We start from the raw sequence: 70,051 nt of genomic DNA, 5'->3' as shown, positions 1-70,051 counted from the left end.
GCATGAAGTCAGAACTGACTGACAAGGGAGTCATTTGAAAAATGGATGCCTGGCTCTAGTGGGGGTCCTCATCCGGGGGTCCTCAGGAGTTGTTCTCCCCCACCCCCACTTCAGGGCACACTTCCCCCCTGCTTCTGTCTCCTTTTCTTGCACTTGGACTCTCCGCCGCTCTGAAAAACAGACTCCTGACAGTTGTGGACCACAGGTATGAAATTTACGGCATGTAATGCCTTAAGAGAGAATATTATGAAAATGATATACAGGTGGTACATGACACCAGTCAAGCTTGCAAAAATCTATCACTTGCCCGATAATAAATGTTGGAAATGTAAGGAAACTGAAGGTACATTCTTTCACCTTTGGTGGACGTGCCCAAGGATTAAGGCGTTCTGGGAGATGATCTATAATGAAATGAAAAAGGTATTTAAATATACCTTCCTGAAGAAACCAGAGGCCTTCCTCCTGGGCATAGTCGGCCAATTGGTGTCAAAGAAGGATAGAACTTTCTTTATGTATGCTACAACAGCAGCAAGAATACTTATTGCAAAGTATTGGAAGACACAAGATTTACCCACTCTGGAAGAATGGCAGATGAAGGTGATGGACTATATGGAATTGGCAGAAATGACTGGCAGAATTCGTGACCAGGGAGAAGAGTCGGTGGAGGAAGACTTAAAGAAATTTAAGGACTACTTTCAGAAGCACTGTAAAATCAAGGAATGTTAAAATGATGTCTGATGGAAAATAAGTGGTATTGGTAAAAAGATTTCTAAGAAAATGTAAATAGGGATTGATAATTGGAAAATTGATATTTACAATAGGTTGATATCTTGAGTGAGGATAAATGCTAGAGGGTAAGGATTTGCTGAATTTAATATCTGAACTGGAATACAAAATGGGAGGTGTGAGGAGGTCAAGAAACTAGTGAATGAAGTATAAGATGTGAAAATACTAATCTATTTTCTGTTTTGTATTTTGGTTTTTCTTTTTGTTCTTTTTTCCTTCCTTTCTTTTGTTAACTGTTTTCTATTGTGTATTTTTCATGTGTTTTGTTTTTGTATTTTTATATTTTTGTAGTTTTTCTTATGTTTAAATTTTGGAATTTTTTATTGTTTGTGAAACTTTAATAAACATTATTATAAAAAAAGAAAAACAGACTCCTGGGGTGAGGTCCCTTTTCCTTTGCTCTGAGGGCCAGGTATGTAACTGTTCAACCCCCTGAGGGCCAAGTGGGCGGGGCCAAAGACACCTCCCTTGAAACTCAGAGTAAAGGATGGGTAGTTTGATGATGATGATGATGATGATGATGATGCTTCTCTTAGATGGCTGAACACACACGCAGCCACTGATGCCAAGGTCCCTGGAGGCTCAGGGAGTAGCAGCGCCCATTTCCGGCTGCTTTGCCAGCCACAATCCCTTTGGGGCAGAGAGGATGTGGTCCTGGGATGCCCTGCTCTGGGTGCGAGGGGATGGCTGCCGTGGCCTCCGTGGGGAGCTGCCCTGGGGGAGACACTGGGAAACTGGTCCCCAATGCAGCAGCCAGACTCTGGGCTGGGATCCCTCTCTTTATCCCTGGCCTCTCTCTCTCCCACCTTTCCTTCCTCCCTCCACCTCCTCGTCCAGCTTTCGAAAACCATTTGCAGATGTTTCCTCTGTTGTGCAATGAGGCTGAGCGACGTCACACAGAGTCAAAGTCCCAGGGACTCCTTTGCTTGAAGAAGGGAGATTTCGGGGGAGACATTTTTTCGGAAAGGGGGGGGCGGAAGGCCAAATGAGTTTGGGATCCTCTGCTCTGCAGGAAGGAGAGCGTGGCAGACCTGGCCCCTCCCTGGCAGGACCCTCTCCTCCCTGACTTGGGGTCCCCCCCCTGGCCCCCTCCCCCGCTGCAGCCCTGGGACCCCCACCAGATCCCAGAGAGAGAGGAGACTCACCAGATCCCAGAGAGAGAGAGGAGACTCACCAGATCCCTGGAGGGGAGAGCGAGGCAGGGAAGGACTGGGGAGGGAGGGAGGGGCCTTGGCTCTGGAGGACCTGCCCCCCCCGTCCGCTTCCTGGCCTCTCTAGGAAGGCAGCTCGGTTCCCTTTAACCCTTGCAGTGCCGAGTCCCCCTTGGCACAACCTCAGATTCTTCTTTTTCTAGGGATTTCGGGGGGGGCAGCTGCCCCCCTGGCTCCCTCAATGCCCAGATATCCTTTGGGGGGCGAGGCTCTCGGTGGGGCTCAGAGCATCTCCTTCCCTTGGCCAGAAGCCGGAGGAAGAGCTTGCAGGGGAAAGGGCTTGGCAGGAGGGAAGGAAACTCACCCCAGAATTCAGGAAGGGGAGGATAGAATGGGTCCCAGGGTCATCTAGTCCAACCCCCAGCAAGGCAGGAATCCCAGCGAAAGCATCCATGACAGGTGGCCCTCCGATCTCTGCTGAGAAATCTCCAAGGAAGGAGAGTCCACCACCGCCCGAGGGAGACCTTTCCCCTGCAGAGGCCTAGCAAGGTCAGGTGGCACCTGGTGCGGATTTTTTTGTCAACCCCCCCCCCCCCATATTGATTGCTCGGGTTCTGCTGGATTGGCATTCAGCCTGGTGTTCCTGCTGTTACGGAAAAATCTAGGTGTGAGGCTGCTCCGTCCCCCAGCTGGCTGAGCGGAGCCCGCGGGTCCCTGCGGAATAAAGGAAGGAGTCCAGCCACCAACCGGAGAAAATAGCTGTAGACCAAAGTTCATTGCGCAACAGGTTCAAAGAGGAATTTTGAACCCCAAGGATGGGGCGGCAAGGACTTTTGAAACTTTCCCACCATATCCCAGAATACAGTGCGTACAGCATCCTTGCTACATCACTAACATGTCACAAAAGGGGAGGGGTAGACAGGGATTATACTGGTACAAGTTTAGCATAAGCAGACATGGCAGGGCAAGACTCAGGTATAGGATTAGCACAGGCAAACACCTCTGAAGTCCCAGCACCCAAAGTACAATAGAACTACCTTTGCGTGTCTGGACCCCTTGGCAAGTCCGGTGATGGGATTAAGCTTTCCTTGGCCAACAATCAGCTCAGCAATTTTTTTTAAAATAAAATTTTTATTGAGTTTTCAAAATTTACACAAACACAAACACCACACTAACATACAAACACAAAGACAAACACGTATAATTTCAAATCCCTTATTTCTTAACCACTTTCCCTGACTTCCCCACACCTCCCCCTCCTGCATCCCGACTCCAATAGTTTGTTCAGCAAGTTCTTATCTCCCTCCTTTACCTTACTAATATTTTACTTAATTCTTCTTAATTAACCAAATTTAACTTATAAACCTCAAATCCTTTACATACTTTTCTAAGGGCAACCCCATTTCCCTTCCACAAATTTCCCAATTTTATATTATTTACAAAACAAAATAACCAAAAGCCAACATATAATTTTACACCCTTTGGATTCCGAAACTCTCGCCTCCCCCCTTTCCCGGTTTCGATCCTCAAAAATTATACATCAATCTGTCAACTCTCAGCCCGGATCCCTCACGTCCGAGGCCCTTAAATCTCTTTCAGTCCCTCTCTGCCGGTTTTGTTGGTAGTCCTTTATAATAAACATCGAATCTCGGAGAAGCTCTGTCCCGATGGGGTCTACATTTCTTCCAGCCAGACCTCCATATTCAAAAGTGGAGCCCAAATCATATTTCTTGTTCCTTTTAAGTCCAAATGTCCCAAATGTCCCAAAAGCTCCAACTTTCACCTTGATCATATTTGTAATCCATGGATCTTGCAGTCTCCCCATGGGGAGATTCCTCCAGTCCTCATTCTCAAGCTCAAACCAAATTTTCATCATCCAGATCTTGTTTTCTTTGTAATCCATTTTAGCAGGCCTCTGGTTGGCCTTTTTCACTTGCGACATTTCAGCTCCTCCTTCCCACTCCTCTGAGTCTGCACATATCTCTATTTGTTCAACTGCAGAATTTTCTTCGGTCAAGTCCTTGGCACCATCAACAAGATTATTTACTTTCAATTTCAAAGTCAAAACATCTGTGGCCATAGCTGCACTCTGATCTTGTAATTTTCCCACGAGAAAGAACATTCTTTCCAGCTCAGCCTGTAATTTTCCATCTGCAGCCATTGTAATGTCACAGAACCCCCTCTAGAGGGGTTCTGGTTACTTAATATTCTTTCTCCAACAATCTAGTTACTTTGTTCTTATTTTTCCTTTATTTTCAACAACTTCAGGTCAAATGTATCAAAAAGAAACCAGCAGAAATAACAGAAGGCGAATTCTTGTGACTTTGACAGCTCGTTTGACAGCTGTCAAACTCTATATACCTCCTCAGCAGGCTCTCTCCCAGATCACTCCCGGATCCCAGGGGGTTGCGCCTCAGCTCCTTAAAATCAGTTCTTATCCTCCAGCAGAATACTTATAGTGCCAAATGGTGGGATTAATAACTTTTATCTCGCAAAGAGAGAAGTGGTCTCTCGACCTTAGTTATTCAATTCTTGCTTTGAATTGTCTACAAAATGGGGGGCGGACTTCCTTTTAACGCATAGAATCATAGAATCATAGAATCATAGAGTTGGAAGAGACCACAAGGGCCATCGAGTCCAACCCCCTGCCAAGCAGGAAACACCATCAGAGCACTCCTGACATATGGTTGTCAAGCCTCTGCTTAAAGACCTCCAAAGTAGGAGACTCCACCACACTCCTTGGCAGCAAATTCCACTGTCCAACAGCTCTTACTGTCAGGAAGTTCTTCCTAATGTTTAGGTGGAATCTTCTTTCTTGTAGTTTGGATCCATTGCTCCGTGTCCGCTTCTCTGGAGCAGCAGAAAACAACCTTTCTCCCTCCTCTATGTGACATCCTTTTATAGATTTGAACATGGCTATCATATCACCCCTTAACCTCCTCTTCTCCAGGCTAAACATGCCCAGCTCCCTTAGCCGTTCCTCATAAGGCATCGTTTCCAGGCCTTTGACCATTTTGGTTGCCCTCCTCTGGACACGTTCCAGTTTGTCAGTGTCCTTCTTGAATTGTGGTGCCCAGAACTGGACACAGTACTCCAGGTGTGGTCTGACCAGAGCAGAATACAGTGGCACTATTACTTCCCTTGATCTAGATGCTATACTCCTATTGATGCAGCCCAGAATTGCATTGGCTTTTTTAGCTGCCGTGTCACACTGTTGGCTCATGTCAAGTTTGTGGTCAACCAAGACTCCTAGATCCTTTTCACATGTACTGCTCTCAAGCCAGGTGTCACCCATCTTGTATTTGTGCCTCTCATTTTTTTTGCCCAAGTGCAATACTTTACATTTCTCCCTGTTAAAATTCATCTTGTTTATTTTTGCCCAGTTCTCTAATCTGTCAAGGTCGTTTTGAAGTGTGATCCTGTCCTCTGGGGTGTTAGCCACCCCTCCCAGTTTGGTGTCATCTGCAAATTTGATCAGGATGCCCTTGAGTTCATCATCCAAGTCGTTGATAAAGATGTTGAATAAGACCGGGCCCAAGACAGAACCCTGTGGCACCCCACTAGTCACTCTTCTCCAGGATGAAGAGGAACTGGCATCCCCCGGTCGTGCCGAATTTAAAAGCAAAATTTTGAGTCCAGTTTCTGTACTACTCACGGGTTGTTACTTTCGCAGCCCAAATATTCAAGGAAGAAGTCAGCGCTCTCCGGCCATGGCTCGCGGCTTCACTCCGTAGAAGAAGCGATCTACTCACAGCACCCCGCCACTCTCCGTCACCCACTCCGAAGCCTTTAAAAAGACTTCTTCATGGGTCGGGGAGGGCGCAAATGGTGCCTGCCGAGTTACCAGGTCCACAGGCTTCCGCGCCTGTGGTTTCTGAGGGTCCCCGCGTCGCCGCCACGGCAGGACCCGTCTCCCACGGAGCCGATTCCCTCCGGATCTCGGAGGGAATCCGCCATTTGCCGATCGCGCTAACCCGGAAGTCCCAATCAGCTCAGCAATTGTCACTTCTGGGCACTTCCTGGGTTAGGAGGTGTGTCTACGTGTCTTCACGCTTGGGGAGGTGGCAGAGAAAAGAGTCCTTTTTCCAAGGGCAAAATAGTGTTGAAGTGGAGGAAACTGAGAAAGGGGTTGATTTTATATGATTGTAAAAGCTAGGTAACTTCCCTGAGCTGTCAAGTCGAAAGGATACATTTATGCGTGATATTTGTAACATTTTAACAACTTTAAAGATGTGCCCCCCCCCGTAATTCCCGTAACAGTGCTAAGCAAAGGGCACCCCAAAGGACACGTGTGAAGGCGACAGAGCAGCCTCCCCCTCCCCCTCCTCCTCCGACTGCCCCCTGTGGTAGGGATTTTATGGTCTTAGATATATGGTAATTTTCATAAGTGTACCAACCAAGCACATACATAGATCAGCACAGGAAGGCCAATCTGGAACCATTTCGATTCCTAAACTGAGCAAATGTTTTCTCTGCAAGGTCAAAATGGAAAAGCCTCCCCATCGTCTTTTCCTTCACAAATCCTGTCTTAAGGGTATGTCTATGTTTGAATAGGGTGTGAGCCTGTGACCTGGCCCAGGAACTAAGTATATATCATTACAAAAGACTGGCCAGGCTCCCCAGGCAATCCAATCAAGTAACCTGCCAGACAGGAGATAATATCTGCCCTCCCTTCCCCACAGATGGGTGGGGTTTGCGGCACCAAGCGAGGCTCACCTGGGCGGGTGCCACCCACCTGCTTGAGCTGGCCTTTGACCCGCCCTCGGCCAGGGAGGACAATGGACGGCCGGCCGGGGGTGGGCCTAAGGCCAAAAGAGAAGAGGCTGACCCCTGAGCTCAAGCCTCTTTTGCTGCTCTTCCTTCTGGGAATAAACAAACAAAAACAAATGCAACAAACTGCCATCATACTTCGGCATTTGCAGGTCTTAGTAGTGGTTACTTGCTTCAAGGTGCATTATGTCTCCAGCCGTGGCTGCTGACCAAAGAGAAGGCTCCCCCTCGCACTCTCTTGGTGCCGTAGGGGTGGGCACCCCAAGAGCCGCATCGAGGGGTACCCCTAGCAATGCCATAAAGGCAGCCAACAGGATTTTAAAAAGGGCCTTGTCTTCCAGCCGGAAGGTCCCACCTATGAAGTTAATAATCTCTAAGAAAAAAGTGAGGGAGGATGGCCCCTCCACCTCTGATGCCAGGCCCTACAGGGCCCTTCCTAAGAAGAAAAAGCGGGCATACACAGAGGAGTTCACTGCTGAGAGCGATTCTTCCCAGTCCAGTGACGACGATGTGCAGGAATTGCTGCGTCAGAACCGCATCCTGCGGCGTCGCCTGGCTAGGGCTAAGGAGCGCTTAGATAAGTCTAAGTCCCCTCGTCGACGCTCCCGCGAGGGTAGGCATAGGCATAGGTCACCGGTTTCAAGTCCATCAGACAGCTCCTCCAGCCCTGATTCGCGCAGAACTGGTCGCAGGAAGAAGAGGTCTTGCAGATCGAGGAAGCATGGGCGTAAGTGCAGGAGGGATTCTTCAGATCTTTCAGGTACGTGTGATTCCTCCTTTGGCGAGTCAGAAGAACGATGCAAAGGGTACTGGGTTACTACCCACAAGGCCCCTGGCCTGCCTAGTTGGATTTGGGAACGTCGCACCCGGCGCCATCGCCGTGCCTTTGGAGCCAAGGAGCCATGTGGGGAGGATGGGCTTGATGCAAAAGGGAGGGTGCGGGCGTCTAACTTCAAGACCACCGATCAGCCTCCTGGCATCCGGCTTAAAAAGAATATACGCAACCGCATTCTAAATGGGGAATTTGTGGACTTGTTTGCCCTGCTCTCCCCAGCTTATTCTTGTAGTTCCAAGTTTAAGCCTGAATCACGTCGCAAGAATGAGAAGGCAGTGGATATTGATAGAACTTTTGACAATTGGCTAGCTGCTTTCGCCTCTTACATGGGATTGGTAGCCGCTGCTTACCCAGATAGGACGTGGCACTTGGCTAACTATCTGGGCATTATCTTAAAAGCCAAAAAAATGGCGGGGGACTCAGCGGCTTTGGCTTACGATCAGCTGTTCTGTGAGAGGGCTGCTGAAGAACCCACAGCCCATTGGGACATCAAAGACAATGATCTTTGGTCCGAAGTAGTGGCCCCAAACTTCCAAGAAAGGGCTTTTGGGGAGAAGTCAGGTAAACCCCCCTCCAAAGTGCAACGGGTGGCTATATCAACATGTTGGGAGTTTAATAATGGGTTGTGCAGCAGGGACCGATGCCGCTTTGACCATGCTTGTGAGCGTTGTTGTGGTCCTCACTCACGGACTAAGTGTTTTCGGGCTAAGCCCCCTTTTCGCAGTTTTCAAAAAACAGGATCAGGGAGTGGAGCCATTGGAGACTCAGGAGCCTCTACCTCTGGAGCCCAGCAAGCCAAGGCTGCCTCCCGGAAATGAGGTTTTTTCCACCCTAGCCCCAACCCCTCTCCGCCTCTCCGTGATGTTACCTTTGTTACAGGCTTATCCCAACAGGACTGCAGCCAACTACTTGGAAGCAGGGTTTCGTTTTGGCTTCCGCATCCCTGTCTCCAATACACCGGTATGCAGAACCCCTCCTAATCAAAAGTCGGTAATGGAAATGCCCCTTGTTGCTTTTAACAAAATTGGAAAAGAGCGGCGTTTAGGCAGGGTGGCCGGCCCTTTCCCGGCTCCCCCTTTCAAAAAGTTTATAGTTTCCCCTCTTGGCATAGTGCCCAAAAAACTTCCTGGTGAGTTCCGCATGATACACAACCTTTCTTATCCTAGGGGTGGGTCTGTAAACGACGCCATACCACGGGAGCTTTGTTCAGTTAAATATGCATCCTTGGATGTGGCCATTAAAATGATCAGGGAATTGGGCACTGGGGCCTTATTGGCAAAATGTGACATCGAGTCAGCCTTTCGGCTACTCCCAGTTCATCCTGAAGATTTTTGGCTGCTTGGATTCAAATTCAGGGATAGCTGGTACTTTGACAAGGCTATGCCAATGGCTGCTCTGTGGCCTGCGCGGCCTTTGAAACCTTCAGCACATTCATTGAATGGGCCTTCAAAACCACATCTGGTTCCCCTTTTGTGACCCATTACTTAGATGACTTTCTTATCATTGGGGCTCCAGACTCCACCAACTGTGCCCTATCCCTAGCTACATTCATGCGCCTTGCAGCTGACTTTGGCATACCTCTGGCTGCTGACAAGACCGAGGGCCCTTCGACTCTCCTTTCCTACTTGGGTATTGAATTGGACACAATTCGGCAGTCGTCGCGCCTACCGCAAACCAAGTTGGAATCTTTGAAAGTTTTGCTGGAGGCAATGCTTGGGGTTAAGAAGACCACCCTTCGCCAGGTGCAATCCCTGTTGGGTCATCTTAATTTTGCATGTAGAGTAGTGGCGCCAGGCAGTGCCTTTTGTGCCCGTCTGGCACGGCTCACGGCCGGGGGGGGTAGCCCCCCACCATCACATCAGGGTGACAAAGCAGATAAAGGACGATCTGAGGGTTTAGCTTGCATTCCTGCAGGATTATAATGGGGTTTCTTTTTGGCAGAAGTGCCTTAACCCCGGGGCGGAGTTCCAGGTTCTTTCTGATGCTTCTGGACGCTTCGGCTTCGGCGTCTTCTTCAGGCGACATTGATGCACCTAGTCATGGCCATCTTCTTGGCACGCAGCAGGCATTACTCGGGATTTAACCTTTCTGGAGTTCTTTCCTATTCTAGTCGCCATTCGCATCTGGGGAACCCTCTTTTCGAATTCCAGGGTCTGTTTCTGGCCTGACAATCAAGCAGTGGTAAGAGTTATATCTAGGCAGTCAGCAAAGTCCCAGAGGGTCATAAGGCTCTTGCGCCTGTTTGTCTTGGAGTGCCTGCGGCACAATATTTCTTTCACTGCCTGCTTCATACCTGGCCTTAACAATAACATCGCTGATGCCCTGTCTCGTTTCCAGATGGAGCGTTTCCGCACGATGGCACCAGAAGCAGCCTAGTCCCCGGACGCCTTCCCAGACAATCTGTGGGAGATTGGAAGCGAGAAGTAAACCAGGGAGTATTGGCAGCAATAGCACCCTCCACTAGACGTTCTTATTCCAGGGCCTGGGATGCCTTTGGGCGCTTTCGTGGCTCTGTAACACGGCGCGCATCCGAGGAGGAGGTGCTTCAGTTCTTGGTGCTCCTAAAGCGCAAGAGCCTTGCCATAAAAACTTTAATGCTTTACAGGGCAGCTATTTCTTTCTTTTGTAAATTCCGCCACTGGCCAGACCCCTGTGACAGCTTCCATGTCAAGATGTTACTGGCTGGGTGGCGGCATGTCATTCCTCCTCGTCAGGATGGCAGGAAACCTATCACCATAGACATACTTTATCTAATTTGGAAAACACTACCAGAGATCTGCTGGTCAAATTTCGAAACGCGTCTCTTTCGGGCAGCATTTTCCCTAGCCTTTTTTGGTGCCATGAGCATTGGGGAGTGTTTGGTTGGGCCCCTGCAATCAGGGTTGGCAGACAATGACATCAAGTTCTCTGGGCACACGTTGAATGTTAAGATTCGGTCCTCAAAAACTGACCAGTTGCGGAAAGGGGTCATGCTCGCACTGTCCCCAACGGAACAGGCGGGCCCCTGCCCATATCACGACACATGCCACTTCTTCAGGGTCTGACCCCAGTGCAAGGGCCCTTTCTTCATTCACTCAAACACGCGCCCGTTGACGCGATCACAATTCACAGCGGTTTTACGCAAAGCCTTATCTGCTTGCGGTGTTAGTCCCCAGGAATATTCCGGGCACTCGTTTCGTATCGGGGCTGCTACTTCAGCAGCGATACAGGGTTGGGACCCCGCACACATCAAGACACTGGGCCGCTGGCGCTCGACAGCCTACAAAAGTTACATTCGTCCCGGCTCCTCCTCCTTATCACTTGCAATTTAATTGTCTTACAGGTTTGCCCACCATGAAGATCTGGGTGATAGGCCACAGCATTGTCCATTGGGCAGCGGATTATGCACGGTCTCAAAATTGTGGCCTTAACCTTAACATCCACCCCAAGGTATGCTTTTATTGGATGGCCCAGCGGGGCATGCGCTGGCGGAGCTTGATGCCCATGCTGCGTAGTGCCGCAGCGACCCATGATCCTCCAAGGGTCTTGATTATACATGCGGGGGAGAACGATCTAGTGGAGCAAAAAGGCATTGCCCTTACCCTTGCTGCAAGGGCAGATTTGAAAAGCCTGCATGCCTTGTACCCATCAATGACCACCGGCTGGTCCAATTTCCTACCCCGTCTTCACTGGAGGGGGGCTTCCAATCCCTCTCGCCTCAATTATGCGGTGAGTAAAATTATCAGGGCCATGCGCAACACCATGCGCCAAATTGGTGGGTTCCCTATCCCACATCCCACCATCACATCAGATAGAGTTGACCTATTCCGGGGGGACGGGGTGCACCTGACCCCACTGGGCAATGACGTCTGGCTCCACGACTTGCGACAAGCCCTTGGGGACTGGATAGATTGCGGGGTTTGATTGGTCCTCGGTTGTGGGACTTGGCGGCAAGGTCCCTTGGGGCCTCGAGTGGCGGTTTTAGGCCTTGGCAAGGTAGCCTTTAGTCTAACATCAAGTTGGGGGGGATGCATTCATGCTCCCTCCCCATGCGGCAGTGCGTGCAGGGCCCGTTAAAGGGCAAACCGGGAGTCCCTGGCCCTAGAGCGGCGGCATGTAGGTCAAACTCCCCGGACGAGGTCAGTGGAAGGGCATGCTGTGTAAGTTTGCGCTTTGCAGTCCCCTCTCACTGGGCCTCAACTGCCTGCATATCCTCACCTGAGAGGGTTACCTGCCAAGGCCTGTGCCAAGTTTCCCACTTCTGAAGCTCAATAAAGTTGTGGCCAATTTGAACCCATACTCTGGTCTCTTGTGTTATCATTTGGGGAAAGGGGTAGGCACCACAGACAGGGTTTAGCGCGTGTGCCCGCAAACAAGGACAGGAGAAAAACAACATTCAAATTTCTGTTTTAAGACCGCCTTTTTTGTGATGTAGGTGTGATGTATCTGAGGGATGGTCTTAGGTTACACCCCTTCTGTGATGTACTGGTATGTATGATGTTTCAGGGGGTGGTCTTGATCCACAGGGGGGCAATTTCAAAAGTCTGGATAAGGCCTTGCACACCATCTTTCTGGGTCCCTCCCTTCTCCTGCAAGTGAGGGGAACACCCTGTTGCAACAGTTCAATCAAGGCCAAGCCCACAGGCTGCTGTTTTGCTCCAAGTTATCCTGGTTGGTGTCTTTGTTTTTGTCCAAGGGAGCCCTCGGATTTCTCCCTTGAGACCCCCAGGGCTGGACTCGAGGGATGACTGCCGACCCCCCCGCTCCACTGCATGGCGCCCCTCCCGCCCCTCCTCCCAGGGAGAGGCCTCGTCCCAGGCGCTTGTCAAGGGGAAGCCCAGGGAAGCCCAGCGCTGGTTGCCTTTCCTTGCCCGCAGGGGTCTCCACCCCTCACTTTCTGTGCAGACCCGATTCTATGCTTGGCTGCGCTCGGGAGTCAAAGCCCCCTCCAGGGCTGTCTTTAGCATATGCGCTACCAGGGTGCAAAGACCCGCCCATTGCCCCCAAATTTAGTTAATTTCAGTGCACAGCACTGTTGAGAATTGTTAACGGAGAAATCTGAGTCTCCCTTGGACAAAAAACAAGGACACCGGGCAGGAATAGCAGAGCAAAACAGCAGCCAGTCGGCTTGGTCTTTTTTTTTTTTTTAAAAAAAAGATATTTATTAGAAGATTAAAAATTACAGAAAAAAGAAAAAAGAAAAACAATAAATTTTTTTACAAAACATACACCATAATACATAAAAAGAAAAACACACACACACAAATACAACAATACAACAAAAAGAAACAGAAACACTAAAACACACATCCAATATTCCATATCTTTACCTTTCATTTACTTGTTTCATCGACCTCCTCTCACCTCCCTTTTTTGTATTCTAGTTCAATTAACTATGTCAGCAAATTCTTTCCATCTTTCTCAATTTTTGTTCTATAATTTATCTTAACGGTCTAACCTTAAATTTTTTCATTTTGGCCCATTATCGATCAGCTTTTACTTAATTCTTTATTACATTTCTGCTAAAACCATATAACTTCGTTCCAGCATCCTTCTAACATTCATTAATTTTGCAATGTTTTTGTAAATATACTTTAAATTTTTTCCAATTTCTTCCACCGACTCTTCTCCCCGGTCTCGGATTCTGCCAGTCATTTCCTCCAATTCCATGTAGTCCATCAGCTTCATCTGCCATTCTTCCCTGGTGGGTAGATCTTGTGTCTTCCAGTGCTTTGCAATAAGTATTCTTGCTGCTGTTGTAGCATATAAATAAAGTTCTATCCTTCTTTGGCACCAATTGGCCGACCATGCCCAGGAGGAAGGCCTCTGGTTTCTTCAGGAAGGTATATTTCAATACCTTTTCCATTTCATTGTAGATCATCTCCCAGAATGCCTTAATCTTTGGGCATGTCCACCAAAGGTGAAAAAATGTACCTTCAGTTTCATTACATTTCCAACATTTGTTATCGGGCAAATGATAAATTTTTGCAAGCTTGACTGGTGTTATGTACCACCTATAGATCATTTTCATTAAATTCTCTTTTAAGGCATTACATGCTGTAAACTTCATACCAGTGGTCCATAACTGTTCCCAGTCAGCCATCATAATATTATGTCCAACATCTTGTGCCCATTTAATTATAGCAGATTTCACCGTTTCGTCTTGGGTATTCCATTTCAACAGCAAGTTATACATTCTTGACAAATTCTTAACTTTAGGGTCTAACAATTCTGTTTCCAATTTTGATTTTTCCACCTGGAAGCCTAATTTTTTGTCCAAATTATATGCCTCCATTATTTGATAATAATGGAGCCAATCTCGTACTCTGTTTTTTAATTTTTCAAAGCTCTGCAGTTTTAATCTGTCACCCTCTTGTTCCAAAATTTCCCAATATTTACGCCATTTGGCCTCCATATTGAGTTTTTTCTGTGCCTTCGCTTCCATTGGTGACAACCATCTTGGGGTTTTCCCCCCCTAACAAATCCTTATATTTTATCCAAACATTAAACAATGCTTTTCTAACAATATGATTTTTAAATGCTTTGTGTACTTTTACCTTATCGTACCACAAATATGCATGCCAACCAAATACATTGTTAAAACCTTCTAAATCCAACACTTCAGTATTTTCAAGAAGCAGCCATTCTCTCAGCCAGCAAAAAGCAGCTGATTCATGATAAAGTTTAAGGTCTGGCAGGGCAAATCCACCCCTTTCTTTAGCATCCGTTAATATCTTAAATTTTATTCGAGGCTTCTTGCCCTGCCAAACAAATCTAGAAATATCCTTCTGCCACTTCTTGAAACAATCCATCTTATCCAAAATTTGCAATGTTTGGAACAAAAATAACATCCTTGGCAGCACATTCATTTTTATCACAGCAATTCGGCCTAACAATGATAACTTCAAATTTGTCCATACTTCTAAATCCTTTTTTCACTTCAGTCCAACATTTTTCATAACTATCCTTGAATAAGTTCACATTTTTAGCAGTCATGTTAACCCCTAAGTATTTCACTTTTTTAACCAATGTTAGTCCTGTCTCCTCCTGAAACTTCTCTCTCTCATTCATAGTTACATTTTTCTCTAGAACCTTGGTTTTCATCTTATTCAACTTGAAACCTGCAACCTGTCCAAATTCTTGAATCAGTTCCAATACCCTTTTAGTACTGGATTCTGGCTCCTGTAAGGTCAATACTAAATCATGAGCAAATGCTTTCAATTTGTACTGTTTAGCTCCCACCTGTATACCTTTAACCTCTTGGTCCTTTTTAATCATGTTTAGCAAAACCTCTAGGACCGATATAAAAAGCAATGGAGAAATTGGACAACCTTGTTGTGTCCCTTTTTCAATCTTAAACTCTTCTGTCATCACATTATTCACAATTAATTTTGCCTTTTGTTCTGAATAAATTGCACCTATACCATTTTCAAAGCCTTGTCCTACCCCCATCCCCTGTAGATTCTTCTTCATAAAACTCCAAGAAATATTGTCAAAGGCTTTCTCTGCATCCACAAATATCAAGACTGCTTTAGTATTAATATTCACTTGCAGTTTTTCTAGAATATTAATTATATTCCTCGTATTGTCAGACAAATGTCTGCCCGGGAGAAAGCCCGCTTGGTCTGTATGAATTTCTTCTGCTAACACCTTTTTTAGTCTTTTAGCCAAAATATCTGTGGAAATTTTGTAATCCACATTAAGCAGCGATATAGGGCGGTAGTTCTTGAGCTGTGTCTTTTCAGTCTCTGTTTTCGGTATAAGTGTAATGTAAGCTTCCTTCCACGACTCTGGTGCCTGTCTTCCTTCCAATATTTCATTGCAGACTTCCTTCAATGGTTGTATTAACCATTCTTTCAAAGATCTGTAATATCTTGAAGTCAAACCATCTGGTCCTGGGAGATTTGCCTAATTGCATGTTTTGGATGGCCCCTTCCACCTCCTGATCCGTTATCTTATAGTTCAACATTAACTGTTTTTCCTGAGAGATTTTACGTAGTCCATTCTTTTTAAAAAATTGATCAATATCCATTTCTTTTTGCTTCTCCTGTGTATAAAGTTGTTTGAAGTTCAAATATATAAAAGGACGTCATATAGAGGAGGGAGAAAGGTTGTTTTCTGCTGCTCCAGAGAAGCGGACACGGAGCAATGGAGCCAAACTACAAGAAAGAAGATTCCACCTAAACCTTATGTGATAAATGTAGGGGTTACTCGTGTGCAAGTTGGTGCCACTCCTGGCTAGGTTGCCTGGTTAAACCTTTTCTGTCTGGACAGCCCTGCACTTCGTGGCTGTTTCTTAAACCTCTTCCAACATAAAAGTTGTTTGACACCCAGTCTCCTCCTCCTCTCCCTGCGCGGAAGTCTTCTGCGCAGGGAGGGCGTGGGTAGCGGAGGACCCGTGCTCTCCTCGCTGATCTCCGGCGAGGAGTCCTGGAGCCCCCTCGCCGATTCCCCCATCTGCCCCCCTTCTCCACTGGTGTTACGCTGATTTCTTTCCCCAGCTGGTGAGCCACCTCTCCCCCTGCTGGGCCCTTCTCCAGCATCGCTTGAGAGCCTACCCCCGCCTCTGGCTCCGATGTCAGTTCCCTGACACATTAGGAAGAACTTCCTGACAGTAAGAGCTGTTTGACAGTGGAATTTGCTGCCCAGGAGTGTGGTGGAGTCTCCTACTTTGGAGGTCTTTAAGCAGAGGCTTGACAACCATATGTCAGGAGTGCTCTGATGGTGTTTCCTGCTTGGCAGGGGGTTGGACTCGATGGCCCTTGTGGTCTCTTCCAACTCTAGGATTCTATGATTCTAAGTATCTCTGAAAACACTTCCTAATCTCCACTGGGTTCTGTATATTCTTTCCTTCCACTTCCAAGTTCGTAATAGTATTGAGTTTTTGTCTTTTTTTCATCTGCCAGGCCAACAATTTTCCACACTTATTTGCCGATTCAAATGTCTTTTGCCTCATCTGTTTGATCTTCCATTCTATTTCCTGATTCATCAGCTTCATATATTGTGTTTGGTATAGCTTTATCTCTTTCAGGATCTCCTGTGACTTTGGTTTTGCTCTCAATTTTTTCTCTCCTTCCTCCAGGATTTTATCCTTTTTTTCATTCTGAATTCTCTTCTTAATTGCATTCTGTTGTATTAGGAATCCTCTCATAACCGCTTTACTTGCATCCCAAATTACTCTTTTTTCCACTGTAGTATTCCTATTTATCTCAAAATAATCTCTTAGAGTTTTTTGGGCCTTCTTAGTCACCTCTTCATTCCTAAAAAAAAGTATCATTCATTCTCCATCTAAAGGAACCAATTGACGTCAATTTCATTTCCATCTTCACAGCATTATGGTCAGAGCAAGTTTTAGGAGAAATCTCCGTTTTGCAGATCTTCGGAACCGGTCCCCTGGTTACCAGGTAATTTCTGCCAGGATGGCATTTAAAAGGGAATTTGGGTTGCCTGCCACTGGGAGGCACTGTATCACAAATTGGTTAACGAGTCTCAAATCTTGGACTAAGCGGTAGCGCACTGGGGTCCCCCCCCCAACGGTTTTTTTAATCGGAAGTAAGGGTATTACAAGGAAAGGCGCAATGAACTAGAATTCCCTTCTCTGGGAAATCATTTATCATGGGATCTCAAGCCTTTAATAGCCTCTTTAGGTACAGGGGATTGTTGACTACATGGGTATGGTAGATCTGTCTGACAGGTAATCTTGACTGGCGTGGCTGATTTGAAAAGTCCTACTGAGGTGGATTCTGTTCCCCATAGCCAGGGGGGCTCCTCCTCTTCTAACTCTGAGGGAAGGTCAGGGAATTGGTGCTCTGTTTTTGTTTCCTGTATTATTCCTTGGAAGGCAAAGACAGACGCTTCAGGCATATGTTCCTCACAAGCAGAGAGCTCCTCCACATCTGAGAGGGCAGAGTGGGGGGCAAAGAGCCCGGGTAGCGGGGGGCAGGTCTGAGGGGTCTAGTCCCTGCTCTGGTTCTCTTCAATACTCACCCCTCTGGTAGAGATGTGGAACCACAGCACATCTGCAAAGAGAAGGACATGGGGACAGGTGAGTCCCTCCCTGAGCACCTGGCAAGGCTATTCCAAGAGTTTTCTCCCGCATTCCAAGTCTTAATACAGGGGAGGGACACCCCAGGCCTTGGGGGTCAATCCTGGCCTCCTTCCCCCAGAACGTGGTTCCCCAGGGAAGGTGCCCCTCCAGCTGACAACTGCCCCACAGCCCAGCCCCCTGCTTCCTTATCAGACCCCACAAATGGGGTGGCCACTGGGGGGGGTTGGCTTTCCAGCCGCTGGCCAAGATGGACCTTTGGTTCGGATGCAGCCATCTGGCTCTTTGCATCTTTTGACTAGGGACGCGGGTGGCGCTGTGGGTAAAACCTCAGTGCCTAGGACTTGCCGATCGTATGGTCGGCGGTTCGAATCCCCGCGGCGGGGTGAGCTCCCGTTGCTCGGTCCCAGCTCCTGCCCACCTAGCAGTTCGAAAGCACTCTTAAGTGCAAGTAGATAAATAGGGACCGCTTTACAGTGGGAAGGTAAACGGTGTTTCCGTGTGCTGCGCTGGTCTGGCTCGCCAGGTGCGGCTTCGTCACGCTGACCCGGAAGTGTCTTCGGACGGCGCTGGCTCACGGCCTCTAGAGCGAGATGAGCACGCAACCCTAGAGTCGGACACGACTGGCCTGTACGGGCAGGGATACCGATACCTTTACCTTTATCTTTTGACTAGCTGCCCCCATGCCCATTCCTGCCCTCCTCTGCCCCAAAAAGGAGGGCCACTTGCTCACCTGGCACCACGGGCTGCTCCAGGCCTTGCTGGGGGGGGGCACCCTTTTGCAGCCTCTGAACAGGGGCCTTAAGCACCTGATCCTAGAAGGGATGAGTGGAGAGAGAGCGACTCAGAAGCCGGCAGCCCCAATTCTTGGGGGGTGTTTGTTTGTGAGGAGGGGCGTCTGGAGAAGACAAGGAACCACCGCTGAATTGGCAGAACAGAAATACGTATGTGGAACCTAATTGATCCTTGCTGGCCCATCATGACCAATTCCTTCTGTCTCTCTGCAGTTCAGTGACCTGAAAGGGCATCATCAGAGCCTGAAAGAGGCAGCCCAGAGCACGAAGGGCTGGCAGAGAGAGAAAGGGGGCCCCAAGTGCTCTGGGTTCAAGAGCTACGGCCATGCCAGGACCCAGAGAGCCTGGCTCCCTCATTCATGCAGTCAAGCAGTATATAAATTTCATGAAACAAATGAAATAAACAGGGAGAGGGGAGAGCTTTGGGTCATTATTAACATGGATGGGAACTTATTCTCATAATGTTTAATTGGTTGGTGAAATTGGAAGCCACAAGATGTGGCAAGGACAACAGGCTTGACAGTTTGGAACAGGGGTCACTTCTCTTCACAGGAGGAGGAGGAGGAGAGTATCTCTGGTTATAATCAGACCTAGCTGTCTAGAGCTTCCAGCTAGAGTCTAGCATGGAAGGTACCTGCGAGAGGACAGGCCGCAGGAGTGGGCTGTTGCTGGTGGGCTTCCTGGAGACATCTGCTTGGCCTTGGCTCTGGGTGGAAGCCCCTTCTCCGGCTATGCCATATCCCTTGCTATATCCAACACTCCAGCCCAAAGGAAAGAGAAGCATTGCCAGACGTTCAAGGGCTGCTCTGCCTCATCTTCTTAGGAGAGCCCTGCCCTTCCTGGAGAGGGAGGAGACCCCTAGGAGGGACCTCCAAGTCCCAAGGGGTCCCAGAAGAGGAGCAGAACCTGAGGGAGGGGGTGGAGTCTTCCTTGGAGTCAGAGAGACCCCCAGGAAGGGGGAGAAGGGGGAGCTGGCGTTGGGCAGCTGGAGAGAAGCAAGATGGAGCCAGGCAGAGGTGTAGTGGTTGGAGGGCTGGACTAGGAGGACCTGGGAGAGCAGGGTTCGAATCCCCACACAGTCATGAAGCTCCCTGGTGGACCTTGGGCCAGCCTGGCCTACTTGGCAGGGCTGCTGAGAAGATAAAAATTGGTGGCCGGGAGAACCATGAAGGCCACCTGGAGCTCCTGGGAGGAAAGTGGGCTAGGAATGTCATAATAAATGATGAGAGAAGAGAGAAAAGGGGAAGGCATGGAAAGAGTGTGGAGGAGCTGAGCAAAAAATAAAAGTAAAAAGCAAAACAAAAGTGTTAAAATAAAAAGTAAAATAATAAATAAAATAAAATGAATCAAATAAAAGTAATAAATCAAAATAAGAAACTGGAAAAATAACAATAAACCAAACACTTCTCCTTATCTTCTCCAACCGCCACGAACTCCTCTCTCCTCCACTCCCCTCACTCCTAACCCACAATGGCTGCCTGAAAGTCAGTGGCTTTTAAAGGAGAAGCAAGAGGAGGGCGGGTCCTTGTCACCGTGGCAACCCCCTCACCTGGACCTGGGCCCACCTGGTGATGCTCCTCCTTCAGACCTCGGAGACCCCTGCTGCTCCGCCGGCCCCTGGGCTGCATCTGCCTTTCACCTCCTTCTTCCTGCAGCCCCATTCCCCAAGGGAGACCAGCCCCACATCCTCCCAGGCAGGCCAGGGGTCTCCACAGCGCAGGATTGGACCATCAACTTTGCATTCAGAATTTCCATCCTGGGCGGCATCTCCGGGGGGGGGGGCTGACAATGTGTCCCCCCCCTCCGAACCCTGGAGAGCAGCTGCCGGTCAGTGCAGGTGATGCGGGTCCTAGTCCAGCCATTACACTGGCTCCTCCTCCTGGAATTAATCTAATATCCTTTAGAGATCAGAGAGACCTTTGTCTAGTTCAAGAAGGGTACTGAGCCGCTGGAAGGGCAGCAGAGGGGGGCAGCCAGGAGGATCAAGGGTCTGGAGACCAAGCCTGATGAGGAACGGTTGAGGCAGTTGGGTATGTTTGGCCTGGGGAAGAGGAGACTGAGAGGAGAGCCATCTTCCAATATCTCAAGGGCTGCCAGAAGGACCAAGCTTGTCTTCTGCTGCTCCAGATGGGAGGGCAGGAAAGGAGATTCAGACTAAACATCAGGAAGAACTTTCTGATGCCCAGTCTCTCTGGGATGGCGGTGGACTCTCCTTCCTTGGAGGCTCTTAAGCAGAAGTTGGATGGCCACCTGTGAGGGATTCTTCACCCGTGACTCCTGCATTGCAGGGGGCTGGACTAGATGACCCTCGGGTCCCTTTCCAGCTCTACAATTCTGACTCTAGGAATCCATGCCTGGAAGTGCAACCTGGAGGAGCTCTTCCAGAAGGGACGCCCTCCTCAGGCCGCATCCTGCTCTGACCCACACGAGGCAAAGGGCTCAGTCTGGAGAGCAAAGCTCTGGTGGTGCATCAGCCTTTCAGAAACCTTATTTAATGGGAAGTGAACAAGTCATCTTTTGCAAAGGTTCATGGAAGTTCTAGGAGCTAGTCTGGACCAATATCCCCCTTTCCCCCCATTTTGGGAGGGATGACCTGCTCTGTGTCGCGTATTCCACGCGACGTTTTCAGCGAAAAACTGCAGACTTATCCAGTATCCTGCGAATCCCAACACTCTGAACCCTCTCCTCCTCCGTGTTGCAGGTCATGCAGTCCTTTGGGGGGAAAACCACCATGCCAGAACCATCCTAACCAAGAAACGCTGCCTTTTCCAAGGACACCAAGACTGAGAAAGTGCCTCTGCCTTTTCCGGATGCTGTGGGTGGGTGGGGGGACAGAGTCTTCTTAGCCAGTGTGGTTCAGGGACGGCCTTCCGATGCTGCAAAGGCTGCTGGGGGCAGCCCACCCTCCCGGATCGTTCCCCCCAGACCCTGGCCACCCTGCCTCAGATCGGCCTCGGGAGTCCCCACAGCTGCAATATGGGGAGCGTATAGCACTGGCGAACTTTACAGGGTTCTTGTATCCACACAGGACTGCTCAGCATCCGAAAGTGCCTGGCAAATGTGGAGCCTTCCCTTTCCTTGTGGGGAACATCTGCAGCGCATCAGGAGGCCTCCCTCCGCTTCCTTTCTTCTCTCTCCTGCGGCCAAAGGGGCCATGCTGGATACCAAAGAGGCAGAGTAGACCCTGGCCCTTTGAGGCACCCTGGGACAATGGATCAAAATAATTCTGATTTGATCTTAAAAGAAAATGCCAATCAAGCTTTCTTAGTTCAATGTTATTCCAGGGGGCGCATGAGACCCTCCCCCCACCCTGATTTGACTGCCTAGGGGCCTTCCTCCACATGGTGTAATCCAGCCCTGCCCCATGAACTGGCCTCATCCTCTTCTATTTTTAATTATTATTTATTAAAGATTTTGTTGATTTACAAAAGTGTGTGCATTGTCTCTCTGCCGTATTTCCCCCCCAATGTAACATTTTACAAATCACTTTCATTTGTTGAGACATTAGGAAGAAAAGGGGGAAAGAGGTGGGGGGGGAGATGGGGGGGTCGGGTGACAATGTTCTATTTTACTTAATATATGTGGGGTTTGGTGTCAGCGTCGCTTGTGCCGGTTCTCTGCTGTTCACTTGTGTTCCTTTGGTGGTGAGAGAGATTGGGGCTGGCCTAGGGTGTGGTTGTTCATTTGTGGTTGGCTGTGGTGGTCTTTGTTTTCGTGTGTGAGTGGAGTGGGTGGGTGTTTTGGATCTGGTTAGCCATACTGATTTGTATGCTGTTGGTGGATTTTTGTCATTGTCTTGTTGGGCTGTGTGTGTGATAAAGGGGAGCCATACCGGGGTGAAGGCATCTTCTTCTATTTGTCCCCGTGTCAGTTTCAGTTTATTGGTTAATTTTTCTAGTAGGGCTGTTTCCCATCCTATTTGGTAGCCTCACCCTCTTTTTAGCCACCCAGGTGGGGGGCCATCCCTGCCTCCTGCAGGAGGGAGTTCAGTGGTTCAACTCTGCACCCCATAAAGAAGCGCTTTCTTTTCTCTGTGCCTCCCTCTCTCAACAGTCTTTCTTGTTGGATTGCAGAGGTGGGGTTTTCGGTTTCATTTCTTGCCTTTATCTGACTCCAAACGTTTGTGTCTGGCTTCAGCCTCTGAAACAAGCTGGCTCCGTCTTCCACGAGGTGCCCTTCAGAGCTGGCAGGGGAGGGAGGGCTGCTTCCCTGTTCTTCTTCTGCTGCAGGTTTCGAACTCCTCTCCTCCCTGGCTCCATTGGCCAACCATCCCTGAAATTGCGCCAAGAGTTGCGCTTTGACGCACCTGCCATTTAGGGGGGTCTGGACTGCTGCTCTTCTTGTCATTTTAATTTTGGCAAACCGTCTATTGGAACCAATCGGTTCTCTGCCGAAACCTGACTTCTTCAAGAACAAAACATGTCGCGCCAGGGAAAAGGTTAGCACGGAATTTTACGAGAGCACTGGGGGAGCTGGGTACAAAAAGAGTGGCATGTGGGGGGGGCTGTGAAGCCTGGCATAACACGGCATTCGAGAGGGACCATCCGAGACAACTTTGCTCTTCTGTAGCAACATCTGGGCCTTTTGACTTGATAGAAAAGGCAAGGAAGAGGTCCCACAAGAGAGCTGCACAAATTGGCACATGGGAAATACTAGAAGATGCAAAGCTGAAGGTTGGATGATTCGGGGGAAACCAAGGGAAGACCTTTTCCAGGCAACATAAGAACCCCCTGCTTCTTGCTTCTGCCATGCTTATGGGTCTCAGTTCCCCACAGGCACCTGGCTGACCCCTGGGAAAAGAGGAGGCCGGATTCTGATGCCCTGCGGGGCTCATGTTAGGTTCTTGGGTTCTCATGCCAAGAAGTCAGGAGTCATTTGCCCTCCCCGCCCCATCCCAGAATGACCATCTCCTTCAGCTGCCTCTTGGCAAACTGAGCAAGGCTGCCCCCACCCTGATGCCTCCTCTTTGCCTCCCCCAGAATGAACTTTATGTTGGAGCTTGAAAGCCTCTCTACCCCCGTCCGTCCACCAGCTCTGTTTCCTTCCATGGAGCTGGCATGGCTGACTCTTCGTGACCCCATGGACCAGAGCACACCAGGCACTCCTGCCTAGGACCCTTGTACCTATGGGACCGCCTCTCCTGGTATGTCCCACGGAGGAACTTACAGTCTTCAAACAAAAACATCTTGGAGGTCCCGGGCCACAGGGAGGTTAGGCTGGCCTCAACCAGAGCCGGGGCTTTTTTGGCTGTGGCTCCGACTTGGCGGAACGCTCTGCCTCATGAGACCAGGGCCCTGCAGGACTTGACATCTTTCCGCAGGGCCTGGAAGACGGAGCTGTTCCACTGGGCCTTTGGCCAAGGCACAGTCTGACCCCCTCCTTTGGTAATCCTCACAGAACTCTAGTCCAATGGTTGCCATTAATTTGATTTTGAATTGATTTTAGAATGAATTGGTTTTAGAATGCTGTGTTACTTTTACTGCTGTTAGCTGCTCTGAGCCCGGCTTCACCTGGGGAGGGCGGGATATAAATAAAATTTTATTTATTTATATTATTATTCCACTGCCTCCCGCAGTTTGGTCAGACTCATGCTGGTAGCTTCGAGCTAGGATGCAGCTCTTCCCAGGTCTGCGCTCTATGAGCAGCTGCAACAACAGGGGCGACTCTCCCTCCCTCCGTTTATGCTCCTCACAGCCAGAGACTGCGCCTGCACGGAAGCTCCCTCTGCCCTTCCCTCTTCAGTCCCCTCCTGGTTCTGGGAGATGGAGGTTCAGGAGAAGGTGGGGAAGCCCCTGGCCCTTCCCTGGCCTGGCCTGCCTCATCTTCCTCTTCCTCCAGCTCTGAAGCGTCCCCTGCCTCCGACTCTTGCCTCCCGACTGGCCCAGTTCCCCACAAATCACTGCCCCCCTCTTTCACGCCAGACTCCAGCCCCTCTTCCCGTGTAGGGTCCTGCCAGCCCCTGCCAGCAGGGCTGCATCTTCTGCCTTCACTGACCCCCTTTTCCTAGTGGCAGCTGCCACCCTCTGCACAGAGGAGGAGGAGGAGATCACCCCTCCTCCCCCCCCCCGCAAATCTCCCTTCATCCCTCTCTCCAAAACTCAGAGAGAGAGATCAAAAGGCAGCTTCAAGGGGAAGCCAAGAAAGGGAAAGTGTGAAGAGCCCCCAGGCCAAGCAGGCGCAGAGCCCCCCAGGGCCCCGGAGGAGAACCTGCCGTCCTTTATTGCTATTCCGGGAGGCTCCCCTCTCCCCGCTCAGCAGTCCCCCCACGTCCGCTGCTTGGGCTGCCAGCCCAGGTCCCCATCCCGCCCCCCCCTGACAACCTTGCTTTGCCAAATGACAGCCAGCGCCTCCCCCGCAAAGAGACGGAGAGGGATCCCCCCCCCCCGCCAGGAGCAGAGAGCTGTGGCTCGGTTTATTGCGCTCATAGCCAACCTTTTCCCTCCCAGGCAGTGGCGTAGCATGGGGGGTGCCAGGGGTGCCGGCCGCACCGGGCGCAACATTTGGGGGGGCGTGTTTGGCCGGCCCTCCTTGAGGAAGCAGGAACCCCACTGTCCTCGGACCTCCTCCGAAGGCTGGCGGTGGGACAGAGAGACCTTCTCCCCGCGCCAGCCTTCGGAAGGCTGCTCCGAAGCCTGGCGGTGGGGCGGAGAGACCTTCTCCCCGCGCCAGCCTTCGGATGGCTGTCCTGAAGGCTTGTGGTGGGAGCAGTGGCGTAGCGTGGGGGGTGCAGGGGGGCCTGCTGCACCTGGCGCAACATCTGGGGGGGGCGCGGAAGAGACTCGAGTGCTAAAATCCACGGGTTAGGGGGCGCAAATTACTTGCCTTGCCCCGGGTGCTGAGAACCCACGCTACGCCACTGCTCCCAGGAGCTCATGGGGGGCAACAAGGGGCTTCTCCAGCTCCTCATTTATTTCCCACAACAACCCTGCGAGGGAGGCAAACCCAAGAGAGGGGGGAACTGGGGACCAGGAGGAACGAGAGAAGCTGCACTTCTCAAAATTCTCCCCTCTCGGATCGTGGGGGGGGAGCGGTCAAGGGGAGGCGATGAGCCACGGGGGGGGGCACCTCGGGAGGCTTTGAGAGAGGAGCAGCCCCCCTCTGCGGCTGCCAGGCTCCCTCCCCCGCTCGGACCCGCAGGCAGCAGCACTTACCTGGCTGCCGTTCGGCCAGGTAAACAACCACCTGTGTCAACAGCGGGGGGGGGCGGTCAGGTGCCTCCGCCCCTCCCCCAGCAAACACGGCGTCGGCTTTCCGGCTTGGGGCTGATGCTGGGAGACGCCACCCCCCACCCCCACTCGAGAAGCCCGAGGGCCAGCAGTTTGGCCCGCGCAGGGGTGGGGTGGGGGCTCTGGATGCCCCCCCCCCGCACTGCGCCTGGCTGGCTGGAGTCTGAGCGCCGGCCGGCCGACCTTCTTCCCCGAAAGACCAGGGAGCCTGGGGATAAAGGCACTCTGCACATGCCCGGGGGCACGGGGTGCGGCCCTCGTGCGGAAAGCGCCTCGCCACCCCGGGAAAGTGTCCTTTGCCCCGAACTCTGCCCATGCTCCAGGGTGAGCTTGGGCGCCGCCAAGCTGTTCCAGAGCTTGCCTGGCAGGGGGTTAGCTAGATGACCCCTGGGTTCCCTTCCCACTCGGCCGCCGGGGCATGTGCAGAGCGCCCCGCCTGCGCCGCCGACCGCAGCTCCCGGGCGCAGCGAGGGCCCCCGTCCGCCGTCAGGGGGCGCTGCTGCTCCGGCGGCGGCGCTGGGTGTCGGGCTCGGGGTGGCAGCAGCAGCCTTGAGCCGGGCGGCTGCAGAGGCGGCGGCGGCGAGCGCAGGGGGAGGAGGCGGCGGCGGAGGCGGCGGCGGCGGGCGGGGAGGGGAGGGGAGGGGAGGGGAGGGGAGGGGGCGTCAGTCTGCCTGGGCTGCTGCCCGCGACGCCACGCCGAGGATGGAGGCTCCGCGCCCCTTCAACGAGTCGCTGCTCTGCGGCCGGACCGGGAACGGCTCGGCCGGCGGCGTCTGGAACGGGACCGGCGGAGGCTGCGACGCTTCGCGGAGACCCCCGCGCGGAGCCGGAGGTGAGGAGGAGGAAGGGGACCCCGCCCAAGGCAGCGGTGGACCGGGACAGCCCCCCCCCCAAAAAAAACCCCACCTTCTCTGCAGTACCGGCGAGCCTAATGCCGGAATCCACCCGCCACGCGCGCGCATCTCGGCCGCGGAACTCCCGCGCCCGCCCCGCAAGATCCCCCTAAAGGAGAGGGCGGGAGCCCCCATCACCGTCTCCCTTTTTGCCCGGGACACCCCCAAAGGGGACATGCAACACACACACAACCAACACGTTCCTCCGGGGCCCCCCTCGCGCTTCTCGCGCGGGAACTCTGAAGCGCCCCCCACCCGCGATTCCACGCAGCCCCAACGGCGCTGGGGAGGGTAATGGACTTTCTCCCTCAGCATCCTAGAGGAGACCCCTGGGGCCAGAAAATAGGGGGTGCCTTTTGATAGACCCCTGTTTTCGGGTGAAACCCCCAACCCAACTATTTGGAGCCTCCCCAGCCCAAGCCCGTGTTTGAGGCAGCGGGGAGACGCCCCCCCCTCGTCTCCACGTGGTGTCGCCTCCACGTCCCTGGATCGGGTCCTCCAGCCTCCATTTCTGCCCTTTGCAGGTCCTGACACACCCCCCCCCCCGCAGTCCACCTCAGTCATTCCCTCCGGTCCTTGGAGGACTTCGGAGCATGCACAGAGTTCTTTTGTGGCCTGGGTGCTGCCCTGTCCCTCCGGGTTGGACCCCTGGCTTCTCTTCTCTGGGGGGCTTTGGGGGGGCTTGGCTTCTCTCCTGCGGGTAAGAGCATGAGCACAGTGCCAGGGGCCCCTCGAGTCCGGCCGGGAAGGTGTGCGGAGGAGGGAGAGCAGGATGAGGCGCGGGAGGAACCGTGGAGGGAGCTGGGCTTGGAGACCGAGAGGAGACGGGATAGCCATCTTCCAATATCGGAAGGGATGTCCCCCTCGAATCCTGGAAGCGTAGAATTGGAAGGGACCCCAAGGGTCATCTAGTCCAACCCCCCGACATGCCGGAATCTCAGCTGAAGCATCCGGGACAGAGGCCAGCCAGTGGAACTCCCTCCCTTGGGAAGCGAGACTGGCTCCCTCCTGGTTGTCCTTCCCTTTCAATGAAAGGATTGGGACCCTGCTGGTTTCATTACAATTGCATGTCTTAAAATAGCTCAGACAGATAGTGTGTGTGTGTGTGTGTGTGTGTGTGTGTGTGTGTGTGTGTTTCTGGGGGGACGCAGAGGGACGCATACCCCAAAACATTTTGTGAATCTAAGTTTGGCCTCATTGAGGGGCAGGATTTCAATATGAGTAGGAAAAGGAGACTTGTTGTTGCTGTTTAGTCATTTTGTCGTGTCCGACTCTTCGGGACCAACCTGTCGGTCTGTCTGTCTGTCTGTCTGTCTGTCTAGTGCTTTTTTCTTTAAAAAATTGTTGAGGGGTACTCTCATTTTGTTTTCCTTTATAAAGTAGGGAGATAAAAGGAAAACAAAATGAGAGTACCCCTAAACAATTTTTTAAAGAAAAAACCACTAGGTAAATAGAGAAGACAGACAGACAGGTTTATTCTATTAATGTTTGTTTTTAATTTTTTTTAATGACTGTGTTTTTAGCTGTTTTTATTTTATCTGTCAGCCCCCTTGCGTTCCAACAGGGGGAAAGGCAGGGTATCAATAAACAGATAACAAGAATGCCAGGTGATGATAAGCTCTGCTTCAGAAGGAGAACCTCTCCCCTTCGCAAGGAGGGAGTCCGCCCCCCCCCCAATAGCTCTTACTCCCAGAAAGTTCCTCCTAATGTTTAGTCGGAAGGTGAAGCAAGGCTGTTTTCTGCCGCTCCTGAGGGTAACACCCCCCAGACTGGTGGATTCAAAGGGCAAGAAATGAGATTCCCACTAAACATCAGGAGTCATTTGATTTGACAGTGGAGTGCTCTCCCTGGGGAGATGGCGGACTCTCCCGCCTTGGAGGTTTTGAAGCAGAGGTTGGACGGCCGTCTGTCATGGATGCTTGAGCTGAGATCCCTGCATTGCAGGGGGTCAGTCTAGATGACCCTCAGTCTCCCTTCTGCGAAAGAGAGTGGGACTCCCTCCTGGTGCGGCCTTTTCAGAGGCGACTCCCAGTTTGCGGAAGGCTCTCCGCGGGGAGACTCACCTGGCACAATCATCTCATGGCTTTCATGCTGGGCAAAAACTTTCCTCTTTAACTAGCTCTCTGGCTTGTGTTTCTCTGTGGCCTCTTAGAACCGGTTTGGTGTTTTCAATGTTTCTTTAAGGTATTATTTCAGCATGTTCTTTGTTTTATTTTAACGTATCTCTGCAGAGGTTTTCTGTTGGTTGGTTGGTTTGCTCGTTTGCTTCTAAGCCGCTTTGAGTTGCCTTTGGCAAGATAAAGTGAGCCTCCAATTTAATACCGGTAAATAATAACCAAAAGTACAGTCCTACCTTCAGCTCCCGAACGCCTTGGGAGTCGAACGTTCCGGCTCCCAAATGATCGGAAACTGGAAGTGATTGTTCAGGTTTTTTCAAACTTTTTTGGAAGCAGGACGTCTTCTGCTGCTTGGTTTCTGAATGTCTCAGAAGTCGAACGGACTTCTGGAACAGATTCCGTTCGACTTCCAAGGTACGGCTGTGATCCTAACCCCTCCTGCATTAATTCAGACAGGAGGTTTGGGAGGCGTAGGGTCTGGGTCTCAGAGGCACAAGGGGGGGGGGAGTGCCAGGCAGTCATGCCCAGGGGTCTTCCCCCCTCTGGGGGAGGGTCAACTGGAAGGTATGTCCTTGGCAGGGGCAGGGAGAGAGAGAGAGGAAGATCCGGGTTGTCTCTGTGTTGGTGTGCGCACAGCTCTCCACACACACAAACCCCTGTTCGGGGGGGGGGTGCTGTTGGCGCTGGCACTGCCTGCTCCCTCCTGCCTTCCGCTCCCATCTCTGCATGTCACGGCCGGCTGACACATCCTTATCAGCAGAAAGGTACCTTGGCAAACAGCGGCCTCTTCCCTGGGAGAAACCAGAGGAAGCAACACCTGGAGAGGCGTCCGGCAAGGATAGCAGGACGCCTGGGTCCTCTGGGATGGGTGGCATGAGGGTGGGTGTCTTGGGTGGGCAAGGCCCGTCTCAGGAAACTCCCAGGGGAGCCCAGCTGTCAGCCTCTGCAGGTTTCAGGGCCTGGCGAGGCCTCTGTGGGCAGCAGCAGTGCCAGCGGCCTGCTCAGAGCAGGGAGGCTGGCATTGGAGTGGCAGGGACCGGGGGGGCGAGGGGAGCTGCCAGCAGCTGCTGAGAGAAGGTCAGGCGGCAGTAGGTAGGAGAAAAGGGAATAACACCCCAGGGTGGTGGGTGGCACACGCAGGATATGGAGAGTTGGGCAGACCAGATCCAGAACTGCCCCTGTCTGGGAGGGAGGGAGGATGGACTGCTGCAATGTGCTCTGCGTGGGGCTACCTTTGAAGGTGACTCGGAAACTGCAATTAATCCAGAACGCAGCAGCTAGACTAGTGATGGGAGCGGCCACCGAAACCACATAACACCAGTCTTGAAAGACCTACCTTGGCTCCCAGTACATTTCTGAGCACAATTCAAAGTGTTGGTGCTGATCTTTAAAGCCTAAAAGGCCTCTGCCTAGTAGACCTGAAGGAGCGTCTCCACCCCCATCGTTCTGCCCGGACACTGAGGTCCAGCTCCGAGGGCCTTCTGGCAGTTCCCTCACTGTGGGAAGCGAAGTTACAGGGAACCAGGCAGAGGGCCTTCTCGGTGGTGGCTCCTGCCCTGTGGAATGCCCTCCCACCAGATGCCAAGGAACTAAACAACTATCTGACTTTTAGAAGACATCTGAAGGCAGCCCTCTTTAGGGAAGTTTAATGTTTTATTATGTTTTTATACCTGTTGGAAGCTGCCCAGAATGGCTGGGGCAACCCAGTCAGATGGGGGGGGTAGAAGTATTATGATTATAATACTCCCCCAGGAAGCTCATCGTTAAAGAGCCCCCCCCCCCCCGGCTGAAGCACAGGGAAGCTGCCAGCACCCTAGAACTGTCGAGTTGGAAGGGACCCCTGGGGGTCATCGAGTCCACCCCCAGCAATGCTGGAAACACAGCCACAGAATCCCGACACCCTGGGGGTCGCATAAGCCCCATAGCTCCTGGCTGGCCTCTCTGGGGCCAGGCCGGCCGGCCCGCTTGGCTGCCACCCCCCTCATTCTGCGCAGGAGGGCTCACGCTGGCCTCTCCCCCTGCTCTCTTCATGACATCATTTAAACTACATTACTGTATTTTAATATTTTGTTGGAAGCCGCCCAGAGTGGCTGGGGAAGCCCAGCCATATGGGCGGGGTATAAATCATAGAATCATAGAATCATAGAGTTGGAAGAGACCCCAAGGGCCATCGAGTCCAACCCCCTGCCAAGCAGGAAACACCATCAGAGCACTCCTGACATATGGTTGTCAAGCCTCTGCTTAAAGACCTCCAAAGGAGGAGACTCCACCACACTCCTTGGCAGCAAATTCCACTGTCAAACAGCTCTTACTGTCAGGAAGTTCTTCCTAATGTTTAGGTGGAATCGTCTTTCTTGTAGTTGGGATCCATTGCTCCGTGTCCGCTTCTCTGGAGCAGCAGAAAACAACCTTTCTCCCTCCTCTATGTGACATCCTTTTATATATTTGAACATGGCTATCATATCACCCCTTAACCTCCTCTTCTCCAGACTAAACATGCCCAGCTCCCTTAGCCGTTCTCATAAGGCATCGTTTCCAGGCCTTTGACCATTTTGGTTGCCCTCCTCTGGACACGTTCCAGTTTGTCCGTGTCCTTCTTGAATTGTGGTGCCCAGAACTGGACACAGTACTCCAGGTGAGGTCTGACCAGAGCAGAATACAGTGGCACTATTACTTCCCTTGATCTAGATGCTATACTCCTATTGATGCAGCCCAGAATTGCATTGGCTTTTTTAGCTGCCGCATCACACTGTTGGCTCATGTCAAGTTTGTGGTCAACCAAGACTCCTAGATCCTTGGCTTTTTTAGCTGCCGCGCAATAAATAAATTATTATTATTATTATTATTATTATTATTATTATTATTATTATTATCCCTCTGCAGCAGACCTGGACGTGACCGTGCGGATCTTTCTCTACTCGGTGATCTTCTTGCTGAGCGTCTTTGGCAACGTGCTGGTGATCTGGGTGCTGGTGGCCAACAAGCGCCTGCGCACCGTCACCAACTCCTTCCTGCTCTCCCTGGCACTCAGTGATCTCATGGTGGCCGTCTTCTGCCTGCCCTTCAGCTTCATCCCCAGCCTGATGGGCACCTTCATCTTTGGCAAGGTCGTCTGCAAGGGCGTCGCCTACCTCATGGGTGAGCCGGGGGGCGGCACGCTGGGGGCGCCCTTGAGCCCCACGCAGGGGAAGGGGCTTCCGTGGGTCTCCTTGACCCTCTTCCTCTCTTCCCCACCCTCCCCCAGGGATGGCGGTCAGCGTCTCCACCTTCAGCCTCGTCGCCATCGCCATCGAGCGCTACAACGCCATCTGCAACCCGCTCCAGTCGCGCGTCTGGCAGACCCGCTCCCACGCCTACCGCGTCATCGCCGCCACCTGGCTGATCTCGGCCCTCCTGATGCTGCCCTACCCCATCTACACCACCACCACCACGCCGCCCGGAGAGCCCCACATCACCCAGTGCACCCACAATTGGCCCGGAAGCAACGTCAAGCAGGCCTGGTGAGGAGCGGTCGGTGGGGGGGAGAGCGCTGGGCCCTGGCGCGAGGGAGCAGGAGGAGAGCCCGGCCGGATCGGGCCCAGCAGCCAGTCCTCCCCGTGGCCAAATGCCCCTAGGGAGCAAGATAGACTGCCACTGGGACTGGGGGCTCCAGGAGGACCCAAGGAGAACCCGGGTTGCTGGTGGGTGGCACACGCAGGATATGGAGAGTTGGGCAGACCAGATCCAGAACTGCCTCTGTCTGGGAGGGAGGGAGGATGGACTGCTGCAATGCGCTCTGCGTCGGGCTACCTTTGAAGGTGACTTGGTCCTCTTCTCACAGATGCCAACCAGATCCTCAATGGGGAAACCTGTAGGCAGGATCTGGGCCCAAGAGGACTCTCCTCTCCTGAGGGTTCCAGCAACTGGTCTTCAGAAGCGTGGCTAGGAGCCACTGGTAGCGCTCTCCCCCTCCGTGGATTTATTTCTCCAGAGCCATCCAAGTTCGTGGCCATGGCGGCTGCCTCATGAGGGAGGGAGTTCCACAGACTAACACTGCACAGCATGCAGAAGGACTTTCTTTTACCCATCCTGGATCTCCCATGTGTTTGAGTGTTGGGGAGGGGAGGGTTTTCTCTTGGTGTGCGAGACACCATGTCCCACAGAGCTGACGGTCCCCAAGCATGACAGGCCTCCTGAGAGGCAGTCTGGTGCAGTGGTTAGACCGAGAAGGGACCAGGGTTCAGAGCCCAACTCTGCCATGAAGCTGAAGTGGGATTTAAGTAAATACATGACATATATAAATTGTTCCTGGGTGCACCCCCCCCCCCGAAAAAAACACCCCTGCACGTAGTCCCCTTGCACAGATCCAGTCATCAGAAGTGCTGCCCCCCCCCAAGCAGCACCCGCCGATCTCTCACCAGAGCAGTTGCAGCAGCGTGAAGAAAGACATGGCAGGATTGGGGCCCCGTTCATCCTGAGGCCTCCTTCTGCTCAGGCTGCAGCCCCAGCGGCTTGAGGGGGAAAGGGGGGGGCACTGAAGGCACAACTCCTTTGTGGCACTGGTTTAAATATTTGGGGGAAGCCCCCAGGAAGCCATGGGGGGAGCACCCACGGGAGAAGTGGGGGGGGCAGAGACAGGCACAAAGTCCTTGTTCAAAGGGACGGTAGCATTTGCCCAGCCCCCCCCCCCACGCCAAACATCTTGCAGTGTGCAAGAGGGAAACTTGGCGGGTGTATTTTTTATTATTATTATTATTATTATTATTATTATTATTATTATTTCAACTTATACACTGCCCTATACCCAGAGGTCTCAGGGCAGTTCACAACAAGACCACAACATATAAAATCAACCCAAAAGCAGTAACTCCCCACCCCCCAAAAAGAACCACATTCTAAAAGGGTGTTGGATGTCAATAAGATTAGCCAAAGGCCTGGTTAAAAAGGAACTTTTTTGCCTGGTGCCTAAAGGTGTATAATGAATGTGCCAGGCAAACTTCCCTGGGGAGAACATTCCACAGACGGGGAGCCACTGCAGAGAAGGCCCCGTTCTCCTGTTGCCACCCTCCACACCTCTCTGGGAGGAGGCACATGAAGAAGGGTCTCAGAAGATGATCTCAGGGTCCGGGAAGGTTCGTATGGGAAGAGGTGTAGCATGGATGTATCGGGGCAGTTTGAGTTGTGATGAGCCCAAGTTTTGCCCCAGAGCGCCTGTCTGCTTTCTGGGCTGAAGCCTCTGCTCCTTGCTTGGCAAGGGATCCTTTCTCCAAGCTGCAGTCAGGAAGGGAATGCTTTCCAGGAGGTCTGGAAGCCTCCCCAGTAAATTTGCTGGCCACAAGGACACGTGTCGAACGGCATTAAAAGCACGGCTCCTCCTTTTAGCTCCTCCGCGCAGGAGCCAAGTTTAATGAGTAAACCAGGCCTGAGAGGGCAGCCCTGGGCAGAATGTCGATGGGCCCATCAATCAGACTCTAAGTACCATCTCTTGACTTGCTGACTCACAGCCCTTTTTTAATTAAAAAAAAGCCATTTTGTACAGAAAAAGGCAGGGACCCACAATGTAGCACCCTGCTTGTGGTTAACGCTTAGCTGGAATGAAATATTCAACGCAGCAACAGAGAAATTAAAAAAATAATTTATTTGTCAGACAAATAAATGAGAGGCACAGTGGTATATGGTTACCAAGCTCTGGCCTGCCTCCTGCCATTATGGCCAGCACTTATATTCCCTTAATCCAGCCCCCTTTGCTCCTCCTGTGGCTGCCTCTGTTCAATCAGCCTGGTTGAATTTCCTATTGGCTGATTGCTATAATTAATTCTAAGAGATACACCCATATCCTTCTGTCCTTATATGGAACACAAAGAGCTATATATTGTTTCATCTATAAATGACAAATAAGTAGTAATATATCTTACATGTGTCTCAACAAGGAATCTTAATTACCAGCTCACCTCTTGTCTTCCTTGCCCTCCAAAACAGATGGTTAATAATTTTAAAATTTTATCTTGAACAGATGTCAGAGACCTTGGGTTCATATTCTCATGCATCATCAATGAAATATCTCCTTTTGGAGGTCTTTAAACAAAGGTCTGACAGCCATTTGTCATGAGGGCTCGTTTGGCGTCTCTTGTCTGACAAGGGGGGCTAAATACAACTATATGAAATCTAGCATTTCTTAAATCCTTTGCATAATTACATTTAAGACAATATATTTAATACATAACATAGGTAGCCTTTTAAAAGGATAAACTTCCTCAAAGTAAAAAGGAAGAAAGAGTTTACAGCCTCATTTCCATGTGCTCTTGGCCTTTTGTCCTGTGGCTCAAGTTTAACGGTTTTATTATGTTTGGTCTCTGCCCTTTTTATCTTCTGTAACATGTAGGGTCAGTGTCCTCACTCTCAGTCTGTAATTCCAGCTTTTACGACTTTGAGAATTGTTTTCTGCTATAAATCAAAGGGGGGGCCCCTTTGTCTAGAAGGAAAACACTGTCAGTGTTTTCTTAAGCAGTTGGTCTGCCTGGCATGAAACTTTTGAAAATCTAAGCCCATTTAATTTAGGAACCTGATCAAGATATAAGCCAATATATGCCTTGATTAAAAATGCAGTCTATATTCAGATGCCACATTCCCCCCTTTCAAGCTCAAGGACCTTGCCACCAAGCGTCCTTGATAGCTTGATCTTCATCATATTCCTGAGTTAAAGCTCTGTATAGGGCCATGATATGAGGTAGAGTTTCATTCGAAATCATCTTGCTAATTGTACTTCTAAAACATGAAATGATACATGGCATCATACATAAAACCATCACTACTACCGTCAAGAAAAACAAGCAAGACAATAGTATCCCTTTTAGGTAACAAATTGATGAGCCATCCCATATCCCATCCTTCCCATGTTTGTACTGGGACATGTGCTATACTCTCCTTCTTTGTGGCCAACACACGGATTGCCTCACCATTATCAGAAATGTTAAAGCAACAGGCATGCCCTGTCAAGTTCAAGACTCCACATAGGCCTCCCTGCTTGGCAAGTACATAATCCATTCCCATTTACAGCTGCAAAAAGGCGGCTCTACTTTCATCCAGCTGTTATGCAATAAGTCTCAAACTCTGGGCCGTTACATTGGTTACAAGTTCCACTACTGCTTGCAATCGAATTATTCTGTTTAGATTATAAATAGGATCCCGTGCCCCTTGTATGAGCTCACCAGGATTCCAGGAGGCAGGATCATAATAGGCTATAATGCGCTCTGGTGGCCAATCATCAGTACCGCTCCAACTTTGGGTACTTCCTCCTGCTATATGAGAAATATCAGCGTTTCTTCGTGTTCGCTTTGCTGAACTAGTGGGCATAATCCACATTGGTGGTAATACCCATCCCAGGAAACAAGTCCCACTCCATTTGGAAGGGAGTTTCTTGTATGCCCATTCTCCACATATCCACCACAACCATCGGGTCTGAGGGTTTTGGTATGTGGAGTGCATAAGGCGAAATATCAAAAGAGGTAGAGAGTTCACAGTGCAGTATGTTAGATTGCCTTTTTCTGTCACAGTTATGTTCCATACCACTTTCCATGCATGAATAAAAGGAGGTGCACAGGGCAAGGCATTCCGAGTTCGATAGGTAGTACCGTTTGCCCAGGTATTCTTAATATAATCCCAAGTATAGTGACAATGAGAAGAGCCTATCATGGTAGAATCAGCTGCACACAGAATTCCCCTTGTACAGGTATAACTCGTAATGGTTTAGTTGAGTTCCATCCGGGGAAATTCTGTACTTCTGTTTGGTGTGGCATTTCGCTTACCCTACCAATGGCATTTAATGGTATTGGTAATAAGGGCATACCTCCCTCTGAATCATCTGGCCCAAGAGAGCAAACAAGGCAATTGGTCCTATTTGCAACATTGGCTACCATTTCAGCTAAACCTACCCACATATTGTGGTCATGGCGGAATCCATATTTAGCAAATTTAGTCAGATTCAAGGACCCTTCCCCTTCCCAAGGGATCAGGATTAATAATAAAATCATGTTGATGTCTAGCATATGCATTCCTTTCACAAAAGATTACCTTATTGTGATAGCATAAAACTATTAGTCCCAATATAATTCCCCAGTGACAGAAATGGGGAACCACCAAGACCAAAACATATATCCCGAGGATCCCCAATGAGTAATATCTCTGATAATTGTTCCACAAGGGGGGCAGTCAATCAATTGTATAAGAGAATCTTTCCGCTCACAGTCGCTGGTTCAGGCGCTCCTCAAGCTTCAGGCGTGCGCAGGTCAGCCAGCTTCCAGTGTTGTGGCTGCAGCAGGCCGGTCGTCTAATGTTGCCCGTGACCTAGTCCGTTCCCCGTAGGGCTAGATACAGGGGTTTTTTGGAGAAAGTCAGTTTTAAAGGATTAGAGGGGTCACCTTTGCATGTCCAACTGCCTTCGGACTTCTTCAAACGGGAGTGATGAATCCAGGGGGGTCACCTCAGCTACCTTCACCGCTGTTGGAGTAGAGAGCAAGACGGTGTAAGGTCCACGCCACTTAGGTGCAAGTGGATCACGTTTCCACTCTTTCACCCATATGCTATGCCAGCCTGGAGCTGATGAATCGGCACGGCAATGCTGCACGGCGTGCGCTCGAGGGCCCACCTGTTAAGATAAAAAAACAAACAAACAAACACAGGAGAGAGACAAAAACACGGGAGAGAGATTGCACTTGTCCCTGTGTCGCATGGTCTCCTATTTGTTTGAGGTCAGTTGGAATATCCTGAACAAAGGAGGGCGGCCTCCCATACAGGAGCTCAAAAGGTGACAACTTAAGTCTTTTTGTGGGTGTGCACCGAACACGAAACAGTGTTATGGGTAACACGTCTACCCTCCTGAGACTTTAGACATATTAGTGGGCTTCTGGCATGCCCTGCAGATACCTTGCACAAGCATCTGGCGGTAGGTGGTAAGCCTGGCCAGGTGAATTGCATTGTTTGGATCCCAATTAGGATCTTCCAAGGGAAAGTTGTCCTGGAGATGACGGTCAATATTATAAATATTTCCCACTCTGGCCTGCTCACGCAAATATATCTGTGCCTTTTCAATTATGTCTCTCCTTTCCTCAGTGGTGAAGAGAGTATTCAGGAGCTGGCGACAATATGTCCAAGTAGGACTATGAGTATCTACTATTGAAGTCACCGAGTCCATCATAGCCTGAGGTTTTTCTGCGAAAGATAGGGTGTTTTCCAATTCATCAGATCCGTAGTTGTGAATGGAATGTACTGGAGGATCGAAGTTCGAGGTGGCCGTGTTCCGAGTTGCCCATTAACCAGCACAGGCTCCTCAAGTGCATCAAATACTCTTCTAAGAGGGGCTACTACGTGACCTTTCTCTTTGCTTTGCTCTAGGGGCCTCAAATCATAGGGGATGGTATCTGTCCCAAGGCGTTCTTTTAGCAGCTTTATACGCCTGGCTGTATTGCTTGCTGACCGATTAAGGTCTCCCTGTAACTTCTGTAATAATTCTCTAGGACTTGGATGTACAGGGGTTTGGGGTGGGCAATTAGTTGTTCCACTAAAGGAGACTGTAGATGGAGTTCTACTGGGACTCACAGGTGGAATAACCACTTCTGCTTGGGCTTCATTATAGGACTCCAATGCCTCCTGAAGATATTTATCATAATCTATCAAGGAATCAAGTTCTGTGACTCCACCCCCCATTATTCATTCCTGTCAGAGCTGCTACCAGGTCCCAGCTCACATAGGACCACGCCACACAGCGTCCACTTTAAAAGAGTCTTTATTGAGTTACAGGTTTCATTTCCGAACTGCAGCGTGCAGCTCTACACCTTCTGCTCTAGGTCGGCGAAGACCCGTCTGAGTCCCCGCCTCTTGCACACCAGCTTAATACCCTAGCCTTGCTCCACCTCCTTCGCCTCTCCCTACGTCTCTGGGTCCTTCTGCCCCCCTGGGCCTCCTCCCTTCTACTCTCCTCTGACGCTGACCCCCCTGATCCTTCTGCCTCCTTGCGGCGGGCTTTAGGACCTGGCTCACTCTCCGGGCTGCTTACTGCTCCAGCTTCCGCTGCATTTGAACTTGGCGCGCGCGCCCAACTCTCTACTTTCCTCTTAACCGTTGCCTCGCTCTCTGAGGAGGGCGTGACCACCCCTGACTCGTGCCCTCCCTCCTGCTGACAGCCTCCGGAACCCGATGCCTGGCTACCTTCCTCCCTGCTGCTCTCAGTGTTGAGCGTGGGTCCCGACTTCCAGCTGCTGCCGCCCTCAGTTATTAGCGTGGGTCCCGACTTCCAGCTGCTGCTCTCTGAATCTCCTCTGTTCCCTTCCTCCTGGGGTGTCCCCCCGGATCCCCCCCTTGCTCTGCTCACTGGGGCTCCCTTTTGGGAGTCCTCTGACTCACTGCTTAGGCTTGGAGATCTCGGGTCGTCATCATCACTCATTCTCCCTTCGGCTTCCTCCCCCTCGCTCTCTGTTTCCACCCTTCTCTGCGTCTCTGCTTCTGAACCCCTGACATCCATCCCCCCCTCGAAGCCCCCCCTTCCCCCCTCCCCGCTGTCAGGTGTGGGTGCTGGGCGCTCCATCATCATGGGAGGGAATGCTGGATACAGGTCGCTCCCCGTGGGTGGCCGCCAACTGAAGACCTCCGAGTCTTCCCCCTCGCGGTCGTCGACGTTGACTTGTTGCTCTTCCATCTCTGTACCGCCGTGCTCGAACCCGAGGTCCTCCCCGAACACGTCCATGTCAGTCTCTGCGTCGGTCGCTCGACCTGGCATCTCCAGCCACTTCCTGCGCCATCGCTCCTCCGGTCGATCGTCCCACCAATACGAGTTGCCTGATGCCGAACCTGCCGGTGAACCTTCTGGGGAACGGGCGCTCCGTGCGGGTTCCCCTTCTGAGTCGAATCCATGGAACGTGCTGGAAGAAAGTGTGGGTGTGAACAACCAGTCGTCGAAGAAGCTCGCTGGCATGGGTTTGTGTGGGAAGAGGGCATGAAACTCGTCCTTGAGCAGGGGTTCCTCCAAAGCGTAGTCTGGTACCCAGCTATTGGCGCTGGCCCGGGTGCCCTCTCTGGCTAAGAGGTATTCGACTCCCTCTTCCCCCCATCTGGAGTCCAAAATCTCCGTGACCTCGTTGATGTGGTCCTGGTGCTTCACCTCCCGCGTCTCCTTCCGTTCCCGGAGCGGACTTGGCGCCGTCCCTGGCTCCTGGAACCTGTGAGGTGCCTTGTAGGGAGTGAGCACCGACCTGTGGAACACCGGATGCATTCTGGAACCCTCCGGCAGCGCCAGTCGGAAGGCTACCGGGTTGATCTGCGCTTCGACTTGGTACGGACCGATCTGCTTGTGCCCCAACTTCTTCTTGGCAAGCGACCTGGTCGGCACTGCGTGGGCTGCCAACCAGACCCAGTCTCCCACTTGGATCACTTCGCCAACCCGCCTGTGCTTGTCAGCTTGCACCTTGTAGGCGTGCTTAGCTAGCTCCAGCTGCCGTCTGAGTTGATCGTGGACCGCCTGCAGCTCTGACGCGAACGCGTCCGCCGTCTGTGGTTCTCCTTCCCCCACTCTCTCCAGTCCCGGGAAGGTTCTGGGATTCCTCCCATTGTTGGCAAAGAACGGCGTCACTCCTGTGGACACGTGCTTCGTGTTGTTGTAAGCGAACTCGGCTAGCGGCAGGTAATCCACCCACGTCGCAGGCTGTTGATTGGCATAGCATCTCAGGTACTGCTGCATGATGGCATTGACCCTCTCTGCTTGCCCGTTGGTCTGCGGGTGTCTTGCTGATGCTAGATTGACCTTGACATTTAGAAAACCCATCAGCTTCTGCCAGAAAGACGAGATGAACTGGCGTCCGCGGTCGGACAGGATAGACCGTGGCAGGCCATGCACTTTGAACACGTGATCTATGAACAGTTTGGCGGTTTGTTCCGCCGTGGCCACCTTCGCACACGGAATGAAATGCGCCATCTTGGTGAACAAGTCCACCACCACTAGCACAGCTGTCTTGCCTCTCGAGTTGGGTAAATCCGTCACAAAGTCCAGGGCCACCCTCTCCCACGGTTCAAACGGTGTTTGCAGCGGTTCTAACAGTCCCGCCGGTGGTCTGTGTACCGGCTTGGCCCTCTGGCAGGTGTCGCACCTCGCGACGTAGTCCGCGACCTCTCCTCTCAGCCTGGGCCACCAGAAGTCTCTCGCGACTAATTCCATCGTTTTCTCTGTGCCAAAGTGACCGGCCGTGGGTGCGTCGTGCAACTGTTGCAGTACCTTGGCGCGAAGGTCGTCTCCTGGTACATAGACAGCCCCTTTGCGTAGGAGCAAGCCGTCCCGCACCTGGAACTCGTCCGTGGTAGCCGTGCCTCTGAGCAGTTCCGCCATCTTGTCTTGCGCGAATGAGTCGTCCCGCAATGCACGTCGCACCGCATCCAGGTCTACTGTAGCTGAGGCACACGCCCACGCCGTCGGTGCGAAGATGTGCATGGCCGCCGCTGGCGTCACCTCTTCTAGGTATTGCGGTTTTCGGGACAGTGCATCCGCCATGATGTTGGTGTCGCCTGGGACGTACTCTATTCGGAAATTGAAGTCAGCAAAGAACTCCGCCCAACGTATCTGCCTCTGGTTCAGGAACTGAGCCGTGCGCCAGTGCTCCAGATTCTTGTGGTCCGTGCAGACCTGCACCGTGTGCTTGGCGCCGATTAGGAAGTGCCTCCACGCCTTGAAAGCTGCATGAATGGCCAGCAACTCCCTGTCCCAGATGGTGTAGTTCTGCTCCGACTTGCTGAGCTTTCTGGAGTAGAACGCTCCCGGCCGCCACACCCCCTGCGGGTCTCGCTGCAGCAGGACCGCTCCCACGGCTCTGTCTGACGCGTCTGTCTCTACCCTCAACGGTTTACTGGGGTCGATATGCAGCAGTTGCTTCTCCGATGCGAAGAGATGCTTGAGCGCTTGAAAGGACTGTTCCGCCTGCTCCGTCCAGATGAATTTCTTTTTTTTGGAGCTGAGCGTGTCCGTAATTGCTGCCGTCTGCATCGCGAACCCCTTGATAAACTTGCGATAGAAGTTGGCGAAGCCGACAAACCGCTGGACCTCCTTCCGGTTGCGCGGGCTTTTCCAATCCAATACCGCACGAACCTTGGTGCTGTCCATGGCTATCCCCTTGTCCGACAACTTGTATCCCAGGAAATCCACCTCCGTCGTGTCGAACTGGCACTTCTCCAGCTTGGCGTACAGTCTATGTTGTTGCAACCTGCTGAGCACCTCCCTCACGTCTCGGTCGTGAGCTTGCTGCGAGTCAGAGAAAATCAGGATGTCATCCAGGAAGCAGACGCATGTCTTGTAGAGGAGTCCCTCCAACACGTGATGCATAAAAGCTTGAAAACAGTGAGAGCCATTTTGTAATCCAAAGGGCATAACTCTGTATTCGTAGGTGCCCAGCGGTGTGAACATGGCCGTCTTCCACTCATCGCCCTCCCGCATGCGGATGAGATTGTACGCCCCTCGCAGGTCCAACTTGGTGAACACGCGTCCCTTGCGCACCGTCGCGAGGAGGTCGTCAATCCTGGGCATGGGGTAATCAGACGGTTTGGTCATCTGGTTCAAAAGGCGGTAGTCCACAACCAGTCTTTTTTGGGGCGTGTCTTTCTTTTTCACGAAGAAAACGGGACTGCCCCCCACTGCCTTGGACTCTCTGATGAAGCCACGCTCCAGATTATGCTCGATGAACTGTTTGAGTTCCTGCATTTCATCTTCAGACATGGAGTATAGCCGCCCCTTCGGCAGCGTCGCCCCCGGTAGGAGGTCAATCTTGCAGTCATATGGCCGGTGAGGGGGTAGCTTGTCCGCCTCCTTCTCGCAGAAGACCTCCAAAAAGCTCGCGTATTTGTGGGGGACCGCTTGCAACGTTCCCAACTGCAGTTGTGATTCCTCCTCCTCTCCCTCCCGTCGGGGCAGGATGCAGTGTTCTGCGCAATAAGAGGAGCCGAAGATCAGTTGTCTCTGGTACCAAGCCAGTGTCGGACTGTGCCTGTCCAGCCAACTCATGCCCAACACAATGGGCGTGTCCGACAGTTGGGTGACATTAAAACTGATGACTTCCCTGTGGTTGCCAAGGCGCATCACCATCGGTGGCGTCTGCTTCACCACCTGCCCCCCTAGCAACTCTCTGCCATCCACTGTGACGACTTGCAGGGGCAGAGTGGCAGGCAATAGCTGTATAGCGTGCTGCTCCACAAAGCTCTGCGCTATAAAGTCTGCGTTGCTTCCAGAATCCACAGAAAGCGGCACTTCGATAGTGACGCCTTCGGGTAGCTGGAGAGATGCTGTGAGCTGCACTACTGGTTTGGGTGGGAGGGGATCCGTGGGTTGCAAGATTGCTGGGGACTGCTTCACAGATGCGTCTGGCTGGGCCCCAGTGCCTCCGTCTCCAGCCAGACATTGTCGTTTCCCTGCTGTGGTTCTCCTTGCTGCGTTGCTGCAGTCACCATTGCTGAGGCTGCAGTGTGCTTGTGGAGCCTCCGGGGACACTCCTTCGCCAAATGGCCTGGATCCTCGCAGATGTAACACTTCCTGTTCCCTCTAGGAGGCTTCGCTTTCACTGCTGCCGGTGCTAGGGCTCTGGCTGCTGACTGAGCCCTTGCACCTCCAACCTCCATCGGTTCCCCTCCCCCTCCTGGCGGAGGTGTGGATTGCGCACGCGCTGCTTCCCTCGGAACGAAAGAGAAACTTCTCGCTGCTTCGCGCCCTCCACGTCCTTCATCTCTGCACCATGGACGTTCTTCCAGCCTCACCCCCACAGTTAGCGCCCTTTGGACCACCTCCTGCGTGCTTCGGGGCCTCTCCCCCCTTGCAATTTCATCCTTAACCGCTGAACTTAGACCCTCCCAGAAGAGGTCTCTGACAGGGGGCGAATCCCGATCCCATTCTAAAGCACTGACCAGCGCAAAAAATCGGGCGTGATACTGCCGGACGCTCGCCCTCCCTTGTTTTAGTCCATGAATCTCCCGTCTGGCAAGATCCACATCAATAGTAGACAAAAAACACGCATCCATCGCTTTGATAAAGGCATCTGCATTCTGAAGCGCCGGATCTTTATCCCTCCACAAATTGCGCAGCCAGGCTTTGGCATCCCCATGCAAATGGGACAATATGAACCCCACCTTCTCTTCCTCATCTCTAAAGTCTTTTGCCAGCAGTTGCAGTGCGCACATTACGTCTGCTCTAAAATTAGGGTACTGTTGCAAAGTCCCATCGAAGTGAGCCACAAGCCCTCCTGCTCTCCGTGCCAATCCCACGCCCTCCGGTCTGGGTCCCGGTTGCCCTTGCTTAACAAGCATTTCAAACCTGGCGTGTAGGTCTCTGTAGGCGGCTGTAGTCTCCTCCTCCCGTTTCCTGGAAGCCAATACCTCTGAGGACAACTGGGTCACTGCCTCTTGCAGCGCGGAGATCCTCTGTTCTTCCGTCATCTTGCTAACCTTTGTGAGCTCGCTTACAGACACCCCTCTTCCTCCCCTAGCGGCTTCTGCTCCCGCTGCGAGGTTTCAGGTTTCTGAAGCTTTGAAGAGACGGGTCTTACTGTCAGAGCTGCTACCAGGTCCCAGCTCACATAGGACCACGCCACACAGCGTCCACTTTAAAAGAGTCTTTATTGAGTTACAGGTTTCATTTCCGAACTGCAGCGTGCAGCTCTACACCTTCTGCTCTAGGTCGGCGAAGACCCGTCTGAGTCCCCGCCTCTTGCACACCAGCTTAATACCCTAGCCTTGCTCCACCTCCTTCGCCTCTCCCTACGTCTCTGGGTCCTTCTGCCCCCCTGGGCCTCCTCCCTTCTACTCTCCTCTGACGCTGACCCCCCTGATCCTTCTGCCTCCTTGCGGCGGGCTTTAGGACCTGGCTCACTCTCCGGGCTGCTTACTGCTCCAGCTTCCGCTGCATTTGAACTTGGCGCGCGCGCCCAACTCTCTACTTTCCTCTTAACCGTTGCCTCGCTCTCTGAGGAGGGCGTGACCACCCCTGACTCGTGCCCTCCCTCCTGCTGACAGCCTCCGGAACCCGATGCCTGGCTACCTTCCTCCCTGCTGCTCTCAGTGTTGAGCGTGGGTCCCGACTTCCAGCTGCTGCCGCCCTCAGTTATTAGCGTGGGTCCCGACTTCCAGCTGCTGCTCTCTGAATCTCCTCTGTTCCCTTCCTCCTGGGGTGTCCCCCCGGATCCCCCCCTTGCTCTGCTCACTGGGGCTCCCTTTTGGGAGTCCTCTGACTCACTGCTTAGGCTTGGAGATCTCGGGTCGTCATCATCACTCATTCTCCCTTCGGCTTCCTCCCCCTCGCTCTCTGTTTCCACCCTTCTCTGCGTCTCTGCTTCTGAACCCCTGACAATTCCACTTTCTTGCCTTGGGGTTACAACTGGTGGAGGGTTTGAATTAGGCTCCCTTCGATGTGGAGCATAGGGTGGAGGTGGAAACACCTCTTCCTCTGGTCCCTCAAAAATGGGTTTGAGTTTATTTGGCAAGATTCCTTTCCTAGCTTCGGCTTTTACAGCCAATAATTTGCATCGTTGGACTTTGCATTCCCTTATCCATGGAGGTTTTTTTTATTTAATGTGTTCAGCCAGGAATCTATATATGAAAATTGTTCTGGGCACCCTCCAGTTTCTTTGGCGATGTTAGGCCAAAGTTTGCTTACTAAATTTATATCAAAGGTTCCTTGAGATGGCCATCCAGTATTTTGTTTTGGCCATTCTAGTTCACATAACGTTCTCAGGCGTTCTGGCGTCATTTTGACTCCATATGCCCCTGAGAAGGCTTTCTTAAAATTATTTAACATACATTCAAAAGGTGTATTTCCCCCCTTTGAACCCCCAACTCCCATTGTATGGCCCTGTGAAGTATCCACTCAGTCACTCACACACACACCTTACTGGGAAACGAAGTAGTACTCACTCCACACTTAGGTCAGCTACACATTGTACTTTCTCACACATGCAATGCGCCAGATACTTCAACCATACTCTACCTCCCAATCTTCCCTTTTTCCCTACACCAGATCACCATCTGATGTACCCAGCCACCTAGCGTACTCAGTTCCCCTTTACTGAGACGCAGAAGTTTGATCAGGACTTCTCTTCCTCCCAATTAATTGGAGGGCCAAAACCCCTTAGTGCACTTACCCTTAGCTGGTTCCCTGTTTATTTCTCTGGTTCCCCCCCGGTCCGTCGCCGCCAGTGAGCAGGGTATCAGACAGATGAGACTGCTGCGTTCCCCTGGAAAAAATTTTTCCAGTGCGCGCTGGGTAGGCAATCAGTTGTCTTCTCTCTTGTACCCCGTCCAGTAAGGCGAAGGGGCTGCGTTCCAGCAGACCACTTATCCGAGTCGCAGGCACCATAAAATGTAGCACCCTGCTTGTGGTTAACGCTTAGCTGGAATGAAATATTCAACGCAGCAACAGAGAAATTAAAAAAATAATTTATTTGTCAGACAAATAAATGAGAGGCACAGTGGTATATGGTTACCAAGCTCTGGCCTGCCTCCTGCCATTATGGCCAGCACTTATATTCCCTTAATCCAGCCCCCTTTGCTCCTCCTGTGGCTGCCTCTGTTCAATCAGCCTGGTTGGATTTCCTATTGGCTGATTGCTATAATTAATTCTAAGAGATACACCCATATCCTTCTGTCCTTATATGGAACACAAAGAGCTATATATTGTTTCATCTATAAATGACAAATAAGTAGTAATATATCTTACATGTGTCTCAACAAGGAATCTTAATTACCAGCTCACCTCTTGTCTTCCTTGCCCTCCAAAACAGATGGTTAATAATTTTAAAATTTTATCTTGAACAGATGTCAGAGACCTTGGGTTCATATTCTCATGCATCATCAATGAAATATCTCCTTTTGGAGGTCTTTAAACAAAGGTCTGACAGCCATTTGTCATGAGGGCTCATTTGGCGTCTCTTGTCTGACAAGGGGGGCTAAATACAACTATATGAAATCTAGCATTTCTTAAATCCTTTGCATAATTACATTTAAGACAATATATTTAATACATAACATAGGTAGCCTTTTAAAAGGATAAACTTCCTCAAAGTAAAAAGGAAGAAAGAGTTTACAGCCTCATTTCCATGTGCTCTTGGCCTTTTGTCCTGTGGCTCAAGTTTAACGGTTTTATTATGTTTGGTCTCTGCCCTTTTTATCTTCTGTAACATGTAGGGTCAGTGTCCTCACTCTCAGTCTGTAATTCCAGCTTTTACGACTTTGAGAATTGTTTTCTGCTATAAATCAAAGGGGGGGGCCCTTTGTCTAGAAGGAAAACACTGTCAGTGTTTTCTTAAGCAGTTGGTCTGCCTGGCATGAAACTTTTGAAAATCTAAGCCCATTTAATTTAGGAACCTGATCAAGATATAAGCCAATATATGCCTTGATTAAAAATGCAGTCTATATTCAGATGCCACAACAGATCAGAGGCGGTCAGAGTGGTGGCTTTCTGCCCTTTCCACCCTTTGGGCTCTCTTGAAGAATGTAAGAGCCTGTTAGATCCCAGTGGCCAACACAGTCCAGCATCCTGTTTTTGCCGTGGCTGAACAATTGTCTGTGGGAAGCAGGATCCGAGCAACTGGAATCCAGGAGCAGTTTAACTCTGCGCTGCACGAGGACAGGTTTAATTTTCTTTATCCTGAATCATCCGACACTCAGCTTCATTGAACGGCCACAAATTCCAGTAGGAGGGAAAGTGTTTTGTGCCCATCGCAGAAAGACCGCATCAGAATGTGGGAATGTTCAGGGATGCAGGAGAGGAGATAATGTCTGGTTATACCCTTTCCAACTTGTGTAAACAAGTTCACAATTTAGCAGAGTAACATTCCCCTTTTTTAAACTCACAGCAGATGTGTTTCCTCAGGCTCACTAAAGCCTCTATAATAACTATTCTGGCATTTTCCTCTTATTCCCTCATAAAAGATAAGACACGGCACAGTCTTCTATAAAAGTATAAAAAGGTTTACTCACACATCATTCTGTTCACAATCGGATCCCAGAAGGCAGATTCAGCTTAGAAAAGTAACATAACATATACCTAGAAACTATCTCATAAGGAGACAATCCCTTTGTCCTCTCTTGGCTGGAAGAGCATCTTTGGCTAAGCAGATGTTGCCTCTTCGATGCATGTAGTCACAGAGAGAGATGGCTGCCCTGCCCTGTGCTTTTGTTGTTACCTGCACAGGTGAGGCCACGCCCACCTCTAGTCACATGCAGAGGAAGTCTGTCCCAGCCCAGAAGGAAACAGGAAGTTGACCAGCTGGCTGGACAAACATTCCTCCCCATGTGTAAACATGTTCACTCTAGGAAGGTTGTACTTGACTACTCTTGTATTTCACATCCCACACAAAAATGTCAGAGACATTGCAAAATGGGTTGGCCGTGCACATCAGCTCATGCTCAGAGGTCCTGTTTCTCCAACCTGTCTACAAGTCTCTCCACCAAGGTGCATGACCCTACCTGACAATGGCCCTTCCTGGCCTGTCTGAGACGTCCTTTGGAAACGCTGAATGCCTTGGCTCCCCATCCATGCCCAGAAGATGCCCTTTGGGCAGGTCTGCTTGGCAAGCTCAACAGATACTTGCCAGACTGGTTTTGCAGAGGGCTTCCCCGTGACGTGACTTGAGAGGGTCTCCAAGGCTGGCCGGGGGGCTCAATTGCTGCTGTGTTGCTCTCTGTCCTGCTTACGTACTTGTGGGTATGAGTTTACCTTGTGCACCTGGGAGCGCTTTGGAAAGAGGGTCTGGCAAATCCAGGGAGGAGAGTGAGGCCTTTCTCAAGGGCAACCGTCTCCCCTTCCCTCCTGGCCAGGTCCGTCCTGCTGCTCGTCACTCTCTTCCTGATTCCAGGACTGGTGATGATCGTGGCCTATGGACTGATCTCCCGCGAGCTCTACAGGGGCATCCAGTTTGAGATGGACCTCACCCGGCAGGCCAAAGGTTGGTGTGGGGCAGGGGTGGGAAAAGCTGGGGGCGTTGGCTGGGGGTCGCTGGGGGTGGGCTCATCAGCTAAGCCGGAGGCTGGGAGGAGGCAGGGCAGTGGGTCTCTGGGCTTGTAAAGATGCACAGGCCTGGATACCCCCCCCCAAAAAAAAAAAAAACATTTGTTGAGGTGTCATGCAAGACCTTTGCATCTGTACAAGCCTTCAGATCGTGGCCAGAGGGACCAGTGTAACTGAGTCACCGGCAGTTTTGATGCCTCAGAAACCCATTTTGCTGTTTATTGGGCTATGTTTTGAAGCTTGTTCCTCATGTTACTTGTGCACCTAATGTTGGCCACCCTGTTGGCTCTGCCTGAGGACGGGCGCTGCGTTAGAAATGTCACAATCATGGAATCGGAAGGGAACCCAGGGGCCATCTAGTCCAACCCCCCAAGGAAGCAGGAATCGGAGCTAAGGAACTCCTGAAAAGCGACCATCCAACCTCCAAGGAAGGAGACCCCTACCACCATTCAAGGTGGAGCAAGCTTGAAGGGAGGCCCTGAACTCACAAGAAGGGAGATTCTGCCTAAACATCAGGAGAAACTTTCTGGGAAGATGGTGGACTCTCCTTCCTGGAGGTTTCCCAGCAGAGGTTGGGGGGTGGTCATCTGCCTGGGATGTATCAGCTCAGATTCCTGCACTGCAGAGGGTGGACTGGATGGCCCTGGGGGTCCCCCGCTCTCCCGAGCCCTCCTCACACGCCCTTCCCCCTTGTGTCCCCCAGCCCAGCAGAACGGGGGATCCACGGAGCCCCTCCCGCCTTGCACGGAGGAGGGCGACGGCTGCTACGTCCAGGTGTCCCGGCCGGCGGGGGGCGCAGTGGAGCTGTCGGTCCTGACCCCCGAGGACGGCGCCCAGCAGGAGGCGGCTCGCGTCAACACCTCCCGGGCGAAGCTGCTGGCCAAGCAGCGGGTGGTGCGCATGCTGGTGGCCATTGTGGTGCTCTTCTTCGTCTGCTGGCTGCCCCTCTACGCCGTCAACACCTGGCGGGCCTTTGACCCCCAGGCCGCCCACCGCGCCCTCTCGGGGACCCCCATCTCCTTCATCCAGCTGCTCTGCTTCGCCTCCGCCTGCGTCAACCCCTTCGTCTACTGCTTCATGAACAAGCGCTTTCGCAAGGCCTTTGCCGCCACCTGCTCCTGCGGCCGGGCGGCTCCCTGCTACCGGAGGCGCCCTCGGCCCCCCGAGGACGAGCTCACGGCCACGGGGGCCTCCCTCTCCAAGTTCAGCTACACCACCGTCAGCAGCGTCGGGCCCCCTTGACCCTGCCAGACAGCTCCAGGGGGGGGGGCTGCCCCACATCCCGAGACCCTCCTCCCCGCTCCCTCGCACGCCCTCCCCCAGGAGGCTTCACCGCCCTCCCCTTGGCTGTGTCTCTGGCACCCCAAACCTTTCCTCCCTGGCTCCCCTCTTACCTTGGTAAGTCAGAATCCTCCTGGGGGGGGGGTTGCAGAGGGGACTAAAGCAAGAGGGGCGTAAAGAAGAGCTGAGCTCTTTCTGCATTTCAGGGGGTTGGACTAGATGACCCTTGGGGTCCCTTCCAACTCTGCAGTTCTGCTATTCCTGAGCCAGTGCAGGTGGGGCCCATTCACACCTTAGCTTGATCTTGAAAATACACCCCACTTCACACCACACACCCCTGTGTCTCCTTTAGTTCCCCCTCGTCCCCACACCAAAAGCGGCCTCTGCCCCAGACTTTCTCCCTGCTGCATCTGGAGTTTCCCCATCCTCTGGAAAGGACACGTGCTCTGCTTTAAAGGCCCCTTCTGCTGCCTTTCCCTGCTGGACACCTTGGTTTTGGTTGGCTTGTTTGTCGTCTTGTTAATTTCGGGGGTTTTTATGTGGGAAGCAGGGCTGCTCTGAGGGCGGGTGGACATGGAACCCACAAGAAGCCATCCCCCGAGGCTGCTCCCCGCAGTGGGGCCTGGGGTCTGCTTCCCTGTGCCCCTTCTCGCTGCACACCCCCTGCTTCTGTTTGTGCCAGACCCCCCCCCTTTTAGTGGGGGGTCAGGGGTCTTTTTCATGGTTGTGTGTCTGTCGGAAAATAAAGGTTCTCCAACGTGATCTGTCTCATGTCTCCTTCCTGCTTCCAGCGCGGCGGAGAAAGTGGCAGGCTGGTCTCAGTCCCTGGATTTTGCCGGGGGGGGGGGTGAGAGAGAGAAATACCTGGGGATGTGGGATTTTTGCTCTTTCCTTCCCTTGCCTCCCCCACCCCCAGGCATCATCACTTTCTCCACTTAGATATGCCAGCGGCTGTTGAATCATCCATTCTGGGGCGATGCTCATCTCCTGTGCCTTTTCTGAGCTGTGGGAGGAGGGGGGTGGGAGGGGGTGGCATGGAAACGGCCTTGGTGGGGCCTCCGGCAGCCTCAGCTCCCCCCCCCCCCGAGAGCCCTCCGTGCTGGAGCCTCTCAGCAGCAGAAGAAGGAAATGAAAACACTCCCCACCTGATCCCCAGTTACGCTTTTGGAAAGTGGGGGGGGCACATTTCCAGCATGCCCACAAAACTGGCAAGTGTCCCGATTTTCCAGGGACAACCTGGTTTCGGAGAATAATTAGAAGTGGTGCAGGTGCAAAAAACCCAATTCTGTTCATACTGGAAATAAAATTCCTGCACCAAGTGAAAGAAATGGCAAAGCTGGGATATGAAGAAGGAAAAGGTCACTCATCCATTCTAAAGTCGTTCATTGCAATTCTTCCTTTATTCCTTTATTCCTTTATTGTAAAGGGAGCCTTACACGGTCTACCGAGAAGTAACTCCCACTGTATTCAATGGAGCTTACTCCCAGGTAACTGTGTCAAGACTGGGCAGCCTTGCACTGCAATCCAAAGCATTTTTACTCAGAAGGGGTGAGCTCCCGTTGCTCGGTCCCTGCTCCTGCCAACCTAGCAGTTCAAAAGCACGCCAAAAAAGTGCAAGTAGATAAATAGGTACCGCTCCGGCGGGAAGGTAAACGGTGTTTCCGTGCGCTGCTCTGGTTCACCAGAAGCGGCTTAGTCCTGCTGGCCACATGACCCAGAAGCTGTACGCCGGCTCCCTCGGCCAGTAAAGTGAGATGAGCACAGCAACCCCAGAGTCAGGCACGACTGGACCTAATGGTCAGGGGTCCCTTTACCTTTACTAAGTTCCTTTGAGCTCAATAACAATGGGGTTTAAATGCTTGTTTGAGAGCCAGTGTGGTGTAGTGGTTAAGAGCGGTGGACTCGTAATCTGGTGAACTGGGTTCGCATCTCCGCTCCTCCACCTGCAGCTGCTGGGTGACCTTGGGCCAGTCACACTTCCTGAAGTCTCTCAGCCCCACTCACCTCACAGAGTGTTTGTTGTGTTATTGCAAAGTATTGGAAGACACAAGACTTACCCACTCTGGTAGAATGGCAGATGAAAATGATGGACTACATGGAATTGGCGGAAATGACTGGCAGAATCCGAGACCAGGGAGAAGAGTCGGTGGAAGAAAATTGGAAGAAATTTAAAGACTATTTACAGAAATATTGCAAAATTAAGCAGTTCGAAAGCACCCCCGGGGGCAAGTAGATAAATAGGTACCGCTTACCAGCGGGAAGGTAAACGGCGTTCCGTGTGTGCGGCTCTGGCTCGCCAGAGCAGCTTTGTCACGCTGGCCACGTGACCCGGAAGTGTCTTCGGACAGCGCTGGCCCCCGGCCAATAGATGTGAGATGGGCGCACAAACCCCAGAGTCTGTCAAGACTGGCCCGTTCGGGCAGGGGTACCTTTACCTTTACCTTTTAGAATGATGTTTGATTGAAGTTAAGTGGTTTCTAGCTGTAATGATATAAAAGAATATGGAAAAATTGGATTTTTAAGAGGTAAAAATTTAATGCTACAATATATTAAGATTAAAGATCAGGATAATAAGGAGGGAAAGGAATTGCTGAACTAATAAATTGAACTGGAATACAAAAAAGGGAGGTATGAGGAGGTCCGGGAAACAAGTAAATGAAAGATAAGTGATGAAAAGATGGAATTATTTTTAACTGTTTTTTATTTTTTATTTTTTATTTTTTATTTTTCATTATGTAATACTGTGAAAACTTTAATAAATGTTTATTAAAAAAACAACAACAGAGTGTTTGTTGTGGGGGAGGAAGGGAAAGGAGAATGTTAGCTGCTGTGAGACTCCTTCGGGTAGTGACAAAGCGGGATATCAAATCCAAACTCTTCTTCTTCTTCTCTCTGGGTTTACTCTCCTGATCATTCTCACAGTTACCATTCTTATTGTTTGCCAGAGGAATGTCTTCTGGGGCAGGTAAAAAGAATGAGGAGGTCTCTCTCCAACACAGACACACACCATGGGGTCAGTTCCCCAAATGCTGGCCAGGCCACAGTTCATGTGGGGGGCAGAGGCGGCCTGACACGAGGCCCCCTGGGGAGGCCCCCTCTCCCGTGCCAGGCTGCCCTGTGCCCCTTCTGGGGGGGGGTGAGGGAGGGATGGACTGAGAGCTTCTCCTCCTCCTCTTAGTTTCTTGCCCGCTCCCTGCTTCTCGGGAAATGCTATTGCTGGATCCTTGTGGGCAAATTCAGTGCCGACGCCCCCCACCCCCCTAGGAGACATCCAATCAAGGGGAATGTTGGAAGATTCAAGATGGAGAAAAGAAAGGACTTCCTTACACAGCACAGAGGTGAGCTGAGGAACTCCCTCCCACCGGAATTCCTCTTCTCCACTGGGGGTGGTCAGATGATGGTTGGCCCAACCATCTCTGTGTCCAGTGTAAAGCCCCCCTCTCTGAGCTCCTTGGGGAAGAAGGGAGGGATGTACAATTCAAGAAACCCACCATGCAGGTCCATGTGGTGTCTGTGGCCCAGTCCCCCCCCCCAGGCCAGGTGGGTCTTCAGGGGGCAGAAAACAAAGTCCTCTGCTGGTGGAGCCAGCCTCTGTTTCCTAAATACTGATACATGACTGTGGTGGCTGTCCTTGCTTGCTTGCTTGCTTGCTTGCTTCCTGCCTCCCCCCCCCCCCGCTCCTTGAGGGGGTGTCAGGACTCCTGGCAGCGTTGAGGCTGCGTCTGTTTCCTGCCAGCATCTTAAATCCAGCTCTTGTAGCTGTCAGAGAAATCTATCTCCATCTTTGAAGTCCATTAAGAGGAGCTGGAAGAGTCGTGTAGCATCCAGGCTAATGAATGTCTTCTGCCTGTCACCTCTCCTTGCAGCCCAGAGCCCGTTCCCCCCCCCCAGTTGTGGAGAAAGAAGTACTGCTGCAAGGATGGCCAACCCTTGCCTTGGCCTCCTGTCATCCAGCAGCACAGAGAGCAGCAGGAGGGGGCCGTGGGGGCCGTGGGACGGGGAGGGGCCCATAACCTGTCAGGGTTTGAAAAAGAAAAGGTTCTGACCTCCTTTTTACGCCTTTGCCTGGTCCTCAGACCTTAGTTGGCACAAAAGAGCCTTTGAGAAAGAGTATTCTTGCAGAGTATTGCCGCTTGTACAGTGGTACCTCGGGTTAAGTACTTAATTCATTCCGGAGGTCTGTTCTTAGCCTGAAACTGTTCTTAACCTGAAGCACCACTTTAGCTAATGGGGCCTCCTGCTGCCACTGTGCCACCAGAGCACCATTTCTGTTCTCATCCTGAAGCAAAGTTCTTAACCCGAGGTACTATTTCTGGGTTAGCGGAGTCTATAACCTGAAGCGTCTGTAACCTGAAGTGTATGTAACCCGAGGTACCACTGTATTCTTAAAAAGTCTTCTTCTCCAACCACGACTGACAGCTTTTACAGAAACCAAACACAACCAGCTGACTTAGTTCTTTTAGTATTAAAGAAACAGTGGCCAATTTTTAGCTGTGACAGAGACCTCTTGGCACGACCCATAGACTCATAGAATTGTAGAGGTGGAAGGGACCCGAGGGTCATCCAGACCAACAACTGAAGCATCCATGACAGAGGGCCACCCAAACTCTGCTTAAAGACCTCCAAGGAAGGAGAGTCCACCACCTTCCAAGGCGACCAAGATGGCGGTCTGTAAACCACGCCAGATGAGGAACGGTTGAAGGAGCTGGGTATGTTTAGCCTGGAAAAGAGGAGGCTGAGAGGAGATTGGAGAGCCATCTTCAACTGCCCCATGGAAGATGGAGAAAACCTGTTCTCTGCTTCTCCAGAGGGGAGGACCCAAGACTCAAATGGAGGTTTTCAACCAGAGGTTGGGGGGTGACCACCTGTCAGGAATTCCTGCACTGCAGGCAGGGGCCTGGACTAGATGGCCCTCACGACCCCTTCCACCTCTACAGTTCTATGATCCCACTGCTGACATCTTTGCCCTCAAGGGCCACCGCTCTCCTGGGACTGTGAGGTGGGGGTGGGTTTCAACCTGCTGCCTGGGCTTTCTCCAAATAGGAAATGGCACCAGGAGGGGCTCCAGTGGGGGCAGCCCTCGATTCTGCCCCTAAACAACAGTCCGGCCAGGTGTACACGCCCTCTGCCATGTCTTGGGCCCGTGGTCAAGAGCCCAAGCCCAAGGTCTCTTCCAAACCTGATTTGGGTTCCTGGAAAGAAGAGGAGAAGATGATGGTGGGTGTGCTCATTTGTAAGCATCTGCATAACAAGGCAGTGATTGGCAGCAGCCAGTATACATTTGTCAACAATAAATTCTGCCCAACTAGCTTTGTGATTGAGTTAGTGGTCAGTGGGAATGCTGCAGACATCATTCACTGTGAATCCAGCCAAGTCCCTCTGGGGTATTTTGGTTTACAAGGTGATGAAGCAATGTGGGTGAGGAAGTGGGTGAGACCAGCAGGTGGAGTCAAGGCTGGTTGCTAAGCAGCCTTCATAGAAGACCCTTCAGAGTCTGGTGGGAGGCTTCCAGCAGGGGGGCTGTGTAGTGCAGTGGTTAGAGTGTCAGGCTAAGATCTGGGAGAGAACAGGGTTCGAATCCCTCATGAAGGGTTCTTGGGATTAAATGAGGGGAGGGGGGAACCATGGGTGTGGGGTGTAATTGCAACAAGTAACATACAATGCCTGCCCAAAGGTGAGCAGGGGAGGGGTGAGGCTCCAGAGCGGCCCCTCACAGAAGAAGCCCCCCTTGCACTCTGGCCAGGAGACCCAAGGGACATCCTCGGAAGAGGGAAGGCATTCCGGGGCAGAGGATGTAGGCGGAGCTCTTGGTCCTTGACTCTCCATTGTGTGGAATGTGATACATAAGTAGCAGTCAAGTACAACATTCCTTGTTTTCCTAGAGTGGACATGCGGGGGAATGTTTGGTGCAGCCAGTTGAAAGCTTCCTGTTGTTATTTATATATTTATTTGTAGATCTTAAAAACCGAACAGAGGTGGGCATGAGCTTACCTGTCCAGGTAACAAAGGGACAGGGCATGCTGCCACACTCTCTCCGTCATTGGAGCAGCTTTTTAGCTAGAAATGCCCTGTTGGCTTTCAGCCAGAAGAGGACACTGGGATTATCCCCAGAGGGATGGATCCACAGGCATATACTTTGTAACTAAGTCTGCCTTCAGGGATCCAACTGTGAACTGAATGTGAGTAAACTACTATTATTGACTTTAAGCTAGATTGTGGCTTGTTTATTCTTTTAAGAGGGATAAAAGGGAATTTAACAGGAACCTAACAGTGAGAGGCTTACACAAACCTGCAGCCGGTTATCCGCTGTGCATTTAAAAGAGGAATGTAAAACTCTGCAAAGTAAAGGGACTTGCTAGCGCAGGTTAGGATGGATATTAATAAACAATATATCCTCTCCTGCCTCCCTGAACATTCCCACATGTTGGAGGTTTTTAAGCAGAGGTTCATGGAATCGTAGAATGGGAGAGTTGGAAGGGACCCCCAAGGGCCATCTAGTCCAACCCCCTGCAATGCTAGATGACCCTCAGGATGTTAGAATTCCTGCTCCGTGATTGCAGTCATGGGATTGTTGTCTTTCACATGACAGCGTATATTTTGACTCCACAAAGTGGGAAGTGACGGAGATTGGAAGTTTGTGTTATTGTGTTTCCTGAAGTGGGATTATTCTCCTTTGTTCACTTTCTTTGCAAGAGAGAGAGGGAGCCATGTTGCAGTGCTCCGTGTGTGTTTATATGTAAATAAAAGTAGATTAGCCAAAATGCTGAGTTGCTGAGGTCTGTTATACAAACTGCAAACACTCTGCAGAGCCCTAAGTGTGCCAATGTCTGTTGGCATCGGTCGCTGTGATGTTCAGGCTGAAGAAAGCTAATGAAGCTCCCGACCAGGAGGGCGAGAACATGCCAATTGGGTACTGTAGGAATGATCGCTGGGTGCGGAGCACACTCCCCCCCACAGGCAAGCCACAGCTGTCTGAACATCTTGCCCTCTGTCTAACCTTTTGCGGTCTCAGTAGTCTGCAGTGTCCTGTATGTAACCTTTGTGTCTCCTTCGTCATACACTGTGCAAGGGGGAAATGACGGGGTGGAAACAGGTGCCAAAATAGCTTTGTACCACCCCACGATCCCAGGACTGGAAGATGTGTAAAGGTCACAGCCCAAAATGTATCTGCCGGGGTTTGCATATTGTGTCAATAAAAGGAGCCTCCACAGAGCTGGCCGGCAGCTTGCTTGTGCTCAGCTCACCTGCATGATCAACTCCTGCCTTGTGTCCTTCACTTCAGGGTATGTGACTCTACCAGGGTCCTACTTGAGTGTCCCTTCCAAATCTACAATGCTATGATTCTTTGAAGCTCCTGCAATGCAGGAATCTCAACTAAAGCAGGCGCCTGTCCCACATCTGCTTAAAAGCCTCAAGTGAAGGAGCGTCTACTCCCTTCTAAGTCGAGTCTGCTGCACGGCCAAAGGGCTCTGATGGTCAGGTTGGGTGGCCATCTGCCAGGGATGCTTCACTTGTGGTTCCTGCACTGCAGGGGGTTGGACTAGATGACCCTGGGGGATCCCTCCCAACTCTCCCACTCCATGGTTCTATGATTCAAAGGAGATTTTATTCTCCCGGGTGCCCTGGTCCTCCTCAACCCACATGGACAAAGGCCTGAAGCCCACCCCCAATTAACACACCAGCCTTGAGCTTGGTGGAGCCACCAGGTCATCCATCAACCGCTGACGGCTCAGTTGGCTGCCTGGATCAGAGAAAAGGGCCATTTTCTGTTTGCCTTCCATCTGCTTCATCCAAGGCACAAGAGCTAAGCTTCAAGGAAACATTCAAGGCTGAAGTGGAGGCGCAAATCCATCTATTTCCAGGCAACACCAGAACAAGGCTCCCTGCACCTGCCAGTCTCTAAGGTGACACTTTGTTCGCTGGCCTTGAGGCAAGGGGTGGGGTGGGGGGGCTGGGATTTTGCTAGCGGGATTGAATCCTGGAGGGGAGCAGGGCTTTGCCTGAGAACAACATTGTTTTGCTGCTACCTTGATGGCCTCAGCAGTTTGCTCCGGGACTGGCAAAAGGACAAGAAATGCAAAAGAAAACAAATCAATGGAAAGCTCCAGAAGATGCAGAGGGCAGCCGAAATAATAAAACAAAATCCACCAGGATCAGCTGCAGGAGAATGATACTTGTGTGCAATAAATAAATGGTTTAAACAGTTCAGAGAAATATATTGAAAAAGATATAAAACGAACTGTGCGACAAAATCAAGACAATAGAAAAGGCATAATGAGAACAATTGGAAGTTTTTCACAGCAAACTTTATTGGATAAGACATGATGTTGAATAAATATGTGGTTCTCTTAATTGTCTTTTTTTCTTTTTTGTTACTTTTAAACCTTTTTTCGACCTGGATGTTTGTGTTACTGTGTTTCCTGAAGTGGGATTATTGTCACCTTTTTGAGGTGACGAATCCCTTTTTTTCTTCTTTTTTCTTTTTTGTGCTTAATTTTGTTATACTTACCTTTACTGTATGGTTGTATTTTAAATTAATAAAGATTTATTTTTTTAAAAAAAAGAAGGATCAGCTGCAGAACCGCTCGGGTCAGCCCATCAGAGGTGACCCTGGAGAGCTGCTGCTTAACTTACTTATCTTCTGCCTTTTTCCTAGACGGTGTGTGTCTGTGTCTGTGTGTGTAGGCAGAACCACAGAATTGTACTGTTGGGAGGGGCCTCCAGGAACCATCTAGTCCAGCCCGCTGCCACGCAGGAATTGCAGCTGCAGACTCCCCAACCTCTGCTTAGAAACCTCAGGCGAAGGAGAGTCTACTGTTGAATCGCTCTCCCCTCGGAAGGTTCTTCCCAAGGCTTTGCCAGAATCTCCTTTCCTGTCATTGAATCTGTCAGTTGGAGTCCCAGTCTCTGGAGCAGCACAAAGCAGGCTTCCTTCGCCTTCCGCCTGGTGGCCCTTTGGGTATTTGAGGAGGGCTCTCACCTTCAGCCTCTTCTTCTCCAAGCCCAACATGCCCAGCCCTCTCAATGGCTCCTCATCCCACCTCTCTCCCTTCCTGGCTCTTCAGAAGCACTGCTGTCGAGGAAAAAGCAGAGCCATTGTGGTAAACAAAATCTGCCCTTTTCCCCTTATGGGGTATCCAAGAGCCCATATAGAGTCCTTACGCAGGTTCCCTATTGGTAGGAGAGAATAACAGAGGCCAACCAGAGAATATTGAGAAGCAAAGCAGCTAGTGAGCCTGATCTTTATTGATCTGTTGCAACAGGGTCCTCACTCCCCACACGCAGGAGGGAGGAGGAACCCAGAACAATGGTGCGCAAGGCCTTATATAGACTTTTGAAATTACCACCCTGTAGATCAAGACCACCCCTACATACATCATACCTACATCACAGTAAACGGCGTTCCGTGTGCAACTCTGGCTCGCCAGAGCAGCGTTGTCACGCTGGCCACGTGACCCGGAAGTGTCTTCGGACAGCGCTGGCCCCCGGCCAATAGATGTGAGATGGGCGCACAAACCCCAGAGTCTGTCAAGACTGGCCCTTTCGGGCAGGGGTACCTTTACCTTTACCTTAGATCAAGACCACCCCTACATACATCATACCTACATCACAGAAAAGGCGGTCTAAAACAGAAATTTGAATGTTGTTTTTTCCTGTTTGCCAGGTTATCTGATTGCCTCTCCTGATTGCCTTTCCTGATGGTCTGTCACCCATTATCTGATTGCCTCTCCTGATTGCCTTTCCTGATAGTCTGTCACCCATTAAAATGCTGATTGCTCAATTCCTGAGATGATGGGAAGCCTCCCTGACCCCCCCCCTCCCTCCTTGCAGAGAAAACATTTGGTCAGTAGACAATGGGAGTCAAAAATGGCTTCAGGTCGCTCTTCCAGTGCTGATCTATGTACGTGCTTGGTTGGTACACTTATGAACATTTAACTAAGAGATCCAAATTCCTATCACACCATCCTGGCTAAAAGTCATCGGCAGCCCATAGATTTGCCCAATTCTCCTTTAAAGCCATTCAACTCGGCGGCCATCTCTGCGGGAGGGAGTTCCACAGTTCCACTCCGTGAAGAAGTCCTTCCTTTCACCTGACGCCCTGCCTTGAATGAACGTGTCTGTGTGTTTGAAACTCACTCCTGGCCCCGCTGAGGCGCATGACGGGGGCGGGGGGGGGAGCAGTTGGCACCGGGGTGGGTGAGAGGGTCCAGATGGCAGTGCCCAGGCAGCCTCTCGGGTGCAGTGGCGTGTGTGAATGTGATTAAGGGAAGAGCGCCAGCAGCTGAGCGGGGGCTGAGCTGGCGCAGAGCCAGGGACGGGACTCCCCCCCCCCCGCCCGCCCCGCTCCGCAGGGAGGAGATGCCGACAGCTGTAGCAGAACAAATTGCTTTGTGTTTAACCAGAGATCAGAGACAAGGAACTCCGCCAGGTACGCGGAGTGGAAAGGCAGAGAGCGGGGAGGGAGGAACAGGGGGGGGGGCCTTCGGTACGGGGGTGCCCATCCAGGCTGGTGAGTCAGCCCCCCAGAACTGCCCTGCAATGCCCCATGGCTGCTGAGCCACACCCCACAAAGGATGCCCCCTCCCCAAGTGAGCTGCGGGTGTGAGGCTGCTCCTCGCACCAGGAGACCCCCCCTAAGCTCAGAGTCTCAATACAGGAGCTGGCGAGGGTCTTTCTGCGTCCGGGGGTGGGGGGTGGGGGGTGGGCAGGGGGAGACAGGCTGGTTGTCTTTCCTTAGCTCCAGCTCAGTTGGGCTGGAACAGCTCAATGGCGATGGCAGAGGAGCAGAAACTGTTTGCACCTGGAAAAAATGTAAGGTCTTATATATATAATAAATGTTCATAAATGTATCAAGCAAACACGTACATAAATATAGAAACCACGTGTCTGACGCAGCACAGGAAAACAGCCCTGGAACCATTTTGACAACCAAACTGACCAAATGTTTTCTCTGCAAGGTCAAAGGAAAATGGAAAAGCCTCCCCATTGTCTTTTCATTCACAAAACCTGTCTTAAGAGTATGTCTGTTTATGAATAGGGTGAGCTTGTGACCTGGGTCAGGAACTAAGTAGTTATCATTACAAAAGACTGGCCAGGCTCCCCAGGGTATCCAACCAAGTGACCATTAAACAGGTAACCTGGCAGACAGGAGGTAAACAAAGCACTCAGATTTCTGCTGTAGACCGCCCTTTCAGTGATGTAGGTATGATGTATTTGGGGGGTGGTCTTGAGCTACACCCCTTCTCTGATGTATGTATGATGTTTCTGGGGGTGGTTTTGGACTCCAGGGTGGGCAATTTAAAATGTCTATATAGGGGCGGACACGCCTTGGTTCTGGGTCCTCCTCCTCCTGGGTGTCTTGCAACAGTTCAATAAAGATCAGGCTTATGAGCTGCTTTGCTTCTCAATATTCTCTGCTTGGTCTCTGTTCTTTTCTCCAACCAATGGAGAACCTGCAAAGGACTCTATAAGGGCTCTTGTGTCCCCCATAAGGTAATAAGGGCAGATTTGCGTTTATTACACACCACTTTGGGGCAAAGAGAGTGGCTGCAGCTGGAGAGCAGAAATCCTCTTTTCTGAATAGGGGAGGTGGGTGAGGAATCCACCTCTCTGGAATGCCAATCCTCCCTTCCTCTCATTTGCCAGGTGGGAAGGGAGGCCAGAGAGTCATATAACTGCAGAGTTGGAAGGAACCCCAGGGGGCATCTAGTCCAGCCCCCTGCAACGCAGGAATCACAGCTTGAGCTTCCCTGGCAGATCCAACCTCTGCTTTAAGACCCTGCAGCAAAGGCAATTCCAACACTTTCATAGAATTGCAGGGTTTCCAGGGTCATCTAGTCCAGTTCAAGATGGCAGACGGTCATCCAGCCTCTGTTGAAAAACCTCCAGTCAAGGGGAGCCCAGCTTCTGAGGCTCACTCGCTGGATCATCACCTCACTGGATCCATAAATGGTGTCTCTGGAAAAATTTACACATCACTTGGGAAGACAGGCGAACTAATGCCAGTGTACTGGAAGAAGCAAAGATCACCAGTGTCGAAGCAATGATTCTTCAACATCAGCTTTGTTGGATTGGCCATGTTGTGCGGATGCTTGATGAAGAAGAAGAAGAGTTTTGGATTTGATATCCCGCCTTTCACTCCCCTTCAGGAGTCTCAAAGCGGCTCACATTCTCCTTTCCCTTCCTCCCCCACAACAAACACTCTGTGAGGTGAGTGGGGCTGAGAGACTTCAGAGAAGTGTGACTGGCCCAAGGTCACCCAGCAGCTGCAGGTGGAGGAGCGGGGAAGCGAACCCGGTTCCCCAGATTATCAGACTACCGCTCTTAACCACTACACCACACTGGCTCTCTTGATGATCGTCTTCCAAAGCAATTACTCTATTCCTAACTTAAAAGTGGAAAGTGTAATGCTTCAAGGACTCTCTCAAGGCAAATCTAAAAAAATATAGCATAAACACCAATAATTGGGAAACACTGGCCTGCAAGCGCTCCAGTTGGAGAACAGCCTTGACCAAAGGTGTCATGGGCTTTGAAGACACTCGAACTCAGGACGCAAAGGAGAAATGTGCTAAGAGGAAGGCACGCTTGGCAAACCCTCACCATCATCAACTCCCGCCTGGAATCCAATGTTCACACTGTGGAAGGATGTGTGGATCCAGAATTGGCCTCCAGTCACTTACGACTCACTGTTAAAACTCACTGTTCATGGAAGACAATCTTACTTGGCTACGAGGGATCGCCAAAGAAGACCTTCTGAGGGAATCCTTTCCACTGTAGCACAGCTCTTTCCATTAGAGAAGTCTTCCTCCTTCCTTTCCATTTGAATCCCCGGGTCCTGCTTTCTGCTGCCACAGAAAACAAGCTGGCTCCATCTTCCCTGTGGTGGCCCTTCAGATCCTTGAAGATGACCCTCAATCTCCTTTCCTCCTTGCTAGACACCCCCAACCTCCTCCATGGCTCATCCTGGTCGCCCTCCTCTGCCACCTTCCAGCTTGTCAATCTCTTTCTTCAACTGGGGTGCCCAGAACTGGACGTGGCGAGTCAAGGAGGGGAGAGTGGCAAACCCACCCACCCCCTGGTCCCACCCTCCATCATAGCAGATGCCTTCCAGTGTGGTGTAGTGGTTAAGAGCGGTAGTCTTGTAATCTGGTGAGCTGGGTTTGCGTCTCCGCTCCTCCACCTGCAGCTGCTGGGTGACCTTGGGCCAGTCACACTTCTTTGAAGTCTCTCAGCCCCACTCACCTCACAGAGTGTTTGTTGTGGGGGAGGAAGGGAAAGGAGAATGTTAGCTGCTTTGAGACTCCTTAAAGGGAGTGAAAGGCGGGATATCAAATCCAAACTCCCCTTCTTCTTCTTCTTCTTCTTCTTCTTCTTCTTCTTCTTCTTCCTGGCCTCTTGGCCTCCCAGTTGCTTCTTGGGATACAAGCTGCTCCTTGGTCTTCTTCCTTGGCCGGGGCTTTTTTGGCTCAATGACCCAAAGAGAGATGGAAGATGCAGAGGAGCAGCATCAGCCAAGAAGGGGAGGCCGGGCAACCTCCTTGCTTGTGGGCTCTTGAGGGAAGAGTCTCTCCAGACTTCCAGAAGAAGATGTTTCCAGCTGGGGGGGTTAAAGCTGGGACCTTCTGCATGTGGGAGATCATCAGCCAAACCGAACGAATGCAGATTTCTGCTAGTCTGCATGAGAAGGGGCTAATACCACAGAGATGCATTACTGCTAGGCAGATACTCAGACCATAGAAAATGTAATTGGTAGAGAGGGCTCTGTGTGATGTCATTTCCTCTCCTCTCCTGGGAGGGAAGGAGCATATGTCACTTCCTGTTTCCAACCCCCACTCTCTCCTCAACCAGCCATGAGGGGAGATGTGCCTTGTGCTTGCTCCAATCCCAGGCATGAGCCTGAGACAAAATAAAAGTATTTTACCTGCATAATTTTTATTGCTGCTGTATCTGAAAACCAACGTGAGACTGTTGAGCAAGTGAATTAAATTCTAAGCTTACTTCCCAGTCTGTCGTCTGATTTCTTTGCTAAACGGGGTAAGAAAGGGCGAAGGCAGCTTACTTTGTAGCTGCGATTAATTAAAAGGAGGCTTCACAGCCTCTTCCTGCAAGCTTTAATTTGTCTGCTAAGGATGGGACTTTTAGAAGGCTGCTCAGCTCACACACATGGGGGTCCGGGGGAATAAATTGCAATTAATATATCCTCTCCTGCCTTTTAAAACTCATCCCACAGTGCCTGCAAAGCACAGGTTCTGCTGCCACTGAGGCACAGACCCCCCCCCCATTCAGGGAGCCGGGGGGACCCTCAGGTGAGGCCTCTGCTCCTGCAGGGGGGATCTTGGGGGCAGCAGGTGTAGGTCTGTGTGCCCCCCCCCGTGCCCCTGCACAGCCAGGCCTCAGATGGTGTCAGGGGCCAAGATGGAGCTCCAGATTCTCCTTGGCTCTACTTCTGCAGCCTTATTAGATTTAGCCATTATTTTATTGCAGCACAACAAGCCCTCATCAAATATTTCCTTAGCGTGCTCCAGGGGACCCAGATATAAAGACGTTGGCCGTGCCAAGTGGTTAATTTTCTACATAAAAAGCAAGAGGTGCCAAGATCTTACAGAAGCCACACTCTTCAGCAGGAAAAAGACTGCCCTCTCATTCCAAAGGCTGGGGGCAGAAGGACTCTGCGTGTGCTCAGAGACACTATTTTAAAGCACCAGCATATGACTGGGGCTTGACCCCTGGTTTTCTAAACCAGCTCTTGGGCTCGGCCGCCATTTAAATGCCTTGCCTGCCCTGGAGCAGAACTCATTTCTCTTTGGGCAAAGGAAGGAGGCCAGCTCTGCCTTCACCCTCCTCGACTGGCAAGGGGGCTGCTCTTGGGGTGTGCAAGCAGGCAGCAGTTCCACAGGAGCAGCTCTGGACCCGGGAGCAGCTCCTGACAGACATAGAGGAGGGAGAAAGGTTGTTTTCTGCTGCTCCAGAGAAGCGGACACGGAGCAATGGATCCAAACTACAAGAAAGAAGATTCCACCTAAACATTAGGAAGAACTTCCTGACAGTAAGAGCTGTTTGACAGTGGAATTTGCTGCCCAGGAGTGTGGTGGAGTCTCCTACTTTGGAGGTCTTTAAGCAGAGGCTTGACAACCATATGTCAGGAGTGCTCTGATGGTGTTTCCTGCTTGGCAGGGGGTTGGACTCGATGGCCCTTGTGGTCTCTTCCAACTCTAGGATTCTATGATTCTATGGTGATGTGACATGAAGGGAGAGGCAGCCTGCCGGGGGGGGGGGGACGGACTCCAGGCTCCCATCTCCAGGTCTGTGCCTTCATTTGTTGCTCATCCACATCCTGCCTGTGGGAATGTTCAGGGACGCAGGAGAGGATATATTGTCTGATAGTAACCTTTCCAACTTGTGTTAACAAGATCACAATTTATCAGAGTAACATTCCCCCTTTTTAAACTCGCAGCAGATGCGTTTGCTCAGGCTCACGAAAGCCTCTAGAATAACTGTTCTGGTATTTTCCCCTTATTCCCTCATAAAAGATAAGACACGGCACAGTCTTCTATAAAAGTATAAAAAGAGTTTACTCACTCACATTCTGTTCACAATTGGATCCCAGAAGGCAGATTTAGTTTAGAAAAGTAACATACACCTGGAAACTATCTCATAAGGAGACAGTCCCTTTGTCCTCTCCTGGCTGGAGGCCAAGAGAGAGCATCTTTGGCTAAGCAGATGTTGCTTCTTCGATGCATGTAGCCAAGGAGAGAGGGATGGCTGCCCTGCCCTGTGCTTTTGTCGTTACCTGCACAAGTGAGGCCATGCCCACCTCTAGTCAGGAAGTTTACCTGCTGGCTGGGCAAACATTCCTCCCCACGTGTAAACATGTTCACTCTAGGAATGTTGTACTTGACTGCTCTTGTGTTTCACATCCCACACTGCCTTGGGAGGGCTGCCTTCTTCACCTGATGAGAGACCCTCTTCTCTAGACTCAGTTGCAATTGGAGCTTTGCTGAGGCTGAGGGTGGAAAGGGCTGCTTCTGCTCTGCGTTTTCTCTATTAACCTGCTCCCAAATTGGCATCCCTACAGCTGTGGGGAGCAGGTCATTGCTCTGGTTTCCTGAAATTTGTTGGGAATGGGGCTCTGCAACAGCTAACAGGGCTAGAAGTTGCTGCAGCTACTGACACGCCAGCCTCTTCCAGGAGCGCAGGGGCAGGTGTGGGAATGTTGTGGGTAGCAGGAGAGGATATATTCAGTAAATATTATCCTTCCTAACTCGCACTGGCTAGTTTCTTCTTACAGCAGAGTGCATTCCCTCTTTACACAGCAGGAAGCTAGTTGCAGATTCGTGAGAATCTCTTGTAAGTTCTGTTATTCCTGGTAAGACCCATTGATTCCCTCCTAAAAGAATAAAGACACAACGGTCTTCTTTTAATAAGAAGTTTACTCACATTCAGTTCACAGCTGGATCCCTGAAGGCCGGCTTTAGCTTAGAGTTACAGAAGAGGGTTTGAGTTCATCCCAGATGGGAACTCATCCCACAGTCCAAGAGAAGAAAAGCCATCAAAAGAGAGGAAGGTGGCTTTGTGACTGGACCTTCTGTGGGGTCTGCAAGGGTCACGTCCACCTACCTGGTCACATGCAAAGGAAGGGTGCTCCAGACCAGGTGGGACAGGAGGTTCTGGCTGGAGTAACATCCCCTCTGCGCGACCACTCTGGGCAAACAGGAAATGTTGTATTTGACTGCTCATGTTACATCCCACAGCAGAAAGCTGCCTCCCTGGCCCAGGCAGGCCCCACCCTGAGATCGCTTGCTCTGAAAGGCAGCAGGTCACCAGGGTTGCGGGCAGGATCTCCCTCCTCAGAGATTCTGCAGGGAGCTGAACCCAGGACCTCATACAAAGCAGGTCCTCTACCATTGACAGTGTAAGAGGCCAATGGTCCAGCCTCCTGTTGTGATAGGAATTCTGAGGTCTTGGATCTATGTTAAATGTTCATAAGTGTACCAACCAAGCACGTACATAGATCAGCACAGGAAGACCGACCTGGAACCATTTTGATTCCTAAACTGAGCCAATGTTTTCTCTGCAAGGTCAAAGGAAAATGGAAAAGCCTCCCCATTGTCTTTTCCTTCACAAATCCTGTCTTAAAGGCACATTTTACATATGAATAGGGTGTGAGCCTGTAACCTGGCTCAGGAACTAAGTATTTATCATTACAAAAACTAGCCCGGCTCCCCAGGGTATCCAATCAAGTAAGCATTAACAGGTAAACCTGTCAGACGAGATAAACAAGGCACTCAGATTTCTGCTGTAGACCGCCTTTTCTGTGATGTAGGTATGATGTATATGGGGGGGTTGGTCTTGGGCTACACCCCTTTTGTGATGTATGTATGATGTTTCTGGGGGTGGTCTTGGACTCCAGGAAGGGAATTTAAAATGTCTATATAAGGGCAGGCATACTTTTGTTCTGGGTCCTCCTCCCTCCTTTGTGTGGTGAGTGAGGACCCTGTTGCAACAGATCAATAAAGATCAGGCTTACTAGCTGCTTTGCTTCTCAATATTCTCTGGTTGGCCTCTGTTATTCTCACCTACCAATAGGGAACCCATGTAAGAACTCTATATGGGCTCTTGGATACCCCATAAGGGGAAAAGGGCAGATTTTTGTTGACAACACTGTTCTCACAGGGGCCAACCTGATGCCTGTGGGAATCAGACAAGCAGGATCTGACCTCAAGAGCCACACTCCCCTTCTGGGGTTTCCAGCAACTGTGGAGGCAGAGGCTGGCCATCACTGACCATAGCCATCGATAGCCCTCTCTTCCCCCGTAAATTAGTCTAATCCTCATTTAAATCTCTCTGGGTTGGTGGACATCACTGCCTCCCACAGGAGCGAGTTCAAGAGTGAAGCCTTGTGCTGTGTACAGCTGAACACTGTAGGGTTACCGTCGTTAAAGGAAATTTCCTGGGCTCCCTTGGATTGCCAAACAAAGACGCCGGCCAAGAAACAGGAGCAAAAGAGCGCCTGTAGGCCTGCTCTTTATTCAAAGGACTGTTGCAGCAGGACTTCCACCCACCCCAGGAAGAAGCCCAGAACAAAGGATGGCTCTTTTATCAGTTTCACAAAGACACCCACAACACCCCAATGTAGCATCATGCACACACCATGAATACATCACAAATTGGGAGAGTCTGGCGGCAGAAACCTGAATATCAAGTTTGCCCCCATCCCTCTCTTGATCTCCACCTATCAAGTGATGCAAAGGGAAACACTGACAAGTTGCAGTCTTCCTGGTCAAGGTAATCACCCTCCTTTGTCCTGACCATTCCTGGATGGTTTGCCATGTCTCTCGAATGGCTACCTGTCTGGCGCTCAGGGGCCAGGATGCGAGCAAGAGGATGCTGTTACGGAAAATCTGGGTGCGTATTTACCCTGCCACCCAGCCAGTCGGACCAAGTCCGTGGATTCTAGCGGAAGAAAAGGAAGCTCAGCCGGACGCAGGAGCAAAATGCGAAGATCCAAGTTTATTGCGCAATAGGTTCAAAGCGAGATTGAACCCCGAGAATGGGGCGACATAAACTTTTAAAAGTTCCCTCCAAGTCCCATAACACAGTGCGCGAAAACGTCATGAATACATTATAGGAAGGTTGGGTTTCACAAGTTACATCATGAATATACTTTACACGTCATGAATACATTATGAAAAGGTGGGATTACATTAATTAACATTTTCGGATGAGGGAGGGGGGATATGCAGAGCGGGAAATATACATAGATACACATTTATTGAGTACCGGTGGCGGCAAGACAATGGGTCAGAGATATGCATCGTCTGCCACCTGGTATTGCCCGGGGAAAGGGCTGGGCAGGACGATCTGACGGGATTAAAGAGTTCCTGTGTACGTGACCTGCCGTCTCGAGGATTATGGAGTCGGGCAGCATCATGGAGTCCTGGGGAAACTGAGTCGAATGACACCAAGAGCAAGAAAATTGGAGCTGTGGTTGATTTTATATGAATTTTGAAAGGTTCTGATAACTTTCAACCTGTTCCGTAGTCTAGATCAAAAGCGGAAGCAGAATGTATCCATTCTTGTAGAAATGGATACATTGTAACAAGGGTTTGACAGTTTTACGAGGTCGGGAGTTTCGGTTCTATTGTTCTCGCCGTGGGGGGCCGTCAGCAGCTCGTCAGGAGGTTAAATGAGGCGTGCAAGAGCTCCCTGAGCTAGCTTCTGCAGGACGAATGCATGGCTGTGATTGGCCAAAGCGCGGCCATAGGAATAAGCGGGGAAGAGAAACACTCGGTCTACTCATTCTAAGTATGGAGCGCAGATAGGCATAGGAAAGGATAGGGAATATATATATATTCGAGCTTATTTCGCTCGGGAAAAGGTCTGGGAAAAGTGTGGTGCTTGTGCAACGGTGAAGGGGGTTCGAGGGTGGGTGTGCGATGGCACCCCTGAGGTCATCGCCTCGGACAGCCAAAAGAAGGGGGGGAATAGGCACCCCCCCCCTCAGTCCGTATCAGTCCCCCATTCGGAGATAGATTTGCAATAAAGTTCTGTAAGAACTTGCAAATCCTTTCTCCGCACCATTTGAGCACTAAATTTCGGTGATCTCATATTCACCTTCTCCCAAATGTCTCATTTGTACATATTCTGGGAAAGTGGGAGCATGTCGGGAGCGGGAATAGGCTCGCAGAGGAAAGGAGCTAGCAGAAGCAGAATGTCGGAGGAGAGAGCAGCAAGGGGTAATACAATGCATAGTACAACATAGGATAGAGACACAAAGGAAAACAGTTAAGATGATAAACAACACGACTTTCAATAGTTGTCTGAGCCATCCCAGCTTGGGCAACCATCCCCATAAGTCCACATCGGATAGCCCCTCATGCTGGATGTCGTGGAGCTTCCCTGCTAGTTCATGAATGTTATTTAAATGTCCAGTTATATTTAATGTCTGGTCAGTCACGTATGTACAGCACTCAGTGCCTATTAATGCACAGGTGCCTCCTTGACTGGACAAGAGGAAGTCTGTCGCGATCCTCGTCTGTAGGCTCAATTGTCTTACCTCGGATAGTTCCGACATGAGAGAGTCTGTGATCTGAGTCGCCTCCTGCATGAACTTAAGGAGGATGTCGGTGAGTCGGAGAATATCCACGTGGTTTGAACCGGCACCGTAGGCGGGGA

At 51.2% G+C, this 70,051-nt stretch overlaps 2 protein-coding genes and 1 long non-coding RNA gene across 5 annotated transcripts in view; 1 reads left to right on the top strand and 2 right to left on the bottom strand.

Moving 5' to 3' along the window:
• The window catches only part of LOC309530385 (uncharacterized protein), a 16,183-nt gene extending 16,123 nt beyond the window's left edge, over positions 1-60 (bottom strand). The window contains exon 1 of one of the 2 annotated variants that reach the window (XM_082219317.1): positions 1-60. This exon is cut by the window's left edge and continues 757 nt beyond it. The gene's annotated coding sequence lies outside the window, so the exon portion shown is untranslated. The other variant, XM_082219316.1, reaches the window with a different exon arrangement.
• A 26,203-nt stretch (positions 61-26,263) lies between these two features.
• Positions 26,264-50,629, top strand: CCKBR (cholecystokinin B receptor). Of its 2 annotated transcripts, none has more exons than XM_082219437.1 (5): positions 26,264-26,418; positions 31,483-31,734; positions 31,841-32,096; positions 48,406-48,533; positions 49,299-50,629. In XM_082219437.1, the coding sequence occupies exons 1-5, from the start codon at positions 26,289-26,291 to the stop codon at positions 49,835-49,837; spliced, it is 1,305 nt and encodes a 434-aa protein (XP_082075563.1). In that variant the 5' UTR covers positions 26,264-26,288; the 3' UTR covers positions 49,838-50,629. The 2 variants fall into 2 exon arrangements, with proteins under 2 accessions (XP_082075563.1, XP_082075562.1); XM_082219436.1 differs by having other exon boundaries at positions 31,480-31,734.
• Positions 50,630-59,087: 8,458 nt separating this feature from the next.
• LOC309530695 lies at positions 59,088-59,527 on the bottom strand. The gene is made up of 2 exons (XR_014218856.1): positions 59,479-59,527; positions 59,088-59,258 (listed from the first exon to the last, which is right to left on the bottom strand). It is a non-coding gene; the product is annotated as an uncharacterized lncRNA (long non-coding RNA).
• Positions 59,528-70,051: the final 10,524 nt, after the last annotated feature.

Source organism: Podarcis vaucheri, assembly GCF_965113315.1.
Source record: "Podarcis vaucheri genome assembly, chromosome: 4".
Taxonomy (NCBI): Eukaryota; Metazoa; Chordata; class Lepidosauria; order Squamata; family Lacertidae; genus Podarcis; species Podarcis vaucheri.
The sequence above is the reverse complement of the archived record's forward strand: the minus strand, read 5'-3'. Positions and strand labels throughout refer to the sequence as shown.

Bases quoted from the DNA above. Each gene is read 5' to 3' on its own strand.
- CCKBR (XM_082219436.1), top strand. From the start codon at position 26,289: ATGGAGGCTCCGCGCCCCTTCAACGAGTCGCTGCTCTGCGGCCGGACC. The intron at 32,097-48,405 runs GTGAGGAGCGGT...CCTCCTGGCCAG, and splicing joins AGCAACGTCAAGCAGGCCTG to GTCCGTCCTGCTGCTCGTCA. The intron at 48,534-49,298 runs GTTGGTGTGGGG...TGTGTCCCCCAG, and splicing joins CCTCACCCGGCAGGCCAAAG to CCCAGCAGAACGGGGGATCC.